This window comes from Nuphar pumila, chromosome 1, assembly GCF_984573655.1.
Source record: "Nuphar pumila chromosome 1, dmNupPumi1.hap1.1, whole genome shotgun sequence".
Lineage (NCBI taxonomy): Eukaryota > Viridiplantae > Streptophyta > Magnoliopsida > Nymphaeales > Nymphaeaceae > Nuphar > Nuphar pumila.
The window spans coordinates 18423271-18495359 of record NC_143249.1 but is presented as its reverse complement, the minus strand read 5'-3'; the positions used below and the strand labels follow the sequence as shown (position 1 = coordinate 18495359).

Here is a 72089-nt window from a genome sequence, read left to right as displayed (position 1 = left end):
TTTGATCAAGACACCAAAAATTGCTTTTTAAACTTCATGACACAAGATTATGGCTTATAAAGACGGCATATCCTCCGGTCGATCTTCTATCATATGCCCAATTAGCATAACTAAAGCCAGATATACTAAAAACTAAAGATGACTTAATCATAAGGCTATAGTCAATGGTGTGCTTTAAATATCACAAAAATCTTTTCACATCAACCCAATGTTCATCTGTAGGATTATGCATAAATTGACAAACCTTATTGACTGCAAATGATATATCAGGTATGGTCATCGTGGCACATTATAGTCCTCCTACTATACTTCTATATAATGTAGGATCATGGAAGTTAGATCCAACTCTGGCGGATAGGATAGGTGAGTTTGCCATAGGTGTGGTGATAGGTCTTCCTCCTGTCATTCCAACTCTTTTCAAAAGATCAAATATATATTTTTCTTGACAGAGAAGAAGTTCATCATTTATAAAACAAGTCTTGATTTCTAAGAAAAAATGAAGGGCTCCTAGATCTTTTATAGCAAACTCAGACTTGAATCTTGAGATTAAATTTTGAACCTTCTTTGTTGAACTCCCTGTGACAATTATGTCATCAACATATATTAGCACTTTGGTAGAGGAACAAAGATGTGTCAATTTTGGCTCTAGTTAACTCAACGCATAGAAGGAAGGAGGAAAGATGAGTAAACCATGCCCATAGGGCTTGTTTTAGTCCGTACAGGGCTCTTTGCAACTTACATAGATTATTTGAAAATTTTGAATCTTCGAACCTTGGGTGTTGATTCATGTAGACCTCTTCAAAAAGGTACCCATGAAGAAAAGCATTTTGCATGTCTAATTGTCAGATGACCCATTTTTGACTCATGGCTATAGATAAAACTGTTCTGCTGGTGGTGGGTTTCACCACCGGACTAAATGTTTCTATGTAGTCAATCCCTTCTTATTGACTATATCTCTTTGCCACTAACCTGTCTTTTTAACGTTCTAAAGTTCCATCTCCTTTTCTTTTTATTTTGAAAACTCATTTGCATCCCACTATATATTTAGCATTCTGAACTGAAACTAATTTTCAAGTGTCATTTTTTGCAAGAGGATCAATTTCCATTCTCATAGCCTCTCTCCACTTTTGGTCTTTGAATGCCTCTTTAAAGGAAATGGGTTCACTATCTTGGAGAAGAGTTACTAAGAGAGCTTCGGGTATAGGATGTTTGGTGACTAAGAAGGTATTGTAATCTTGATATTCAGGATTTGGTCTAAATGTTCCATCTTGGTGATGGGTGGTCATCTGATGAGAAAGAATAGGGAAATTCGAAACAGTGGGAACTGGTTGGTGAATATTTCATTGTGATCTGTAACTGAATCACTACTGGATTTGGTTGAGTCATGAGGTGAAGGTAGTTTTTCGGATCCAGGTTCGGTGGTAGCTATTTCAGGTGTATGAGTCACATAGTTAGGCTTTTGAATAAAGTTGGGTGGAGTCAAAATAACGGGTTGGACAGATGAAGCTACTTTTTTGGCAAAATTTTTATTTTTGTGTATAAAGGAAAAAAATATATCATTAAAAACCACATGATGAGAGGTAAAAAGTTTTCCATCCTTCAAACTCATACAATAATATCCTTTATATTTGGAGCATACCCCATAAAGACACATCTTTTAGACTTATAATCAAGTTTGTGTTTTTGATATGCATGAAGGCAGGGAAAACATTCACATATGAAAATCTTGAGAAGCTGATAATCAGGTTGGAGTTTAAATAACGTTTCAAGAGGTGTTATATAATCAAGAGCCTTGCATGGAGTTCGGTTGATGAGATATATGGATGAACTAAAATATAAGTTCAAAATTTGTTTGGAACATGAGCTTGAGCCATTAAGGAAAGACTTGTTTTAATGATGTGCCTATGCCTTTGTTCGACAATTCTGTTTTGTTGGGGGTGTGCAGGTATAAAACTTTATGCCTAATTCCATTTTCAATAAAATAACCTTTTAAACTTTGGAACTCACCTTCCTAATCTAATTGGAAAAAAATAATTTTGTGCCCAGTGATGTTTTCAGAAAAGGTCTTGAAAATTTTAAAAGCTTGACTCACATCCGACTTATTTTTTATAAGATAAAGCCAAATATACTTTGAAAAACTATAAACAAATATCACATAGTACCTGAACCCATTAGTACTTGTGATTGGGGCTGACCCCACAAGTCAGAGTAGATGACTTCAAGGGGACTCTAAACATGATTAGAAGAATAACTAAATGACAGATTATGACTTTTTTCTTTTTGACATGCCTCACACACATTATTAAATAAAAGTTTATCATAAGTCAAATCAAAAGTATCCAACACATGATGAACAATTCTAAGAGCTGGATGACCAAGACGTCTGTGCAAGTGGTCCAATGATACCTTCTCTCCATGATGGGCTTCTTTATTGTCTGCAATCCTTTTTATTCTGTAGAACCCTCCTTCACTTGTTCTTTGTTGAAGAATCTTTCCTAGTATATGATCCTTAACACAATAAAGATTTGAGTGAAACTCAAAATATATATTATTATCCTTGGTAAAATGTTGCACTGATAACAAATTTCTTGTAATTTTTGGAATGTGCAGAACATCATTAAGCTGTAAACCATTATTAATTCTAGCGGAGCTAATGTTAAGAATGTTCAAACTTGATCCATCTCCAATTTTTAAAGCATCTGATCCTTGATATTCAAAGTGAATGAAGAGATTGTTGATATCATTGGTTATGTGATGTGTGGCCCTAGATCTAGGATACCAATTATCATCTCCATACACTTGAGAATGATTATTACACTGGGCAACATGATAGGCTTGAGGAGCTAAATTCTTATTTTTAGTCTGGTTGGTGTAGGAATAGCAGTTCACAAATTTGGCAAACTGGTTTCTCTCCTTAAATCTAATTTGCTTCATTGAACCGATGTCCATTACGATTCTTGTTCTAGGGTTGATTTCTTCCTCCACCTCGATTATTTTGTTTATGAAATTCTTGCTTAAGAACCATATTTGCAGCAAGACTTATATGATCAGATTAATCATCATTGTTTTTGAAATTAGCCTTTTGCATCAAGAAGAGGCCATGCAGTTCAGAGGGAGTAATTGGGTTTCTGCGAGTTTCTATCAAGGTTTTAAAAGCAAGGTACTCATTTGGCAGACCTCTAAGGATATGCAGAATCAGATCATCTTCCTCCATGGGATTTGATACAATAGCCAGTTGATGCGCAATCACCTTTGCTTTGAGAATGTATTAATTTACAGTACTCGTACCCCTTTTCAAATCCTGAATTTGCGATTTGAGGTGCATAACTCTTGATTTGGAATGCGCAACATAAGATTGCTTAAGCATATTCCAAACAGCATTAGACGTGTTTAGGCCAATGATTTGGCTGCGAACCGGTTTCGAAAGGGATGATAAAATCCAACTTAATAAAAGTTGGTCGCACATTAACCAGTTAATATAATCAAGATTAACTTCGACAAAGTTTCCCTTTGTGTTTGGCAGAGCTAGCTTGGTTTCATCAAGGAATCCCATCATATCATACAAAATGAGAATGGGAGTAAATTGAGACTCCCAAATCAAATAGTTTTTTCAGCTAATTTTATAGCTTTTGAAGTAGAGAAGATGAAAAATTCATACCCTGACTGTTATCCAAGGATGGAGTGCTCATGCTAAACCAAAATTGAAGCGACAGATCTATTTGCGAGAATGCTCGGATACCATGAAAGAAATAAATCACGATCACTCTCACACAACACACAATAGTTAACATGGTTCGGTCAGGTCTGACCTACATTGACAGTACAAGATTCACTCTCTTATTCATTTTCAACTAACTTTACACTTATGTATAGAGTTTGTATTCAGAGGATGTTGATTTCATCCTTTCTTCATTTGTAGGATAACAACCCGATTCTCTCTCAAATTTTCCTTTATCGTTGAGATATCTCTCAACGTTATCTTTTGATGGTTTGACACTTTCCGTATTTGATTTTCTGCTTGCTGTAATTCTGTCATTTGCCATAAATAGAGGATCACAGTGATCACGATCTGGATGATCTGATGAACGATCACTGTCTGGTGATATGGATATTCTAACAAAAATAACTCAAAAAAGAGAGTAAAAGAGCCAAAATATGGGGAGATCAGCATAAAGTAAAAGGAAAATGTTAACCTAAAAAGAGTTTCCACAAGCCACACGATTTTGCAGAAAAATGCAGGTAGAGCAAAATTAACTATGATGCAGGAGTTGGACAGTATGCCACGAACAACAAACAGAAAATTACTGAGAAAATGAACAAATTAACGAAAAAGATTAAAGCATTCTCCTAGATTCAGAAGTATAAACTGCTGCCCAACTGCCGCTTCCATCAGTAATTGTCGCTATAAACTCAACAGCGACAATTTTGCCCGCTTTGCCCGCTGTATGAATGTCGTTGTTTCCCACTTTGCCCGCTTGAGAAGTAACTGTTATCGAAGAGGTCTAAATGCTTAAGGAAAGAATCTCGGATGACCCACCAAATCACGAAAGCTAGGTTTTTTAAGAAAAATGATCCAAATAAATTAATGAGATTAGTCATGGCCCACTTAATTGATCGAGTATTCATCGAGAGTTAGTCACTGGTGTCTGACCTACCACAACTGGGTGAGTACCATCCAAACTACATTCAACTTAAAACTTTGATGATCCACACATGATGATGATACAAAGGGGAATGAGATCAGGTGTAAATTTGTAATGTGATTGCACACTTCAAGTGTGCTGCTGCATCTGATCACCCACCGTCTGCTGTTAGGCCCCACAGCTGACAGGTTGTATTCCGAAGATGGTGCGTGATTAGGTGCAGCAGCACACTAAAAGTGTGCAATCACATTGCACCTGATCCTCCTCATACCAAAGTAACCTTGCGTTTTACTTTCCTGTGGGATGTGAAACAAACAGCTCCATTCAAAAAATGCGCAGCCCATGAGACGGTGCAGGAGGCCGTGCGTTTTACTTCCTAGCTCAGCCATTTCATATGAGTTGCCTTCCACATTGAGAAGGGTGGGGAATGTGAAACAAACCCGGGCCCTTAAGAGAAACCAGTATGGATCAATGCTTTAAGACAGGTAAGATGGTACCATGTCATATCCATAGACCAATTTGACTATATAAAGGATGTTGTAGGATGGTGACCAGCGTCACACCGTTCATCTCGAAAGAGATGGATGACCACGATTGTGACACCTATCAAGCATGCCGCATGGTACATACATGATACAACAGTGTTGGTAGCTAAGTATAATCGTATGCAACAAATATTGTCCATATTTTGAAATCAGGATATTACAAAAACCGGTATAATCTCATAAACATAGCATATTGGATCTATATGTTCGATGCAGATGCAATCCTACATCATCGGTTCTTGTTTGGATATGGACTAAGATCCTGATCAACTGAACAAAATTCAGATTTGGATTTGGATGAAGCAGAACCCGGCCCGTGACCAATCTGTTTCAAGGCCTAGATACAAGCAATTGGTGAGCCAATTGGTCTCTTGATCCATACAACACCGGCGTCGTAAGCTCGCACTCCGTTGCCAGCAAACGATAGTCTCAGGCTTGTTGATTCTTTGTAGAAACCCGGATAGCATGTTGAGTTGTGTGGTAGTTGAAGGACCCTGATTTTGCATGATCTTTCCAGCTTGGGCCATGCGTGAAGCTCTGAGGGCAGCTCAATGGTTAAGTCGCCAAACAGGCTGGTAACTCCTTTGGTTCTGATTAGTGTCCTTCCCCTTCTGCACCTTACGACGACGTTGGCTCCTGCATGTCGGCTGATTGGTTAAGACCCAACAGAGCACAATGATATCATATGCTATGTGGAATCATTTGGCAGGAGAAGTTTGACAACTTAATGTCAGAGTTTGCTGTCCTTGAAGGAATTCTAAATGGGCTAAGTGCAGGTGCTCGAGGACTGCAGATTTCTTTCAATAATGGTGCATGGATTCTTAAATTGAAGGAGAGGCTTGCTGATCATATTCTTTTGCACAACACTTTGGGTTTGCAGAATTTATTTGCTGAGCAGAATAGTTGTAGGAAGAGACAACCAGATTTGTTGTTGTATACTCTGTTGGTTTGTATCTCCAAAGATGGGGAAATAGACAATAGAAAGATAACCCCCCTGACTGGCTTGCTAATGCAGCCGTTCAGTAAGGGTACTGAATGTATTGCATAGGGGTTATGGCCTCAGCCTGTTAATATATATAGGGCCACTAGAATATGTTAACCGAAAATATGTAGAGTATGAAGCGAGATTTTCATGGTTTTTTTTCTTATATACATATATATATATATATATATATATATATATATATAGCCTGTTTCTGAAATCCACGGTCCAGACCATGCATTTGCAAACCAGACATCAGTCCCAGCTCAAGATAATGTCAGATTAGGAAAGATTTTTTAGGTATTTAAGATGGTATAGATGGACGTCAATGCTAGTTAGGTGGGCAGTCCATCGAGACTTCAATCATATTGAGATGCAATATCCTCTTCCTTGTTCAATAGGTAGGCTATCATTTGATAGATTATAACCTGGTCTGAAATGATTCTGACCTGATACCTATTAGAATTGGACACAACCTAATTAATAAGATCCAATAAGCCTGAGGTTGGTACGCAGGATCCAATCTCTAATCAGACTTGTGCCTGATTTCGTCTTTTTAAATCCAAACATCAATCTTAACAATGGGTCTAACTACAATTTCCTCTAAAAAAAAAAACAACGGGTCTAACAAAAGGAGTTGGATTTGACCAACATTGATCCAGCAGCTTCTTGAGACTTGAACAAGCTATTTAAGCTTATAGGAGGGCACTTGAAAGACTTATAACATGCATGATGAGGTAAACAGACCCACGCATTAGACGGGTGCCACCTCCCATAAGCTTAAATTGCATATGGGAGCCAAAAATTAAATGAAACCGCTCCATTAAGCAAAATAGTCAAGAGTAACACTGAAGTCAAATGCCTCTATAATAATAAGACTACACTGAGCTAAGTGGTGCAGATCCTTGCTTAAGATGACAAAACATGTCTACTATTGAACAACTTATATATAGGTTTTTCAAGGGTTTCATAAAATCAATGTCCCACAATATATCAAAGTTTCATTACTTTTAAAATCATATTTTTACATTGAGAAAACATGATCCTTAGAAAACAAACCATGCTGAATGTGTTTGTGGTCAGATTAAATTGATACAGTTTGCACCTACGATTTCCAACTCAATTATTCTGTATCTTCATTAGTACAAAATATAAACCCATTCAACATGGTTTATATATATAGAAGCTAAATTCGGTCATGGCATCATGATGTCATGTCACTTTTAGAACCCATGATTGCAGGCTGTGTTGACTCAATTGGACCTCACAAATGTGTTTAACATGGTTCAAATGCAAGGAATTGGCTTTTTGGATCATGTTTTTCAACAAAAAACATGATTTTATGAGTCGCAAAAATCTAGTACACCATGCTGTTGGTTTTTGAAGTCTCCTAAAAACCTGCATGTGTGTCATAATTGTATGATCCTAGAGAGTTCCCACAAAACAAACCATGTAGATCACTTTTTTTGTTTGATTTATTACAAAGAGAAACCTGTGCCCCGGTACGTAGCAGGTAGAGCTCAGCTGGACCTTCCAGAGGTAAAAATCCGTGGCTAAGACCCTTGCCCCTGGGGCCTATGCTGGGGCGTTGGCTTATGCAAGGGGAATAGTGCCCGTGGGAGTCGAACCCAGACTGCCCATCTGACAGCTGAGGCCCTACATTTGTTAGGTTAGATTTTTGAAAAAACCAAAAAGAAAAAGAATAAATAAAAAAGTGTATTTGTACCCCATGGTGCCATGATCAAAGTTAATTCCCCCCAGCCCCCTACCCAACACACACATACACACAAAAAAAAGTCTCTGGTATACACATACATACAGTGTTAATGAGTCGAAACTCATGTGAAATCTGTTTTGACTCAATCGGATGCCATAGATGTGATTAATTTACATATTTGTTTGTTGAGCATCAGCCCTTGGATCACTGGATTCCAATGTGTGAACATGTTTTTTTGGCAAATAAAAAAGGATAAGTCTCTGGTATTCACGTGCGTATGGTGTCAATGCATAAGCCGAAACTCATACTCAATCTGATGCTGTAGATGTGACTTACATTTTTTGTTTAGTGAGGATCGGCCCTTAGGCTACCGGATTCTGATGTGTGAACAAGTTTTTCTTGCAAATAAAAAAATCAATGACTGCAATTTTTTTTGGCTCAAAAATGTAAATTTTGCTGAAAAAACACAAACCAAAGGGACAATTCTTAGCATTTTGTCCATGCTGAATGCATCTGATGTGCCAAATTGAGTCAAAACAACTCGCACCTATGAGTTATGTGCATTTAAAACGGAACATGTTAGTGCGTTAAAAAAATTGGTAGACATTTCATGCATGCTTAATATTCACTAGATAAGGTAGATGCATCCAACCTTGCATATTACAAAAGTATCTATGAAACAAGTTCTATAGCAAAATTTGAATCATGTTTAATTAGTTGCTGCAAAGGTTCATAATACACGCATACATTTGCGCATGCCTATTGAACTTTATATATCAATATTCTACCTCATGCATGAGGATGCATTAATACAGTTGTCTTTCGTAGTACTATCCAAGTGCATATGTACACAGATGTCTGTAATCTCCTAGATTTTTTTTTTAAAGGCAAGCTGGGGTTAGGCAGACCCCTACCAGTTATTATACAACGTACCATTGGGGTTTGAACCTGCAACGTCCCACCACAAGGAGACTTGCACTGTAATCTCCTAGAATTACCCTCGTATATGTTCACAAGTGTGTCACCTACCTCAGACACATCTGTGTGTGTTGTGTGTGTGTGTGTGTGTGTGTGTGAGAGAGAGAGAGAGAGAGAGAGAGAGAGAGAGAGAGAGAGAGAGAGAGACCTGATACAAACTCTGCATTCAAGCCCAAGCAAGGCTTACATAGAACCGACCCCATGACCAGCACGGAGGAGAGCTTCTCCTCACCATACCCTGCCAACCTTGCGAATTCGGCATTCTCGGAGATTGTAGTGATCGCCCAGTCATCTTTTCTGGCAGCCATGGATGCTACAGATGTCTCCATGAAGAAGAAGAGGAAGATGAATAGCACAGCACCAACATAGAGGTCATGATAGGCGTTCAACTTCGTCATCCCCGTTATAGCTATAGCTACCATACCAACATATATCTATATATATATATATATATATATATATATATATATATATATATATATATATATATATATATATATATATATATATATATATATATATATAGAGAGAGAGAGAGAGAGAGAGAGAGAGAGAGAGAGAGAGAGAGAGAGAGATGCAAATTGTCAATTTGGTTTTTCTTGTAGATAACGGAAGTTGCATTAGGTGGTATGGTGAAGTTGGTTAGAACTTACAAGTCAGATGGAGGTAGATGACGTACCAGGGAAAATAAGTAGGAAAAAGAGATCCATTATTTTGAGGATAATTACCTGTGTTCTGAGATGGTTAATTAATCAAACTAGCTGGAAGTTAATAAGATAACTTAGACAAACATTTTGAGAGATGAACAAGTTCATGAGCTCCAAAGTTCTTGAATGGTGTTCTTTAGAACTTTCAATATCTCGGGTCTGACAAGGATCATCTTCTACGAGTACAACTTTTTTAAAAACAAGGACACACGCGTTTTTGGCCGGACACTACGAGTGGAATCGACATAGATCCAACTAGTCATGGTTAAGACCTAGTTGGGTTAGATCTGGGCTCAGGCCAATCTGGGTCTCTATCTGATCCAAGTAATTTAAAATCATAACTTGTAAGGTGTTTTGGTGGTTCTTCAATGTCAACTTATTACCAAAGACTGAATTGATAGCCAACCAAAGAAATTTGCATGTGAAGCTGCAATTTCACTATGACGAGAGGCTACGTGGGCCAAGTTCCAAAGCCTTTCCATCTTGGGCCACAAAAAAAAAGATCCATGGATCAGGTGATATGGCATATGATCTGAATGTTGGTATCAACAGCTAAGATTATCATATGATGGAGGCTCATCATATGCCATATGATATGGTTATATCCATTGGGTTCCTATATTTGGGGTGGACAGAATACAATTCTAAGACAGTCCTAACCAATGTTGTCAGAATTGGATTCTGAATCGAATTAGTTTTCCATAAAAAAATAATTGCCTGAATCAGTCGGAATCAAATCGAAGTGAATCAATTTTGAATCAGTCTTATTTAATGAAATGATTTTTTTAAAGTAAAAAAATCCAGAAAGAAAAACCATAAATTAATAGGCTGGTCCAGACCTGATTCGGCCCATATCGGGCTGATTCTCATCTGAATCGACCCCCGAATCCAATTTAGAAAGGGCGGATTCAATTAGATTTTGATAACACTGGGCCAAACCTTCTGCCCCCTTTTGCATGAAGTTGCTACTATCAGGACTCAAGATCATGTTTCCGTGCTGACAGCTCAAACACCTTCCAATTGCATTAAGCAATGTCTCATTTTTCTTTCTTGATGACGACGAACCTTCTTAGGGATACAGGTTACTAATTAATAAGCCCTTTTTTAATTCATTATTTTTTTTTAATTTAAAATTCATTACTCATTGAGCTTGAGTAAGATGAAGCCAAGGGAAACTCTGGTGGAAGCCCACAACAACACTGACATGCAAACTCATTATTCATTTAACACCTAATTTTATGTTTTTTCTTTTCTTTTTCCATACCTCTAGTTGAAGGATGGCAGCTACCCTGCAATGCCATGAATCTCATTATTATCAAAATTTCATAGTGAGCAAAATTCTCGTGGTACTATGAAGAATGCTATTTCACAGGTAATGACCGTACCACCCTTGAAAATAATTGCATTTCACAGAATAGATAAAAATATCGCACACTACTACAAAGAAACCTCTTTTCCTAGTGCGTCAGTAAAAGAACATTTTTATTGGTGCTATTTTGCTTACCGCCAGTGAAAAAATAAGTTACACTTGTGCAAAGTGTATTGCGCCAGTATAAGAAGTTTTTTTTCTTACGCTCATAAAAAGTGTGCCAATATAAATAAAGTTTTTTAGCGCAACATAAAAAGTGCACTAGTAATTTGACATTTAAAAAAAAATTCCACTTTTTTCTTTGGCGGGCTCTTTCTCTTTTACTAGCTCTATTTTGGTTAGCGCCAGTAAAAAAAGTTTTTTCGGGTGCACAAATAAAGTGCGCCAGTAAAAAACACAGATTTAAAAAAATCGTGTTTCGTGCATGTTCTCTATGTTCACCGGCAACCACCGCCACCCTCTCTCTCTCTATGTGTTTTCTCTCTCCCTCTCTTTGTGTTCACTGACCGACACTCTCTCCCTCTCTTTGTGTTCTCTCTCTCACCCACTTTCTCTCTCCTTCTCCTTCTCTTTGTTCACTGGCTGGACACCACTATCGGCCGACGCTCTCTCCCTCTCTCTCTTTGTGTTCACCAGCCGACCATCATTGTCAACTGATGCCCTCTGTCTCTTTGCGTTCATCAATTGGTGCTTTCTCCCTCTCTCTCTATGTGTTTTTTCTCTCTCATTGTGTTTACTGGCCAACCATCACTGCCGACAGACGCTCTCTCCCTCTCTATGTGTTCTCCCTCTCCCCATCTTTGTGTTCACCAGCCGAACACCACTGCCAGTCGACAATCTCTCCCTCTCTCTGTATTCTCTCTCTCCCTCCTTCTCTCTCTTTGTGTTCACCAGCCAATGCTCTCTTCGTCTTTGTGTCTCACTGAGTTCTCTCTCTTTCTCTCTCCCTCCTCTCTATGTTCACAGGCTACCACTGCCACCGTGCATCGACGCCTTGTCCGACCATCTACCACCACCGCCTCACCCAAGGTATTTAGTAAATACATGCTAATCTATTTTTTTTCAAGTATGATTTAGATTTTATGTGTATTGCATTTTAATTGTTAAACTTATAATTTATTTAGTAAATGCATACTAAATCTAATTTTTTCTCATATATGATTTATATTTTAATCTATACTTTTATTTATTTATTGAGTGAATGCATGCTAAATCTAATTTCTTTTCAAGTATGATTTAAATTTTAGGGGTTTTGCATTTTAATTATTATTTTTTTAATTTATTGAGTGAATGCATGTTAAATCTGATTTTTGTTCTCATGTATGTTTTAGATTTTAGGTGTTTTATATTTTAATTCATATTTTAATTATTTATTGAGTGAATGCATGCTAAATTCATTTTTTTTCAAGTATGAAATATATTTTAGGGGTTTTACAATTTAATTGCTATTTTGTAATTTTTTGAGACAATGCATGCTAAATCTGATTTTTTTTCTCATGTATGATTTAGATTTTAAGAGTCTTGTATTTTAATCTATATTTTTGTTATTGATTGAGTGAATATATGCTAAAACTATTTTTTCTCATGTATGATTTAGATTTTAAATGTTTTGCATTTTAATCCATAGTTTTGTTATTTATTAAGTGAATGCATGCTAAATCTGATTTTTATTCAAATATGGTATATATTTTAAGAGTTTTCCATTTGAATCCATATTTTTATAATTTCTTTAGTAAAAGCATGCTAAATCCATTTTTTTCTCATATTTGATCTAGATTTTAAAGATTTTGTATTTTAATTGCTAATTTTTCAATTTATTGAGTGAAAGCATGCTAAATCCAATTTTTTCTCATGTATGATTTAAATTTTAGTGTTTTTCATTTTAAGTATGATTTTTTGAGTTTTTGATTTTAAGGGTTTTGCATTTTCAAGGTTTTTTTTATGTATGATTTATGATTTTTCAAGTATTTGATAAATTCGAGCTCTTAATTATTTTAGTATAATATTTACCATACTACTATATATAGTATATATATTTTGCTATTAGCCACTTTTATTGGCGTTATTTTAGTGCTAGTAAAGGCATCTTTTGGTGCTATTTTAGTGTCAATAAAGGCATTTTTGCTCTATTTTAGCTTAATAAAAAGTTTTTTTTGGCATTATTTTAGCGCCAGAAAAAACCCATTCACTGGTGCTTAGCATTAGTAAATGTTTTATCAACATCACTTTTTGTGTCTAAACTACTGGCGCTATGTTAGCTTTACTTATGCTTGGCAAACTTTTACTGGCGCTAATTTAGTGCTAGTAAATATTGTCTGGTTTCTTGTAGTGACTATATTCTTCGTATCCCACCCACCCAATTTCTACTGAATTTTGGGTTATTTTTTATGATTTTACTCTTTCACTAAAATGATCTAGTGAAACTCACAATTTCAGTGAAACTCAACTTTCTATTGTAAAACTCACAATTTCAGCAAAACTTGACTTTCGCTAATGAAATTGATATTTGCCTATACATCAAAATAGCAAAACTCAATGGAGAAACCTAGTTGTCACAAAACTAACAAATCTCAGTTGTGTGACTTGTTATTTTTTAACTCCTTATTTTCTTCCACTTCACCCCATCACTATCACCACTTCTCCTCCATCATCACCACTACTATCACCACCATTATCATTGCCACCATTGTCATCACTACCATTACCACTCCCACCACCATCACCATTACCACCCCCACCATCCCAGTGGTGGTAATAGTTTACGAAGATGGTGGCAATGGTGATAACGATGTTGATGGCGAATGTAGGTGGTGATAATGGTGGTGGTGGTAATAATGATGATGGTAATAACAATGTTTCATTTACTAAATCATGATTTATATTAGCAATGTCTTTCGCCAAAAAAATGAGTCTTCTATACATTGAAATATGGAAACTAAATTGCAAAACCTAATATAAATCATGGTTTTAGGGATCCAAGTGCATATTGGTCTGAATAATGGTTTGGACTTGCTTTGTACCCATGTAGGTCCAATATTCGACCTTCAAGGGCTACCGAAGGTGTAATAACTGTAATTTCTAAATGTTAAATAAATTCATCATATGAAATATATGGATCTTGAACCAAATTTGAACATGATCCAAAGTCTAGAATCTCAATCAAAATAATATTTGGATCTGGATCTTTTATCAAATTTGGATACTGATCTAAACCCATATCTAAAAATAATATGAATCCTTTAATAGATTTGGATATTATCTAAATAGATCTGAATATTATCCAAATAGATAGTTTTAGCGGATCTGAATATTTATTCGGATTCATATTTCAAAGGCATACTTGTAAATATATAAATTGACCAAAGGTAAAATAGTAAATTTACCAAGGGCATTAAAATATTAATAAAATTGATTATTAATGAAACTAACCATGGATATAATGGTAAAAAATTTAGGTGCATAAAATAAAATTCTGAAAAATATAATATAAACTTTTGAAAATTGTCTAAAGAAATAATAAAATATTAAAAATATCATAAATCAACCAATAAGGAATAACTAAATTTAGACATCCTTTTCTAGAGGTGACACCCATGGAAGGCGACACCCCGTGGGGCTATAAATACGCCCCCCCCCCCACAGGTATATTTTTGTCACTTCAACTCACTCCTCCCTCTAGAGTTTCTCTTTCTCCTCTCTCTAGCCCAATCCAACCTTCTCTCTCTTATTTTAAATACCCCAACCCCGTTCCCTTAACTATTTCTTCTTCCTTTTGACCTCAGACCCCTGCCTGCTTAGCTAGGATACCTGTTATTTATAAAAAACATGATTGTTTTTTGTTTGGTAGCGAAAGCCCTACCTTTTTAAAGGCAAATTTGAGACCCCTCTATGGAAGCACTGCCAAAATCTTCACTCATTGTCAAAGTTTTTGAGAAAACACAATGGGCGTGCTGCCATAATTGCCATACTCAAAGGTGGATTTTTGAAAGCACTGTGTAAACATTCGCTAAATTTCTAAGATGAGGTATGTACATCTAGAACTTATTTGGGCTTTTATATGAATTTATAGAACCTCCTAGCTCTCTCTTGAACCCTTATGATTTTTTTTAAGGACTGAAATGCAGTAATTATGTCAAAATTTCTATCCAATTATATTTCTATAAAAGGAGGTTCTGTCAAATTTTTTTTTGAATAACTTTTGGATTTTTCATACTAAAAAAGGGCAGATTATTTAAAAAAATTTAAAATAACTTTTAGATTTTTCATACTAAAATAAGAAAGGTTATTTCAAAATTTCTAAAATAACTTATGAATTTTTTAAATTAAAATAGGCAAGATATTGTTCAAAATTTTGTATGCATTATTGCCAAAAAAACAGAGCAGGTGTTGTCTAAAATTTTAAAATAATTTTTGAAACTACAAAATAAAATAAGGCAAATACTTCTTGATATTTCAGAAAATCCCAAAATAGAGAAAAAAATCTCAGAATAATTTGTATGAATTTATTTGAATTATTTTTTAATTTTTAGAATTTAATCTGATATACTATGGAGGATGCAAAATAAAATCTTAGGCTTTGAGGTTTTGGCATTATTTTTTCTAATATAATTGAAATTATTTAGCAATCTTATTTTTAGTGACTACAAGTTCAGAACCTTAAGTTAATTAAATAATTTTATGAGATTTATATATAATATGTATGCTGAGATTAATATATGTACCATTGTGGATTAGCCATGATTGCTAATATAGAACTCTAAAATTCTTCCAAGATCCATTCATGATTAAAAAAATATATTATGATGCATTGAATTATATTGATACAAATGTTGCATCATTTTTTGTAATTATTTATATTTAAATGATTGAAAATACATATTATGATGCATAAATGTATAATAGAGTAAATATATACTTCAATTGTAAATTCATGATATTCGTATTACAAACATGATTATTTTTTAAACTGCATATTGTATAACATGAAAAATTTTATGGGTATTGACTAATAAAGTGCAACTTATTATAAATTTTAAGCATGCTATATTTATTGCGAAAATGACATGCATTGAGAAAATATTTTCAGAGTAATAAGAAAAGTTGCACTAATAATGATTTGGAGCTTGTCACATTGAGAAATGGTAGATGAGTGAGTTAGTCAAATGTGAACCGACGTTTGCACCAATCTCGTAGAATTTTTATTAGTTTTTCTGATGGGTAATTTCCAACGCTAGGTAGTCTGGACAAATTTTCCTATGAGGATGAAAATCCAAGATCAGTAAATCTTCCTTCTGACGATGATAATTCAAGATTCAAGATTGTTGTGAGGATGAAAATCCAAGATCAATAAATCTAAAGGACAATGAACATTTTCCTCAACCACGATAAATTAGGGAGATTTTCAGGCTCAGCTGAAAGAAGCTGCTAGTTCAACCACGTACGTGTGTTTAGCAGTTGCACTGCAATCATAGCTAGTCGCAGGAATTCTTGATGAAGGATCCTTGACTCTGGTGCCAAACGTTCAACGTATACCGAGATAGTTGTGTCTTGGGTATTGAATCAGGATGTTCACTTAATTTTGTAAAATGTTTGCTAACATAACATTTAATGCAAAAATAATTTAATTTGAAAGATAATAATATGATTCATGCATATAGGATAGATATGTAGATACATAATTATATGTTTAATTAATTGATTAAATTGATTGTGTAAATAATTTTTTATTGATTATTTAAATTAAATTATTTTGGTTATATATATATATATATATATATATATATATATATATATATATATATATATCATAAAGAATTATGAGATGCAAGCAATTCTTTATGATCATTCAATAAATTTCAAGTAATTAGATTCAGTTCAGCTAAAAAGAATGTCATATGAAATGAAATAAGAATCTTTATTAATTACGAATAAATACGTAAAGGAGATGTATTTTATGTATGAATATTGTGATATGTCACATATGAGAGGTGTGCCATAATTTTATAATTGCGTACATGCCCCATAGAGGTCTACTAGTACATACTTTGACATTAATTTGAACCACTTGTTTTTTTAAACATTTCAAGTTCATATAAATGAGCGGACGGATGCTATAATGCACAAAGATTCAACTAAAATTTTGGTATAGATTAGGTTGATTTGAACTTTCTCTGAGTCTGTGTTTTTGGCGTGTATAAACTCTAATATTCGTTCAATAGAATGAAAAGTTTTTGAAATGATTATTGTGGTTTGGTTTTCAACCTGTGATACGTCTGAAGATCAAAGCAAATTTTCTATTTTAAAAATAATTTTTGTGGTGTTTAAAAAAAATGTTTAAAAATTTTAAGTCTGTATTTTTGGGGTGTTGCAGAAGGATCTTGGCTTTGGTTCAACAAGGCAGACTTAGCTTGACCAGGGTCTGACTGGGTGTGTCCAGATAAAGCCTTGCTGGTTAAACCCATCTTGTTTCCTATCTGTTTTCACATAAAAGAAGTTGGAGCTGGGTCCAATCTAGATCCGAAGATGAATCACAGTAAGCAGTTTTTGTCCAACTAAGACTCAGATCCTGCTACTTTGAACCGATGAATCTACTGTATCCACCTGTGTTGGTCCAGTGATCCTGGTCAGGTTTAGGCCCAACTAAACTAATTGACTATTTTGTCATTGAAGAAAACCAAAGATGTAAAGATAAGATAAGCAAGAGCCACCACGTATAGACCGAATGTTTTAGTATTAACATAAATAAATAATTCTCTCATTATTAAATGAATTTCCAAAGAAATTAACAAAGTTTGAATATCTTAAGTGCATAGAGCTTGTGTATTTTGAAATTATAAAAATTAATATAAATAAATAAACAATTCTCACTCGCTATTAACTGAACTTCCAAAGAAATCAACAGGGTTTGAATATCTGAAATTCATAGAGCTTGTGTATTTTGAAATTGTAAAAAGTGATTAATATGTTATATGAGGAAAATCAGTTTAATTAAGACAATGATCAGGCGTTAAAGTTTTGCCATTCATAAGATTAGTGTCTTCCTAGGTTGAGTTTCTGCTCCTCAAACTGGAACTTGTCCGAGTTCATGAACTCTTAAGTCTGCTTTTGGTAGTGAAAGAGTCAAGTTCATGAAAATGGCCATGCTCCATGTTTTGCCAAACACCCCTAGTGACAAAAAGTTGTCTTTTGCAACCGACCTATAGGTTCGATCCATGATGATCCAGACCTATGTCCAACTGTTACCTATCAACAGATGTTAACTCTTGGTTTCTGATTCACTATACTTGGATCCAGTTATGATTGTATCTGACTGGTTCCAGATCCAATTGATATTTAATCCATATGGTGCATGAAATAAATTTTTTTCTCTCTTTTAAACTAAATTGTGGATATTTTTTTTTTGAAAGGCAAGCTGGGGTTAGGCAGACCCCTACCAGTTTTAAACTATACCATTGGGTTTCGAACCTGCAACGTCCCAACACACGGTGACGTGCACTAGCTGCTCCTACCAGACAAGCGGACTTCCCATTGGTTAAATTGTGGATATTTGGGATGAATGCTCTGCCCATAAATTTAGATCCTTTAGTTGGATACGAATCTGAGTCCAACCCCTTTACAACAAGCCGATGTGCAAATACAAAATGAGTTCGGCAGGCAGACCAGCGGGGTTAGGTCTCTGATCTTAAGGGCAGTTTATCCATGTAAATAAAAAAAAAAAACCAAAATTCACCCTAATCACTATAAACTTGGGAGAGAACCTGGTTGGCGTAACTCAGATTGGATGATATGCAGTATTACTAAAATTTGGGGATATTGCAGATTAACTACACACTTGTCCCTCTTGGTGAGAAAGGAGACGGTGCCCACTCAGATGTGTGATCCACGCACGTGAAATATCACCAAATTTCTGGGATACGTCATATAGATCGATCCAATATAAAGCCAAATATGCTAGGGCCATAGTTTGAAAGTGGCAGTAGATAAAAATATGCATTTGAGGTATCCAGGCAAGAATCCAAAGAAATTTGTAGAGGCAAGTCTGACTCAAATTTTGTTTTGTTTTGATCAAGCTAAGGTACAAACATTATCCATAAGTTATAATTTTTTTTTTAAAGGCAAGTAGACTCAATTATATACCTTCAACTAACATACTTTATATTTCGCTAATTGCAATAATGACAAATATGATCTTTTGATTTACAACAAAAAAATCATTTCTATTCTCATATATTTAAATCATGGTCAGTTTGATCTCTAAACTTAAGCATAACAGTTATAGATATTCACAACTAAGTACAGTGTATACGCATAACAATATTACAACACAACATATAACTAAGTGCGGTGTGTACACATAATAGTGTTGCAACTTAACATAAGCAGTTTAGATATATATAACAGTTTTAAATATCCATAACTAAGTGTGGTGTGTGTATAATTTGCTTACACTATTAATGCTTATAGATGCTCTTAATTTATAAGTTTAGTTAAGGTATCTTATTTTCATGGATCTGAAATATACTTATTGCAAAACCCAAAATTTTAAGGAAACCCTCTACAAAAGCAAAAAAAAAAAACAATTCTAACTGACCAAAACCACCCTGAGAAAAAAAAAAAAGGAACTGAAACTTGTATGTATAACTTAATAACAAATACATAAAAACTACTCTCAACCCTAAAAAGTTCAAGCCACTTCATCAACCTAAAGGTAAAAGAAGAATACTTTGAGAGCTACTTTTACAATTTTCTTTTCACACATAAAATAAAGTTCTTTGGAAATGGATAACCAGTTATACAATGAGACCATTGGGATTCGAACTTGCAACGTCCCAACACAATGTGACGTTCACTAGCTGCTCTTACTAGACAAGCGGAGGCTCGTTGGTATCCAGGCTAGAACCTTATCCTTTTTGGCTCCTAATGGGCTGAACTGCCGGTTGGCCAGATTATTTTTTTTTTTTTGTAATCTAATTCCTTGTACAATTGTACAACTCACTCAATATACTGACAGGGGTCCGCCAAACCCAGCTTGCCTATCAAAAAAAAAAAATCTAAACAACAAATTAAAATTGAAAATTTAAGGACGAACAATTCACACCAGAATCATAATTTTTTTTTTTTTTTGAAAGGCAAGCTGGGGTTAAGCTGACCCCTACCAGAGCATTAGGTGCAATGTAATTGCATACTTTTAGTGTGCTGCTCTCCCCGATCACCTACCACATTTGGAATATAGCCTGTCAGTCGTGGGGCCCAACAGCAGCAGGTGGGCCACCAGGTGCAGCAGAAGACTTAAAGTGTCCTGAGTCCTGACCGTATTAGTCATGAACATAAGTCTGTGACGAATGTGTCCTGGTTAATAATAAATAATGATATTGCAAAGAATTGAAAACTAGCAACATCTTAAAATTCCAGCTTTGCCAGTAAAGCCCTTCTATAACCACAAATGAAATCGTATTTGCCTTGTTAGATGTACCCATATGTTAACAATCCAAACACAAGCTAATACCCGGAACTATGTTGTCAGTATCTCGGACCTGTATCGTTTGGCCAACGATTCAGGTGAATGGCCCATACTTTTCTCAAGTGAATCGTTCTGAATCGGGCATAAAATAATTAAAAATGTTATGTATCAATCAGAACGTGATACGTATCGGCCGAACCAGGCTGATAAGCACCGATACTACTGACAACACTGCCAGGAAGAGAGTAAAAAACAGCTGTCCTAAAAAGAAAAAAGAGTGAATATACTCAACCTTTGCGTGCAAAAGTGAAACACAACCTCCCTCCCAAGATAAAGAAAGGAAAAAGTAGAGAAAATTACTATATGTTGTATTTGGCAAGAATCGCCAGTTAATTTTTATCTTTAATTTTATTATTTAAGGATAAAGAACCGTTATGGTACGGAATACCAGATACTGGTCGAGGGTACCACATTGACCATGGCCCTGTTTCAGTGCCCTAAAACTTCTCAGGGTGCCACCCCACTGCCTACCGAGAAAGTTTCCTCGTTGCTTTGCCCTTACATTAAGGGACACACACTGTGGGTATTGAAATCGCGATGTCCTTTAGTTTCAACGCCTTTTTAGGCAACCCACCTAGCTAGGTGTGTGTGTGGGTGGAGCCCTTGTGGGCATCACCAGTTTAGTTTTCCTGAAATTGTCTGAAACTAAGTAAAGGTAGGGTGCATAGGCATCATTACTAATGGAAAATGAAAAGCAGAGGTTTCATTATTTTGCATACTCGATAGTTCCCATACAATATTATAAACAAATGGAACAAAATTATAAGATTAGGCCCCACCTTGATCACACTTACAACCATTTTAACAGTCCAATTTGCCTTTAAATAAAGTGAACACTATCTTAAAAGTTTATTGAACAGCATAAGCAAACAAACAAGCCTCACATTTGCAGAGAATGTGAAGCTGCAAGCACCATTAAATAGGATAGTAAGAGGATTTCTTAACCAAAAAAAAATCTTATACAACAATTTTGTAAAAGAACTCAGAGGCTATAAATTAAGAGGTCAAGTGGGCTTCGATGTGAAAAAAGAGAAGGAAGAAGAAAGGTTTTCCCTTTAGCAACCACTGGCAGACAAACAAAAGGTGTAAAAAAAAAAAGAAAACTTCACAAAACCAAAGAAATTCCTTAATTCCAACTTTTCAATAACAGATCAACTTTTTATGCACAGGAAGTTTCACTCCCAACGCCCCCATCTCTCTCTCTCTCTCTCTCTCTACAGCACTATTGGAAATCAGTCTTTCTCGCCACATCATCATATCTCTCTCGCCAACCTGTAAGTGGATATCAATCTCTTCCTTCTGCACTAATGGAACTGAGTCTTTCTTACTACGTCATCTCTCTCTCTCTCTCTCTCTCTCTCTCTCCAGAACTATTGGAAATCAGTCTTTCTCGCCGCATCATAATCATCTCTCTCTCCCCAACCTGTAAGTGGATATCAATCTCTTCCTGCAGCACTAGTGGAACTGAGTCTTTCTTACTACGTCATATTTCTCTCTCTCTCTCTCACACACACACACACACACGCACCACCACAGATCAGCTTCTCTATAGTATCAACAATAAAACTCTCTCTCTCTCTCTCACACACACATCACCGCAGATCAGCTTCTCTATCAGTATTAACACAAAAAATCTCTTTCTCTCTCTGCAACCTGTCAGTGGAGATTAATCTCTTCCTAACAGCACTCCAGGAACTAGTTTTTCTAAATCTCTCTCCCTGCAACCTGCCACTGGAAGTCTGGAAATCAATCTCTTCCTAACAGCACTCTGGCAACTAGCTTCTCTCTCTCTCACACACACATGTTCTCAAGTGCCCTCTTCTGAACAAATGTCGGAGAACAGAGAAAAGAAGGCCATATTTTAAAACTCTGGGGAGTGTGGGCTGTCAACAACTTGGGCATCCATGTGTTGATCAGAGAGACCCTCACATGGTTTCCCCACTTCCCTATGCCTAGGAAACTCGTTGAAACACATTTCCCAACTCCAAACCCACTGTTCAAACACCACCTAATTGGCTGCACCGGCCTCAGTCCCTATTCCCCAACAAGGCTCTCTTCAAAACCCGTGAAAGGGCAGACCCTGAACAAAAGGATCCAGTGAGCATCCAATGAGAACCGCATTTTGAGGTATTGGGACTCTAAGCTGAGGTGTCACTCTCTCTCACTCACCACCAACGTACCTTTTAAATTTTAATTAATCTCTTTTTCTAGTCTTGGTCTGCACTACAAAAAGGAAAAGTGACTAGCAATAAGAGGAAGCGTGAGCATCAGAGAGAGAGAGAAAGAACAATGGGCAGTGAGTTGGGGTCTCCAAGTGGACCTCCTCCCCTGTTACTCTCCCGTGTTTTCAAACACCCATTGTTTTTTTCTGCCATTTTTGTATGTTTCTCATGTTTTCCTCTCTGTTCATCGCTTTTTACTGCCTCTATGGTGGTTTTCACGGCCCTCTTTTTCATTTTTTTACCGCATCATATTCACAGAGAGCACAAAGGGGTAGGGATGGAGATCTCGCAGGAAAAGCGGAATCAGCCGAAACCGGAAGTGGGTATTGAAGAAGAGGACGATCCTCGAAGTGGGTGTGAGTCGGACCGGAAGGAACCGGATTTCTCGCCGGAAGACTCCGGCACCAACAATTCTGACGTCTCTGACTCGTCGTCCTCGCCGGAATCGACTATTTCTCTGCTAGAGAGCGATACCAAAGACTGGTCCGATTGCTCCATTTCGGATGACGAGAGTCTGATAGAGATTGCGCTCCCGGGAAGGCACTACCTAGAAGACAGCTTCTGGGAGAAGGATTTTCCACTGTTGCAGATGCCGGAATATGCCTTCAAGAAGAAAGAATTTCCAGCGGTGGAGACGTCGGAATCCGTATTCAGGCAACAGATGCTCATGGAACTTTCTTCTGAGCTCATAGAGGAGGATAACTTGATTGAGATTGACCTCTCTATGGGATCTATCAAATGCTCAAGGGTTGAGATTGAAGCCTGAGAGGAAGAGAAACAGCGTGATTAGTTCGATACTGGGGCTCTAGAGTTGATTGAATGCTTGTTTGTTGGGGGAAGCCTTTGATGGTGATGGTGTTTCTGTATATCAAAATCCTCCCTTTTCTTCTTTTCTCAAACTTATGTAGTCTGATTAAAATTATCAGGCTTATGTTTGTGAATGTAGTTTGTATCTACTTATTGAAAATAACCATCAAGTTTTGCATGAGTGGAACAATGAGTGATGGCGATGTCAATTGCGAAGAATGCAAAGAAATATATGCTCACGTTCCTTTCTTTCATTGAAGAAACAACAACAGGTACTTTGGGTTCTATGCTTGAAATTTTTATCAGTGTGCTTTCTAGTAGCCACAACCACTGCCATTATTATTTTAACCTGTGATAGTCTGCTATACTAGTGCATTGTTAATTTCTGTCGGCGCCACTGTAATGGGCAACTGGCCGAAGTCCCATGATACTACTGGGTTGTGAGCAACTCTCTCTCTCTCTCTCTCTCTCTCTCTCTCTCTCTCTGTCTCTCTCTCTCTCTATATATATATATATATATTTATATTTATATATATTATGTGTGTGTTGGTGGGTGAGTTGAGGGGTTAATATTTAGTGTTATTAAAGGCACAGAGCTATTGAGCTGAAAATGATAGGTTTAAGCTTTATCTATATGACTACATAGATGTGTTGGCATGATCTGTTTGTTTGAATCGTGTTATTTAATCTAAAAATATGATTTTTGAGACGTGAAATTTTATTGCATTATGGGCTGTTAATTTTTAAAGCTCTTAAGAAACTGGCTTACATGTGTTACAATCACATGATTAAAAACTCATTTTCAACCAAGAAAGTCTTGGAGAACTTTGTGAACTAAAAAAAATCTAAAAAATATGAAAAAAAGGTGATTTGTACTCAACAATAACACAAAAGTATTAACCACTATTTTCATGGACTTTTTTTATGGATGTAATATACATGCTTGGTTTTATAAGAACCTGCTCCTGAATAACCCGATTTTGATGCATAAACGAGATTTTTATAAGGTTTTAAAATCAATGGTTCATAATCATCATAAATATTTAAGCATTCAAAAATCATATTTTTCATGAAAAATACACTATCCAACAGTTGATTCCTAACGAATTCACCCTGCCAAGCACATCCACATAGTTGGATTTACAAAAAAAAATGTTGAAAATACCCATATTTTTAGTTCTCATATTCTAGTTTTCACATTTCAGTTCTCATATTCTAGCGATTATATATATAATTAAATATAAAAGAAACTAGATCATGTGAACTAGCAACTATGTGAAACTGAGTGCACCGAGTATTTATGGCACTTTAACAAATAAACCCTTCAAACATGTTCTGAATGGTTCATTTGCTAGGAATTGACACTTGGATTTGGTTTAAAAGAAAAATTGAGCCTTAAAAATTACAAAATTTATGAACATATAGTTGATTTTGAAGCCTTGAAAAAACATATTCACTTGTCCTAATTAGATGATCCAAGAGGTGGTTCTTAAAGAACCAAACATGTTGATCACATGTGTACGGTAAGATGAGAAAAAACCATTTTTTTAAATACCATTGCACATATATATATATATATATATATATATATATATATATATATATATATAGAGAGAGAGAGAGAGAGAGAGAGAGAGAGAGAGAGCTAACATTGAGTTGGCGGGAGATAATGGGCTTTAGCCATGTCATTGCAAGGCTAGTCATAGATAGCTACAAATTAAATTTACGTGTCCAATTAAATTTACAAAATCCGAGAATTTTACATCCCATTAATAATTTAATAATGCCACCTCTTTCTCCTAGGCATCAATTTCACACAATCTACAAATGAATAAGACCAAGAGGGTTGCTCCAATCTCCAATGTGTTGGAAAGACTTGGTTTCCCTTTTGTTAAGTGGGACAAGCCTATGCTTGGAAAGGAAAAGCATCGATATCCCAAGGGTTGTGTTTTTTTACAATAATAGTAGGGACTTGCATTTTACTTTATCCATTCTCCAACATGTTCAGGATAAGACGCCCAACTGAATCCCCCCCCCCCCCAAAAGTGAAGTATTTGTCCTAATAGTGAGATCAGACCAGAATGTAACCATGAATGCTATCAATGAGTCCAACAGTTGCCGCATTATTGGCATAATTCGAGTTGGTGGAACGGTTGATATAAGTTTAATATCCAACACCAGCAGGGGCTCCACTTGTTTGGTAGGAGCTGTCATTGCACGTCACCTTGTGTTGGGACGTTGCAAGTTCAAAAACCCAATGGGGTCAGTTTAATATTTATGATGTGTGTTCCTTGCTGCAAGGTCAAAGCTAACCAGAAACTATCCTTGGTAGGCAAGGGGGAGTACACAGAATTTTACACTGAAAAAAAGAGCACGGTGCAATGTGGCACCTCTTGATGCTCTTTTACCTTGGAGAAGAGTTACAAATAATATAAATACTACTGTTGCTTTAGCTTTACGATCAGGTCAGTGACATATTTCTATGCAGGCCTTAGGGATGGCAGTGGGGCGGTGCGGGGCGGGGGACAAGGTCTCCACCCCCGCCCCGCCTCCTCGGCGGGGATGGATTTTATCCTCCACCCCCGCCTTCATCCCCGTTTCATGTCCTCCATCCCTGGTTCAAATGGGGATGAGGTGGGGCGGGGCGGGGATATTGTGAGGAAAAGTGGTCGGGGCGGGGTTGGGGAGGGGATGAGACGGGGATCGTGGTGGGGACGGGGCGGGGCGGGGAAAAGTGCATGTCCATCCCCGCCTCCACCCCCAGACGGGGATGGAATTTAACCTTCGTCCCCGCCTCCATCCCCGTTTCATACCCTTCATCCCCGGTCCAAACAGGGTGAGGCGGGGCGGGGCCCCGCTTTCCCCTGGTCCACTGCCATCCCTAGCAGGCCTTACTAAAAAAGGAATTGGGTTATTTCAGTAAATACATTCAACCAACTCCAATACTTTTATCAATTAATGTCTTAAAAGATTTTACAATACCTTTATCACTTAGTTTTCGACTTTTCAAAAATACATTGATCGATGAATTAGTAGTTGTTAGTACTTTGAGGTATGTTTTATCCCTTATCGAGGGTTAGCCGAAATCAACAAAAAGAATAGAACAAAACATTGGTTCTGTTTATTTTGTTCTTTTTGTTCCAAGCCCTACAAATGTCCTTTGTTTGATGGGGAAGAATAAAGAAGAAGAAACCCTAATCAATGAAAACAAAACTTAATGAAGAAGAAGAAAATCCTAATCAAGAAGAAAACATTGTTCTCTTTGCCACCATCATTTCTGGCCACCGCCTCGACAACGATCGGTTCACACCTGCCCTTCGCGTTTACCAAATGCTCCACCTCATCATCTTCGTTCACATCGTCGTCGTCACCATCTGAACGATCTCTCTGGTGCCACTCCCGGCCACCACCGATCGCACCGTTCCGTCGCTCCTCCTCCGATCCAAAGACATCCCATTAGAAGTCTCCCTGCTCGTGGAAGTATTGCTCCCTTTCATCAAAAAATATCTTCTGGGTTTGAAGATATCTCGCTCTTGCCATCCATTGTAGCCTCCTCGCTGATCAACGGAGCACTGTCCGCCATCGCTCGGAGGCTGCTCCAGTTTTCTTTTGCAGCATGCTAGCTCCCATCCAGCGAGTTACAGGGAGAGAGTGTCAGGCAAGAGAGGTACACCTGTCGAGAAGCTTTCATTCCCTTCGTCCCTGTTACTTTTGTAACAGGAGAGAGGGTGGAACGAAAAGATCACATGTATAAAGATGCGGTGAATGCGCGGAACATCATTTGCCACGTCCAACGTTTGTTAAAAATCATTATTTTCAACGAGTTTTTCGTCAGAATCACGCTGAGAATAATGCATCAAACATACCCTTAGTGATTTCTATACTTGTAATGTTCCTCATATTATTCACAAGCGGTATTCAAACTTTGATTTTTGCAACCTTAGTCGTAGCTTATATAGGTGAATCCATGGAAAGTCACCATTGAGTAGCCTTTCATTAAAATAAATAATACAATAATACTTTGAATTTCAAAGAGTCATTTTTTTAATTGATTTAAATTTAAAATTAAGTGAGCCCATTGATCTTATTTTAATAATTAATTCATGGGTAGCTCAAGATACTCCTTGAGGAGAGTAATAAGAAAACAAGAGCAAGAGATATATATGTATGATATTTAATATCCCAACAATAATGGTGGTTTCTCTTTGCTATTAAAAACAAAATAAAAACCGGTGACATTTTTAATCTTATTTTGCTTTTTTTTTTCAGTTTTAACAAAAAGCCTAAGTGATAAAACTACATTCAGTACTGTTTGGATAAACAATTTGGACAACCTTTTGGATGCATGAACTACCGTAGTCCACAAAATTGGTGATGATAAATGATTGATTTCAATGACAATACTAAAGAAGAAAATTAAATCAATATCATACTTAGCAGCCTAAGCTCAAGGCAAGCATGTGATCGAAGTCTATATTTCTTAACAAGCAAAGGCTGAGCAGCCTAAAATTCATTTCATCTTGTGGCTTTGCTTACTGTGGATTTACGCAACCACAGTAAAACAGCTGTGTTCTTTTTGTCATCTAACAACCAGTAACCTTTCTGGAAACCAATTCTCTTGTATATTCAACCGATGAATCAAGGGTATGTTTGGTTGCATTCAATGTGATTTGGAATTTCATGCAAATGAGAAAATGAATCTCTCATTTGTACAGCTAACCAAACGTGAATTGAAATCTCATGCAAATGAGACAATAAATTTCATTTGAACAAATCATAACCAAACATATAATTTGGAATCTAATGCAAATAAGAAACTGAGGGCTTGTTTGATGCCTCGTCCAAGCTTGGATGGAATGAACGAACATAACAAACAAAACACATGTTTTGTCTGTTCTGTAACAATTGTACTCGTCCAACATTTGTTTCAATTGTACTTATAAGTTGTGTTCCTTATATCCAACGTTTGTTTTACGTTGTGTGGACAGCATGGACACACATGAAAAAACTCCAAATTTCATGAAAATCCAGAAAGAAAATACGATCAAAGGAGAACAACGACAGAATGGATAGACAAACCCCAAAATTTATGGCAGAAAATAGAAAAACATGGAGATCCCATAGTCTAACCTCCACTACCAATGCTAAGAGAAGCAAAACAACAAATCACCACCGATTTCCACAAATTCAGGCTTCAACGATCTCTAAAAAATAAAAATAAAAATTCAAAACTGCGAGGAATATCAAAGAAAGAGACCAGCAAAAATCAAAGAAAAAAGAGGGGAAAAGGAAATTTCCTCAATGGAGAGAGTGATCAGATAGAGCACAGACAAAAACCATGTGCAGGAACCTCAAAGACACCAATCAGATTTCATCACTTGCTCTCGGCCAGGCTCAAAATCGAAAAATTGACTGAAGCAAGGTCAGGGTTTCTTGCCTCTTTTGCTTCTTCTTCTCCTTCTCATCAGTGAATAAGAAACCCAAAAATAACATGGAACCAAAACCTCAAAATCCAATCTCCATATGATTCACGTAGTGAACAGGTAGCCCAAAAACCAAACAATCTGAACTATGAGTGCCATATGCATCTAATTCTGGTCGTCAAGAAAAATGTCTGAAATGGTGTGTAGAGAGAGACCAGGGACTCGTCGCCAGCCTCTCGCCGGTAGCCTCGAGGGACCCCTCGACTTTGACTTTAATTATATATATATATATATATTGACCATTCCCTGCCCTTGTTCTTTTTGTAAGAGAAAAGGGGTGAAACCAAAATTACAAATAAAAACCACCGCATCCAGTGCTTGTTGATTTCACCATCCTCCACAGGGATGCCGTCTCGTTTCGAGCAGGGGACGATGCATCACACATGCCTTGAGGGTAAGTTTGGTTCAATCTCATGAGATTAGAGTTCTCATGAGATTTAAAAAGTGAATCTCATTTGTACCGCATCCCAAAAGCAACCAATCTTAAATTGTTTTTTTTTTGTGCACAAAACCCCAAAAGCAATCCTTTGCAAATGAGACTTCATGAGATTCTAAGTTCCTATGAGATTTAGAAAGTGGATGTCATTTGCACAGCACCCAATGTGATTTGAAATCACATGACTTCAAAATCACATGAGATGCAACCAAAGGTATCCAAGTGCTTTTTTTTTTAATTATCAAGTAATACTTTTGGCAATTTGGGCACTGGCCATACATTAGTGCACCACGCTAAAAACAAGGTTTACATTCCCCTAGTTATTGATGTTGGAATTAGGGCTTTGGGTCCACCCCCACACCCCATATTTTGAGGCTTGCATCATGGCATCTTTGACCGTCCGTACGTTCAAAAAGATTAATCCCACCACCCTATAACCTATTGATGATCTAGCACCAATGACTGTGGTGCACACAACCCAAACGCTTGAATGCTTATCTCACGACTGTACGATAAATGCCTAATGTCATCTTTTATCATGGGCAAAGAACAGGGATGTCAAAATCAAATCCGTACCAAACCTAAAGGGTTAAGGTTTGGTGACAAATAAGATTGATTAGAATCTAGGTCAAAACCCGAAGAATCTGATTAGTATATGGAGCCGGGTATGGTGTGTGAATTTTCATACCAGACTAGGACTGGAGTCCCGACTAAGATTCACAACTTTTTAATGTAAAAATGATAAAAAATATTATTTTACCTGGTATAGTTCATGTAATCTTTATAAGATCTGGTTTCACTTATGGTAGACCAGATTGGACTCGGGTTTGAACCTGGTACCAGCATCCCATTGACATCCCTAGCAAAGATTAGTAGGACAAAGAGGAAAAAAAAAATCTGTGAAGTGTTATGTTGCTTAGTGATGGCATCAATGATGGTGGTGGTTGTGGAGTTGGGGTGCTGATGACAGTGGTAGCAATTAATAACATGACACAATATGAAAATTTTGTTCTTTTAGTATAGGATTATTTACATATAGCACTTGAGCTATGGCAAAATGTCTCTTTAGCCACCTTAGTTTTCAAATATTCATGTTAAGTGTCTACCTTATTAAGAAAAGGCTTAGATAACTGGTCAAGTTATTTTTTTTAGAAAATTTTATTTAGGAGCCAACCTTTTGCCCCAATTTCAAAGATGAACCTTACTTTTCTAAAATTCCTGATACTAGCCATAGTTTTACTGGAAAGCGTCGTATACAGTGATCTGAGGCCAACATCCCTCGTCTTGAAAAACACTAATTTTCTTTGGTTTCCTATATTGTACTTTGAAATTGAAAACTGCTCATTCATCCTCAACAAGAAAGAAAAGGGTAAATATTTTGAATTGTTGATTATATATGAAGACTATTATTGTGATTTGGATAATGATTTAACCTGAGTTAATGGATAATAATAAAGATACACGCCCTTGTTTAGCAGTTTCCAGAAAAACAAAGGCCCGTATCAAGAATTTCAAAAATGTGAAGCGCATTTTTTGGAATTAGGGGCAAAAGTTTGACCCTTAAATGGAATTTTTTCATTACTTTTTATTTCACCTAACTATAATTAGCTGTTTAAAATGACATTTTCAAACTTTGCTTTATATATATATATATATATATATATATATATATATATATATATATATATATATATTATTGAATGCCACTTTTGTGGCTCTCTACTTTTGTAATAATAGTTAGGTTGGTTCATTCTTGTGTTGAGTTTACAGAGTTTAAACTCATAATGAGCCATAATTAGCTCTTTAAAATGACATTTGCAAACTTTGCTTTAAAAAAATTTATTGAATGTCATTTTTGTAGTTCTCTATTTTTATAATTACAGTTAGGCCTGGTAAATGAACCGAGGTTGAGCTATACAAGCTTGGTTCATTCTTGTGTTGAGTTGACTGGGTTTTAACTCATAATGAGCCCGAGCTAAATGAACAGATATATATTTTTTCAAGCAAGCTCTAATCCTGCTAATTTAGCGCAGGCTCATCATGAGTTCAAGCTCGATTCATTTACTAGAATTAACTGCAGTTACACAAATAGATGCCTAAAAAAGTGGCCTTCAATAAATTTCTTCAAAAGGTTAAAAAAACATTTTAAAGAGTTAACTGTAGTTAGGAGTAAATGAGTAATTTCAATGGAGAGTAAAATTTTCTTTAAATATTTTTCCAAAATGAGGTGGCTAAAAGTAAATTAAGCACATAACTAGGTGCCTATATATAAATCAGTATGATATATATTCTTAGGGCTGGTAAACGAGCCAAACGAACCGATCGAACAGGGTATGTGCTTGGCTGGTTTACCAGTGGATTGAGCTCGTGGCTCCACTCATATTTGTTTTTAGCTGAGCCGAGCTGGAGCTTGGATCATCCATGAATGAGATGAGCTGACTCGTGTAAAAACATTTCACGTTATATATATATATATATATATATATATATTACACTTAATAGTCCATATGATATTTATATAATTTTCATTCATCTTTCTTTATATATATATTATACATAAAACTATACGAGCTCTCAAGCCGCGCTGGCTCTGCCTGCCGTACCTATGGTCGCTGTCTTGGCAGCGTAAAACTCCATGGACTTTCAATCTCTTAATTGGTTTTTAGTAGAGGTGCAACTGGCTAGCAGGGTTATAGCTAGGTCCGTTCAGGTCGGGTTCTTTTAGACCCGATTTTGAAATGGGTCTAAAGCTTAAACACAAAAACAAACCAGGTTTGGTTCAATTTGGTTTTGTGCATATAGTTTATTTTAGAACCATACGGATCATTAAGTTCGGATATTTAATTGGGCCGCGACACATGGGGGGTGTCAAGCGATTTATGAGTTGGCATGGTTCAGTGTGGTTCCAGGTTGAGTTTGAATCAGGTCGGGTCTATAATTATTTGTGCAGTACCAGTTCAAGATCGGGCACATATAGGATTGGATCCATAAAGAGTTCGGATTATTACAAAGATCAACCTCCCTCAACCACCAACTTTCAAACTTAAGGAACTACGTCCATTAGGCACACTACAATGATACAACTATATATGATCTGAGATGGACCAGGGGCAGCGATGCCAAATGAGCCTCGTTAAGGACTTGGGATGAAACCAACACCCGATCCAATCACCCCAAACACAGGTCAGATCACTTGCTAGACCACATAAAGGCCTCATCGGAGAGTGGTAGATCGAAGGGTTTTTTTTGATTGATGAATCTTCGAAAGCCCACTGTCGAACGAAGTAGGACATGGGTTTGTTGCAATCCTCTTGAGAGAGAACTGCATTGAAATTTCCCCCAACTATAATTGGTACTGCCACATTCACAACAATGCCTTGTATCTCTTCCCAAAACAACAGCTTCCTAGGCCCCATAACTGGGACATAAACGGCCATCAGCAAGACTTGGTTCCCATTAAGATAAAACCAATGTGTAGCGAGATTGAAAACCGGTCGATGGAAAGATCAGACACCTGGGAGAGTTCTTCCAAAAATGCAATGATGCTGCCAGTGTAATATCCGAAAATTTTCATTCAAGCTTTTATGAATCCTGGACTGGACATGATCTAAAGTTCAGAAGTTTAATCTAAATGATATTCTGATATCGATATTGTATCTGAACTTTTAACTTATGGATCTATATTTCAAGGACATGCTCGTAAATATTTAAATTGTTCGAGAACAAAATAGTAATTTTATGATCTAAGGGTATTTTTAGATAAATATTAAATTTATTCAAGGGCAAAATAGTAATTTTATAACTAAAGGGCGTTTTCAAATAAATAATTAAATTGTTAGGGATAAAATAGTAATTTATCACCTAAGGGCATATTCAGGTAGATATCCAAACCATAAAAGGGTAAAATAATAAATTTATTAAGCCTATTAAAATATTAATTAAATTGATTATTTATGAAATTGACCAAGGTTAAAATGATAAAAAGGATAGAGGTTTTTAAGAAATATAAAAATAAAAGAAGTGACTAAATTCAAAATTCATCTTTTTAGATGAATAGGAACAAACGGGTTGGCCCCACATTTTCTCTCTCTTCTTCTTGGGGTGCCACCTAGAGGAGTTGTGGGCCCCACCTGAGGGACGAGTCACCCCTCCTTCGCTCCCCCTCACATCACTACGACACCTAGGCGGGTGTGGGCCATACTTGGGAGGCTATAAATAATCCCCCTCCCTCTTTAGTCTCTCTCTAAAAAATGTCTCTTCTCCTTTCTCTCTTTTAACTTAATTCCTCTTTATTTCTCTCATCTTTCCTCTTTTGTCTCTCTAAAACCCCGTCCCTCTCTCTAGAGTTCTAACCTACGCTCTGATGATTCTTCGATCTATTCCACTAGAAGCTCCCGCACCCCTTACCTCTACAACTTGACGGTCTCAGTTTGTTTGGGGGAGCCCTGCCCAAACAAATCCGACTTTTGGAGCTTTGCCAACAAGAGTGTTGTCTTATTCAAACCATGATAGGCAAATCTGAGTTCTCTTGCAACTTGGTTGTGCACACATACACCCCTTGCAAAGTTTAATTCTCGAAGAGTATTTGAGACGCTTCACACGTTGTAACCATGACATCAGAGACCTTAAATGACCACCCCCTATGACATGAAGACCTACCGTCGTTTACCCATTAGAGTGCACTTCTAGGTGCACACACTTCTATCGAGGTTGTCGTTCACCCCTTAGAGTGCACTTCTAGGTGCACACACTTCTATCGAGCACTCGTAACACCAGAGGCCTTAACGAGTCACCATCTTTTGTTTCAAAACCCCTTGCCAATGCACACCTTTCTCAATACCATCACCTTCATTAAGGTGCTTTTTACGATTCGCTCACAGCACCACCACCCACCTTCGTTAAGGTGCTTTTCACGATTCGCTTAGGCACCTTTCATAGTTCACTTTGGCATCAGTGGCCTTCTCAACTTTCCTCCTTTGCTAGTGAGCCTCTCTACACGCTACATACATGTATGCACACCTTTGCATCTATGCACAACCCCACATGGAGTAGACAAGCGTAATCCACACTTAGTTCTGCATTCTCTCGTTTAACTCACGTTACGTCGTTAAACTACCAAAATTTCTACTCACCATTAGAGTTTTTTAATAACGTGTAGCAGAAGTACTGGCAAAATCATCGCATCTAGAGGCAATTTTGACAAAGTACTACCGAAGCGTTGTCCAAATTTATGCTCTCACAGCATATTTGTTATCCCGCTCTACTTCGGTTTTCGAGTTTTATAGACAATCATATTTTTATAACCTTATATAAAGATCAAGATAAGTTATTATACCAAAAGCTTATAATTTATAATACTAAACATGTCCTGGATATATGCATGATTATATCAAATTTGTAGGCACTGATTTATGTTGGCATTACATTAATAAAATGTTATGGCTAGACTATGGCCAAGGTTAGAGCAACCTTTGGTGCCATTGTGACATGTTAATATGTATATAACATGTTATTGTTGAAAAATATCATTTTATTTGAGTTTTTCTTGTATATAAATTTGGGTTACTCAAACCCATGAGGTGCAAACATACTTAAAGTTGTTTTCTGCCTTTACAGGCAAATTGCTCGTATATGCAAAGTAATATTGAATGGACTAGGTACATATGATTGTAGTTGTTACCCTAAATGGGTATTCGGGCTATTAAGCCCCAGAATTGCTTATAAGTATAAGGCACAAAAAATGTTAGCTCCTATAATTAACAATAACTCTTCATGCTCATTCAAAATTGGGTTATTATCTTGAAAAAGATAAATAATACAACCAAGAGTGACATGTAAATTGTTTGTGGGAGCAAGAGCATCCCAGGGTCTCCAGTCACTCGAGTTAGGAGGCTAAGGCTATCGACATGTTCTATGTGATATACCTCAACTACTGCAGTGGTCTTACATGTATGCATATGAGTGAGAATGACTTTTAAAAAATTCTTTCCCAATTACAAACCATTTCTCTCAAGATCTATTCAGCTAATCATTCAGGATAATTGAAAATACATGGCATAATAAACTTATGAATGGTCTCGATTGATACAACAATAAGTGGCTCTGCGAGTACCTGCAGAGAGAGTGGATATCAAAACAAAAACTTTCTTTCTCACACAGATTAATATGAAAATATGCCTTATTAATATAATATATAAATGTGAATTTTTTTCTGCATGATTTTTTTTGAAGCATGTATTTTCCTGTGAAATTACTTTATGCAATACATCTGAATTACTCAAATTAATTTGTTGAATGACCTATGATATCTGAGTTGCTAAAAATATGTTTTAATATTTTAAATTACCTGAAATTGATATATACTTATCAGAGATTCACGAGTCTAACCCCGTTTCATGGAAAATACAAGTAATATCAGAGTTGCATAGCAGAGTGAATACTAGATGTTGCGATGACGTCGATGAGTCAATTATTTTTCTTTTTTGAGCACTTAATTGGATATACATTACTTTTGTTTTAGTGGTATAATATTTTGTTTTACTGAGTAATGTTAATCCACATTTAAATTTAGTATATTCATTTTTGAGTGGAATATAACCTGCTCGAGGTTTTCAAACTAATTAAAAAGGTCTTCGCTGACAATTATAAAAGTTTTAATTTTTATGTATTTTATCAAGGATTAAAAATCTTGGGATGTTACATCCAGGCCTTCCAACCAAAGAAAGAAAATGCAAAATTTTCCTCCCCCGCCAAACACTAATAGCTATATTGAGATTTACCTGCTTCATTTTTTACTCTAAAAAGGCCACAAAGCCAAAGTTTACATGACGAATCTAGGTAAAAATGAGCAGATGTTTACCTGGGCAATTGAAGTTATTGATATTCTAGAGCCCCATCTTCATTGAAACTTTCTGGGTGGCCAAGACATCCTAGATGACCTCCAAAGCGGTGAGGCAGGAGAGGTGGAGATGGGGTCGCAACTAGTGGGAGCCAATTGTTTTGTCTGTCTTGGCATGCTGACTCACATGGACTTACCTCCAAGGTCAACGATGATCGCTTAATAACCAGGTTTTGATAGTGTGATGCCCAAGCCCATAGTCTAAGTGGATAAGTTATAGACCAAAAGGAGAGGGAGGATCTAGAGTCAAAGGAGCCTCCAAAATAAGGCCAAAGTCAGGTAACATGGTATTAAAAGCAAGGGAAAAAACAGAAGGGGGTCAGTGAAGGAGGAGATAAAACCATCCAAGGAGAGGATGAGAAAGACCATCCAAGAGAGAGGGAAAGTGAGGCAGTGGACAAGGGCAAAGTGGGAAAAAAGGGGAGCTTAGAAGGGAGGGGATGAGAAAGACCATCCAAGGAGAGAGGGAAAGTGAGGCAGTGGACAAGGGCAAAGTGGGAAAAAAGGGGAGCTTAGAAGGGAGGGGATGAGAAAGACCATCCAAGGAGAGAGGGAAAGTGAGGCAGTGGACAAGGGCAAAGTGGAAAAAAAAAGGAGCTTAGAAGGGAGGGGATGAGAAAGACCATCCAAGGAGAGAGGGAAAGTGAGGCAGTAGACAAGGGCAAAGTGAAAAAACAAAAAGGTCACAAGAGAAAGTCAATGAAAAAATAAGGGTTAACAAGAGGGCAAAAGAGACCTTGCCGACAAAAATATGGTTAGAAGAATGGGGAGGGGGAGATGTAGGGTTGGGGAGAGGAGAGGCCAACATTGGAGGTTTTGATGGATGAAGGTTGGTTTAAGAGGGGTGGGCGGAATGATGGTGATTTATAGTTGGGGCGGGGACAAATGATGTTTAAGTTTGGATTATTGGCACCATGTGAAAGATCTGTAGAAACAAGTCCACCAATGCCTGAAATTCAAGTAGCCATACCGCTCGCACAACCAGTCACTGTCTTTGGTAGACAACAATGAAGTTGCTCTGAGAAGGAGATTGTGAATACATACTTCCTTCTTTGATGGCACGATCATCAATTTCACCTCCTCAGTGTCTCTGTAGAATAACTAAAAAGACGGCGACTTGAAGAACCTGCATTGCGGAGCACCAAATCACAATGAAAGTAATAGTCAAGCCATAAACAAACTCGATTCAACTTGGCCGGGTTACAATCAAACCATAAACACACAATTGAAATAAAAGATTTAATCTCATCCATTCACTTGAATGAAAAAGTCGTTCGTTTAATAATCTATAGTTTTAACATAATAAAAAAATGTCTCAAAATAAATATTATCCAAAACTTGAACAAAAATATTAGAGAAGAGAACTATGACGTCCGTCATAACACTACACCAAGCATACCGCATCGTAAACAAAACATTCGTCCAAGGGTAAAACATCCATGCAACCTTTAAGAACCCTAAACAGACACCTAAGAAAACTCAAGTTGACATATTGTAGCCTCCTATTGGAGGATTCATAAGAACAGGTTTGGCATGTCGATGGAAGACACAAACTCGAAAGTCAAGTATCGTCACGGATCATGCTGGCAACTCTTTAAGATCGTGATTATTGACATATTGTTGGAGTGGACAAATTGATGCAGATATTTTAAAGAGGAAAATAATACTTTGATAAACGTTGTTAACTTTGGCAAAATAATTTTAAAATAAATTTGGACAAAGTATCATTTTTCTTGCCGTCATCTCTCTCTTCTTTTTCTTAGGAAAATGATTGCATGATGGCGAATCAAGTCGGAAAAATGCTGCTAGACAATCTCTTTTCTTCCACTTTTTTCACCTTTTTCTCTTTCTAGTTATGTTCTTATTTTAATGGTTATAAACTACGTCAATTTACCTGTAGCTATCTTTTGCACCATGTCCCTTTAACAAGCAAAACACAAAAATAAAAAGCACCAATTCCGCACAAATTGAAGGGATTGATGATTTGGGTGATATTGAAGGGAGCCCTTTAATGATGCAAGAGGTCGGCATCTGGCGGTTTCTGACGGCGAAGATCCTTCAAGAAGCCTTGCTGTCAAGTGTCAACCGAATCGAACGATAAGATCAATTGATCTTTTCGATGACCAACATGGCCCTTCAAGTTTGTGGCAAAGCTAAAACCCCTCCGACGTGACACCCACATCGGAAAAGGGCGATCTTTAGCAGGAGTCCCTTTTCTAGGGCACCCCATTCCTGCTGATGGGCTAATGCTGAAGCACAAGGCACGGTAACAAACACCACTTTGGTTTTGTTGAAGGATTGTGGTCCCTCTTTGGTGATCACAGTGCGATCGTTTTCTGCAGTTTTGGTTGGTTTTCTATCGAGCTTCCGTTGTTTTTTATGTCGTTTTTTCAGTTACCAAATTTGAGTTTCATGTTCTATGATGAAGATCTCCATGGAAAGTGGCAGTTTTTCTAGTGGCTTTTGTTATTTTTTCTCTTTTGAATCGTGATGATTGCCTTTGTTTCTTGGTGGGTGTGAAGGTCTGAGAAAATTATTATTTTTCTTGTCATTATATAGACGATATTGGTTTGCTTAACTGTATCTTCTGCATATTTATTTGGATCATATGTTAAATATGCAGTTGAGACTTGCTTATCTTTTTCTTTGAATTCATTAGCATGGTGTGGTTGAGTTTATGTTTCTCGTCTGTTCAGTTTATTGTTGATTAATTTTCAAGTTTGATTCTACTTACTGTTTTTAATTAAATCCATGTATGTGGGACTGAATGATGTTTTTGTCGATATGGCCTTAATTTTACTCCCTTCTTTGTTAGAATTGAAAGTTTCTCTGTTCTATCTACTAAGAAGAAAGATTTGGACTGTTTGTCCTCTTCAATTGCTATTATGAATGTCGATTATGGACATGTAACTGTTTCTCTTAAGGCTTCTCACTCTTTTGAAAGTGGGTCATCTTGAATCCAACCACATCTTGGCCTGGTTTCTTAATTTCTTCCCACTGGAATTTGACTGGTATTTAAGAGATGTACTACGAACTGTTTTTGCTGGTGCCAGCATTGGAGTGAGCCCAACAGGAGGAAAAGTTGTACACTATGGTATTGGGAACTTCACATTTGGTTGTGGTCTTGTAGACAAATTCCTAGATGAATGTGGAGATAATTATATGTGACCCTGTGTTTGATCTCTTGCTGTCAAAATATAAAAGCATTACTCTTTCTCTCCAAAAAAAAAGCATAAGTTTGTTGATCTTTCAAGAGGATTCATGTCTAGACTGTTCAGTACTTTTAAAAGCATAAGCCTTTAGAATGCTTGAGTTTTGTCCATCCTGTTACAGAAGCTTGTCATTGCTTGCATCCTTGTCTTGAATGATCTCCATGCTAGAGATTCTATTCATCGTAATACATGTTGGTACCATGTCTGCAATTGATCCTATTACTTGCTAGCTATCAGTTTTGTCTCAATTTTTAGGATTCCCATGCTTATAAAGAGGTTTATGGTTGACAGATGGGTCCAAAAATTTAACTTGAATATATTGCACATTCAGATTTATTTTTTCCAATTAATGATGAATGTTGCTATGGCAATAGGAATGAATTACATTTGATTGTCTGCATTTGCTTTGTTTAGCGGTAAAAGCTTGATGCAAAACTGTATAAAAACTAGTAAACTCATAAAGATGCATGGTTTGTTGCAATAATTTATTGTTTAAACAGCAGAGATGGTTTTCTTCACTAGGAATTTAGACCATGTTATTTCAGTGGAAACCAAACTGGGAAGTGGAATCAAGAAATGATCTTTTAAAATCTTTAAGAAGTCAGAAGTGGGAAGAAAAATATGAAACAAATCGAAATAAAAATGAAAACTGTGTTAGAAGTGAAACAAAGTCAAATAAAAAGTGAATGTATTATGTTTTCTTTAACTAATAAAAACACGCGATCCATGTGTGATAGAAATATGAAAAATCAGTGGCAACCAATAGAGTATAAGGATTCACATTCTATGTGATCATTCACATAACAATTATTACAAACTCTAACTAGAATGGAGATAATAAAATAAAATACTCTTATTGATGACAATAAATAGATATAGCATTTTTTGGAAAGAAAAAGATAAATAGGGGACATTTTCGAAAATTACAATTGTCATGTCTGGGATCTTGATTCTTGGGGAATCGTGCTTCCCATATTTGGAAATCATGCCTCTGTTTTCGTGGGAATCACATTTCTGATGAATAAATTTTGCTTCTCTAGATGCTTCTGAAGTGCGGCACTTGCCACTTTTGAAGTATGCTTTACACTCTATGATGGTGCTTCCAGTAACATCAGTTGAAATTCTATGTTTTTACGATTTATAACACAGTCTCTCTTATTTTGTGGCATAAGTCGATCTACATGTTGACCTTTAGGTTCATGGGGAAAATGAAACGTGCCTGTGTCCATTTCTGAGAGCGGTCTATCTAAGATGGAAGATTGAAAAACTAAGTGTAGTTTTTCATGGAAATTGCATCGGAAAAAGTGAATCTACAACAATGTGACTGACAGCCTTCATAGGTTCTAAATTCCCATCACACAAATGTTGGCTACTGAATAAAGGTTCAATGCTGTTGAGGCATTTGGTCATGTCAAATGACATTACTGGATCATGGTTCAATGCTGTTGAGGCATTTGATCATGACAAATGACAAATTAAAAAAAAGAAAAGAAACAAGTACTGACTATTGACAAAATAGTTGATCAAAATTATAAATGAAGCTACAGACATGCCATTGACCATGCCTAGGATAGGTTAAATTATGCCCATAAGGTATCATGACATCTCAACATGGTAGATTATGGCAAAGTGAAACGTCCATATGACATACTGTGATTCTGCTATCAATAACTGGTTTATGCTTTGATTTGATTTAGGCAACAGCACAGCCTCTCACCATCTTTTATGTCAGCTGTTTGAACTCATATACACCTGTCACCATCTTTTATGTCAGCTGTTTGAACTCATATACACCTGTCCTTTCTAGTCATCACCCATCCGTATGAAAAGTCCTAACTGTCTAACCATCTAACTAATACCTGTCTTGACTGCATTGTGAATTGAATAATGACTTATCCCCAGTGCTTGCTTTCCAAGCCATCGTAAATTATGGAGCATTATGCAAGTTTTATGAAAAGTTTGAAATAATGACGGATATTCTCTTTTATATTGAACAAAATTTTGACCTGGCAGATGCTTCTTGAGGTGTTTGTACGATTCAAAATAATAGATAGATTTTTCTCAAAAACAAAATGGATAAGTGTGCTTCCTAAGTAGGGCTGGTAAACGAGCTGAGTGTAGCCTAGCCTGTTCAGGCTCGACTCATTTACCATTTAAGTCAGCTCAAGCTCGGCTTGTGTTTGTAACTAGATGAGCCAAGCTCAATCTGGAGCTGAGCTCGAGTCAGTTGAGCCGAGCCACGAGCTGGCTTATTTAAAAAAAAATTCTAACAAATTTAGTATTACCAACTATGGGATTTGAGCCTCAAACATCTCTCCTACATGCCATTTACTTTAACCAACTGTACAAAACCACTTTTTATGCTAAATATTGCACTTAATTTCCTTATGTTATATTCTTGCGAGTTTACACAAGCCGAACCGAGCCAAGCATCTCTTGTTTGTGCTTGGCTTGTTTTTTGTTAACGAGCTGCTTGTGGCTCAGTTCGTCTGCTACACGAATTGAACATGAACGAGTTTATGGCGAGCCAAACCAAGCCAAACCACGAGCTACTCGGCTCATTTCCCAGCCCAATTCATGTGGCATTAAAGTAACTGCAAAACCTTCTTCTGTAGTAACCATTTGTGAAATGTAATAAATTGGAAATTGGTCATCTTTCTAGCAGATTCCTTGTTATAGAACAGGTATTGCTCTTTGTCACATGGATATGACTACAGAGTTACCAACCTCTTAGATATGGGGAAAGCGTGCTTCTCAGAAACTTGCTTTGGAAGTGTAATACTCCTCTCTTTCAAAATTTGATGGAAGCCTCAATGCTTTCATGCTTCTCCTATGCTTGCCGCCTATGTCACATAGGTGCAGGTGTGGGTGCGGCGATGCAGCACTTTAAAAAAACTTGTGGGAGGGTATATATATCAATATTTTAATATATATATATATATATATATATATATATATATATATATATATATATATATATAACTCAAGGTACAAGGTGCTCGAGGTACCCCTTGGGGGGGCTCAAGGTACCCCTTGGGAGGGGGGTCAAGGTACCCCATTCTCGAGGCAAGGTTGCTAGACTAGGAAGCGAAAGCGGGAAACGATACGGAAAGTGATGTATTTTAAAATGTATAGGAAGCGGGAAGCAAGAAATAAAAAAAGCAATGTAAGAATTGAATGGGAATTGAAATGGAATGCAAATAAAAACTAAAATAAAAGTGATTATTCTTAAATTTCATGATTTTTTAGTGTAAGAATTAAATTTTTAACAAAATCTAAAAATGCTGACTGCTAATTTAGAGAAAGCATATGGAAGTGAATGAGAAGCGTGAGAGGAAACACATAAAAAACATGAAAACTAGAGTGAGAGAACATATAAGAAGAATAGATGAAGTGTGTGGAAAGCATAGGAGAAGCGTGCGAGATTCAAGATTCTCATCAAGTTTCGAAAGCTAGGAGTATCCGGCTTCCGAAGCGAGTTTTCGGGAAGTGGGCTTCCCACTTATCTAAGAAGCTTCTGGTAACTCTATCTCGAGGTACTCTCAAGCTCCTCTCTTTTTTAATTGATAAAAATAGTCTCGGTCAAAGTTGACCGAGTCCATTTTGGACAAAAATAATCATGGGTGCGGGTTGACTACACCGGGTGCCGCACCCGCACCTGCAACTGCACCTGCGTCGCGTCGACGCGGATGCGGCAGCCTCTATGGCGAGTCCCTGTGACATAGCTTGCCACACTTTTGGTCCATGCTTCCTATATTACCTCTTGTGCTTCTTTTATGTTTTCTATGTGCTTTCTATCATGCTTCCCGCTACTTCATGTGATTTCTCTAAAGTGGTAACCATCTTTTTTAGATTTTGACAAAAATTTAATTCTAACTAGAAAATCATCAAATTTAAGAATAGTCATTTTATTTTAGTTTTTATTCACTTATAATTTGATTTACATTTTGCTTCCATTCGATTTACTCATTGCTTCTTTTTGTATTCTCATTTTGCCTTCAAATCGGTTCTTTGCTTCTTTACTTCCTATAAATTTTAAAATGCTGCGCTTCTCGCTTCCTCTTTCCGTATTGTTTTCCGCTTCCACTTCCTAGTTTTGCTACAAAGATTCATAGGCATTGTACTTGATAAGTATCTTATAGTATTTCAGAATTTATCCATTACTAATTAATTTGGTTTAATTTATCTGTAAATGCATATGTAGATCAATTGTTTACTTTTTGTTATGAAATGTTAAGTGTGTATCCAGAGATGACATGTATGACCTCCCAAAACATATGACAATATTGGCCTTCAGGAAGAAATTCCAATACTCAAAAATTAAGCTGTGTAAATTCAAGTGGAAGGTTGTGTCATATGAGACAATAAGGCTAAGGCTGGGTGCGTCAATCGTCTGTCTAAAATTTTTGGTCTTTTGTGGAACTTTTGAGAGAACATGTTTTGTAAGGATTGACTTAACTTTGCCATGTTAATATCTTTTGGTTTCTCCAGTTAGCTTTTACTGTCTTCCATTTCTTTGTAAACCTTGCTATATGTTGATGTTGATAAATTGTATTTTAATTTACTTTTATCAGCTTATGGTGCTTTTAGTATGGAATATGACGAAACTTTACATGACCTATGTCTTGATTTTAGCAACATCCTACAAATCACCTTGATATTTCCAATTGTCTTTATAATGTAGCTTCCAGAGATGATAATCATATCTTTAATATCATGACTTTGTTAATAAAGCAGACGTGTGACTGCGATAGCATCTCCTATGCATATAAACTGGCTACTTGCAGGTGCTTTATTTTCACTCAACGTTTCCAGTTTTTCATGACTGTTTTTTGTGTCAAATATTTATTCTTTTGAGAATTTCCATATTGCTCTAGAACTTAGATGAGTGAAAGTATTCTGGGGAAAATTTATAGAAACTTAACTGGAGGTTCATCTTGTTTGTGTTCACACAGCTGATAAGATATTACTGGAGCCTGGTATCTGAAGTTGAGAATGAGAAGTCCCTGACATAATATTTTAGGTTATCAGCCAGAGAGAGGAGGAGGCTGCTGTACTATTTATTTGCTCAAACTAAATTGAGGATGCCTTGCATGATGGTTAGCAACTCCATTGCAATGGGGAGTATTTTGCAATTGACGCCCATGTCACATCTTTGTGAAAACATATAAGTTTATGGTTGTGTGCCTTTGACTTAGATCTTAGTTTTGTAATTCATATGGACACTATTTCAAACAATGGCATGGAAAATCCTTTGCTTTCAGGGTTAACAAACCCCTCCCATCAACCTAGAGAAAAAAACAATGCTAGAAAAGGAAGATATCACCGATGTAGAAGTGCCCCAACAGCTGATCCTCTTACAGCACAGAGCAATGCTGGTGATCCATTTCAACTTTCTGGACAAGGTTTTCAAAAGTTTCATCCTACTTTCAGGCAGGCAATTATGTTTTTGATCATCTACTTAGGGGTGGGCACTTTCTGTTTTTTCTCTATTCAGCATCAAATCAATGGGAAGAAAACAGATGCGATTGTTGATGCTGTATACTTCTGTATCGTGACCATGACAACTGTTGGATATGGAGATCTTGTTCCAGCTAGTGTGACTGCTAAACTCCTTGCTTGTGCTTTTGTCTTTGCTGGTATAGCTCTAGTTGGCCTAATCCTTAGCAGTGCTGCTGATTATCTTGTGGAAAAACAGGAGTTATACTTTGTGAAAGCATTACATATTTGCCAAAAGGTTGGTGCGACTGATATTATAAAAGAACTTGAGAGCAACAGAGTGCAATACAAGCTGGTAATAATTGCAGGGGTTGTCTTTTTCCTGATAGTTGTGGGAACCGTGTTTTTGAGTGAAGTTGAGAACTTGAATATTGTTGATGCTTTCTATTGTGTGTGCTCCACTATCACAACTTTAGGTTATGGAGACAAGAGCTTTTCAACTGAAGGTGGACGCATTTTTGCAATCTTTTGGATTCTGACCAGTACCATCTGTGTGGCTCTCTTATTTCTTTACCTTGCTGAATGGAACACTGAGCACAGGCAGCACTCACTAGCCAAATGGGTTATGACAAGGAAGCTGACTTTCCTTGATCTTGAAGCAGCAGATCTTGATGATGATGGAGTTGTAAGGTAATATTTCATGCATCTAAAAGATTATAAAATGTTGCTTTTGGTGTTTTTATTGGATTGGTATCTAGAAGTTGGATATTGAAAGCATTAACTTGATCATAGAGAATTTCACGCCTGTCTATTTTAGATGATTCTGGACACCTAACAATAATAATGCTAAGATATATTGGGTGTATTGATTGGCATACTAACAGGGGCACATAACAAATGCTGAGTTGCGGACTTGATGGCATAAATGTTGGGGTACAGAATCTTCATCATGCATTATGATGCATATATAGATGAAAGTTCTTGCTTTAAAGAAGATAATGCAGTACGATACAATGATTAGGCCTCCTTGTTTTGAAAAGATAAATTTATGGGAAAGTTAGGAACATGCAGAATATAGAGGACATAAGAGGACTGGATAATTCCACTTCTAGCTACTTAAAAATGACCATCATTAGAAGAGTAAGTACTATCAAGGTTCATGGTGTTCACACTGGCAATGTTGTTTGGATGTTGCAAACTAACATTATAGGGGTTTGACTAGATGCAAAATTGTAAAATATCTCATTTTACATGGTCTGAGTGTGAAGCATGCATAAGGGAGGATGCTTGAGTGTGTTGCTCGATTGAAAGTTGCAGGGGAAGTATCTCATTTTGCATGTCATGGACGTGAAAGGCATGAGATGGCATAAAGGATGAATCCAGTGATCATTTAGCCCATTCACTAACTTCTCAACTCTTCTTTTCAAGAGGTCAACATTTTGGTCCCTTAAGATGAAGCCCGTTCACCGACTTCCATCTCTTCTTTTCAAGAGTGAACACTTCGCTCAAGATGAGTCCTCTTAAATGCTTTCACATGATGATAACCCATAAAGTTTGATTAATTTAAGATGAATCAAAGCAGTTCTCTTATATGCTTTCTCTTTTCATAATGGGCATGCTCGAGTGTTTCATGTTTATCTTAACGTATCAAACATGTGTCATATAAGTACACCTGTCTTACCACGTGTCATATATGTTTGGATCTATGTCACCTGGGTGCGGGTACGGGTAGGGTACGACACGGAAATTCCAAAAAATGTGGGTACGGGGACATGGCTAAATATATACTGAAAAAAATATATATTATATATTGAAAATATAATATATAATATAATATAATATAGGACACGGCAAATGCCGTGTCCAGGTACCAGTACCCGTGTCGACACGGGTACAGCACCCTAAGTGCTGTGTCGCGGTAACATAGGTTTGGATTGAGTTAAGCTTTCTTGTTGCCTCTGTTTTTCATGCTTTATTATCAAGTAAATGACATTCTTGTGTATTTTTCCTGCTTACGGTTTATGAAATTTCTTTGTTAACAGTCCAGCAGAATTTGTCATATACAAGCTGAAAGAGATGGGGAAGATCAGCAGTGAAGACGTTTCACTTGTACTGGAGGAGTTTGGGGATCTTGATGTTGATCGGTCAGGGGCATTGTCTTTATCTGATTTAGCACTTGCACGGCCAACACAATGAAGTACTCGTCTCCTTTTCTGCTAACGTTGGGGAGTTCAGAGCCTGAAAGTCTTATGTTAATTCCATCTTCATGGGAATAAATTTGAAGCATGTATTATCCAATTACATCTCTTTTAAATCAGCTAAAAACACTTTTGGTTATTTATTTGAAAATTTACTCAGAGTTGCTTTTTAAACTTTACCTGTTCAACAGTATTTCTTCCGGTTTTTCATGAATGTGTGCTTGCAGGATGTTCGTTAAACAAGTATATATTATACTCATATTGATTGTTGTACTTATAGTTTGCTATCACACAGTACATCCCTGCCTTGAATTTCTATAGTGGGGATTTGCCTTTGGCTAGCACTCTATATGCATCATGAGAATGTTGATTTGGGTAAACTTAAACCCTTTCACTAAGCCCCATAATATAGCCTATACCATCATGCCTACTTTGAGTTTTTGCCCAAGTCACTAGAAAATAGTGGCCAGAGAGAGGGGGAAGAGGTGGAGCTAGTGGATTTGGCTAATGTTCAAGTTGGAAAAGAGTATGAGATCGTGATGACCACCTACTCTGGTAAGAAAGATGCATGTTCATTCACATATGTGCACTGTGTTTGTGTGTGTGCAGGCGTGTCAAAAAACACACAAACTCTCTCTCTCTCTCTCTCTCTCTAATATATATATATATATATATATATGTGTGTGTGTGTGTGTGTGTGTGTGTGTGTGTGTGTGTGTGTGGAAATTTATTTGCTACAGTGGTTTGTGCGTACAATCTAGTTGGGATCTGATGATGCAATTCATTTTGATTCAATATTGCATTGTAGATGTGTTTGGCATGATCAACTTTTAGAAATAGATCCCTGCATTGTGTTTCTTCAACGAAAAAATATGTTTTCCGAGTTAGCTAGCGAAATTTTGAAGCGTATATGGCCATCAATTTTCAGATCGATGAAAAAACCCACCCACACCTCTGAATCTGGCAAGCGATCCAAGTGTCGATCCTCACAAAATAGCCCATGTAGATCATATCTACAGGGTCAGCTTTACCAAAAAGAAAACATGACAAATAAAAAGATTTGCTAACTCGTTTGTATGTATATGTTTTCTTGTTTGTTATTGTGCTGGCATGGAACATTTCCGGTGACACACTAGGTCTTTGCCGTTATAGGGTGGGGGGCATCTTAAGAGTTGCCTTGTTCTATAACAAAGTCCCCAATTCAACTTCATCTGTAGGAAAAATGTTTGCTTAAGCAAAGCAGACAAAACCCGACGAGGCCGAGGTGCAGAAGGACATAGCCAGCTGAGGCCACTCACCTCAGTCCATACAACACGAGTTTTAGAGTACACTAGCTATGCTGATGCTAAGACAATACCAGGGCACTATCTCATCTATTGCGAATTCTCACTGATGGATCACAGTGGGAACTGTCTACCGATGTATGCAAATCTAGCAGTGCTGCCTGACTATCGAGGAGTCATTGAATTCAGTTTACAGGTTGTACCGTGCTGACTACAAAGACGTCGGGCCATTGGAGATCAAGATTGTGAAGAGTGGTACATTTGATCAGATGATGGGCTGTGCCATATCTAAGGGCGGTTCTGTTGCTCAATACAAGCCTCCTATGTGTGTCAAATCTGCTTCAATACAGAGTTGTGTCTGCTCATTTTAGTCCAGGTGAGCAGATTACATAACAAGCTCTATCTTTCCAATAGAGACCTCTATGCACTTAGATCTTCAGATTTGCATATGTAGAAACAATTAGCTTGTCTTTGTGGTGACCAATGAACATGAGTTCTTCTTTGCGTGCTCAGTTACAATGCGTTTTTACCAAGTGGAATATGAACGAACAAGTGAAACATCAAATGAAATTGACTTGTTAGCTATCCAGACACATCTTAGTGATATAGATGTGGACATCATGTCAGGCTTATGCCTGAACCAAGGTCTAGGTCCGACTTGTTTTATAAATGGGTCGGGTTCCTAACCAGCTCATATCTTTTTTTTCTTCTTGTTTGAAACCTGCAGAAGGCATCCCTTGCTGCAAGGTCACAGCTGGGGTTACTCCCTTGTGGGCAGGGAAGACCTCAAGGGTTTTACCAATGTGTGGCCGATCCAATGTTGTTAAAGTCGGCTCAATAGGTGAATCAGATCAAATCAAATCATTTGTAAATCAACAACTTTTTGCCATCAAATGGTACATGCGACTCATTTGAAATATAAAAAATAAAAAATATTAAATTTTTTTTCATCCCCTTAAAAGATTATTAAAAACCCATCTAAATTGGCCCTTTTAGAACCACTGTTGGACCTATTCAGACCGATTTTAATAACATTGGGTCGATCATTGCGGGTTTTCCCTTGGACTAGCCCCTTGAAAAAACATATTGAATCTGATGTTTTCTTATTTTTATTTTTATTTTTCTTTTTCTTTTAAGACTGTCTTGAATTCGATGTTGTTGATAACTCGATACCGAACAGACCTGCCGTATCAAAAACGCCAATATCAAACTAAAACAAATGTGGTGGGTCTAGAGGGATATGTGGTCATAATCGGGTAAAAATATATGGTCAAATCCTGGTCCAAATCGGATCTAACCCAACTCACTTTACTGCAAATCTAATGTCAGAGGTACCTCATATCACAACGAGGACAGGACTCCATTTTGAGATTTGAGTTGGATCCAGATCCCAGAGAGAACCACTGTTCAGGAGTCAGATACAATGTTGGGTAAAGCATGACCCAATCCGTAATAATATCATAACCCAATTTCATCCCTAACCAAACCCTACTTAATGGGCTGAATGGCTCTAAAAAAACATCAGATATGGTTCTTTGGCAATCAAACGTCATATGGTCTGCAACCAACCATGAGTTCATCCCAACTTTTAGCTGAGTTTGTAATATAAAAGAAACATAAAAAACCTAGGATGTTCTGTTCAAATACCTTTGTCAGATACCACCTGATCTATTAAAAGGAATAACACTGAAACTTTTGAGAGAGGGAGGAGTCGAAATCAAAAGGGGCAGTAAAAAAGTTGGGTCTGGATGGTGCCCACCCTGACCCAACCTATAGCAGGGTGAGATGGGCAGTGTCGACCCTGATATTAACCTCTTATGTGGGATTTTCGGGTGTTGCCAAATGTGGCTCCACTTTATATATATATATATATAAAATAAAAAAAAACAAAGAAGCTAATGAGCTAGAAATCATAGATGCAAGCTGTATCTAGTCAATCTAACCTCATTGATCGTACTTGTCTAACGTAAAAAAATTTGGCACATTGTGAGTAGTTGATTTTTAAAAGCTTAATTACTTATCATAATCAAATGATTCAAAACAAGTTTTCTACTAAACAATGAAGATGACATCCGTAATATTTGATTTACAAAAAAATGACTTTTTAAAAAAGAGTGACTTCATTGGTAGCCAATATTTACCCATATAGGTATTTTAGTACATATGAATATAATGATGGATTTACGGAGGTTCATGTTTAAATAAAGAGCAAGAACATAAGAGGTGCCCCAAGTAGAGCAGGGACAAATTCATATTTATTAAGCTTTTCTGCTCAAAATTTACAAAGATGATGAGACAGGGGCGCCTACTTCAAGAGGCTGTCCAAGAGCAGCCTGCCGCCCTCCTGCTGGTCCGCCACGGACTCCAGCAGCCCCCTCTCCCCCTCCACACTCCCAAAGTACCCCTTTCCGTCAGAGAACCCACCGCTGGAACAGGAAATGCTCGCCTCTCCTCCTCCGGGGAGGCCGTTGTCCGCCGGAGAGTAAGTGCGGTTGATGACGACGATGGCCAGGAGGAAGAGGGCGGTGGAGACGAGCAGAGGGGAGAAGAAATTGAGGATCGTGAGAAGGCTGGGGGCGACCTGGACGAAGGCCACGAAGGACACCACGAGGAGGACGGCCGAGAGGATCTGGAACTTGAACCTCATGAGGGTCTCCGTTAGGGCTTCCGGGATCGCCATGGAAGAGAAAGAGAGAGAGATATTGTCCGACCCTGTCTGTGCTGTGCTGCTTACCCGGCGGTACTTGGTTTTATCGCTAACTTCTATTACTAAAATGCCCTTGTCTGGAAAGTAATGGTTTTATCGTATATTACTTAAACACCCTTCGCTTTTGTCGATAATTATTGCTATAACAGTTTATTAGAAAATTTAGGTAATAATACCCAGTATCTCGCTGTCGGGAAGGCGCTGTTTTATGTTGGATCTGAACCGGATCGGGATGAGTGTGGACCGGATCCGGATTAGATAACGTAAACCACGTCCATCAGTTTTTAATTATTTTTTTTTATATTGTTTACATTAAAAATAGTAGACCTTAAGTTCCTAATCAGAATTTGGATTGGACCCTAATCTGATATCAAATTTCGTAAATCATAAGGGGGTCCATATACCACTCAGAGTCTGTAGGTCAAACCTTAATAGCTAATTGGACCCATTTCATTATGCCTGAGCCTAAGTCCTATCAGGTCTGGTTTTGGTCGTAATATGCTCATATCTGATCAATTGTCCGTTCTACGTGTCCGTGTCTCACTGAATTTTGGATTTCAGTGTGGGTGTCTGTCAGATCGGGTCTAACCCAAGTGGTCATAATCATAGTAACTAGGATTGACGTTCGATACGTCAGTTTGGGCTTGGGTCGGACCTGTTAGATAGAGCCTGATGAGGCAAAGGGAAAAACCGATGCTCCGATAGCTTCCCCATTAATGTCATTCTTTTTAACCCGGACCCAAGGGCGATAGGTTCACTGTTCGGGCTGGGTCAGGCCTGGGTCTAATTGTGTTTGGAGCCGAATAACCTGGTGTCCCTTGAATTCAGACCTACTCAAGCGGGTCCCATGTATCTGATCCGAAAGATTCAAGTTTTAGTGGACCAAGACCCACTAAAATACTTAAAAAAAAAACTTAAAAATAAATTATCAAGCTTAAAAAATACTTAAAAATAAATTTGTAAAGAAAGTGAGCCAGCCCGTGATCGGCTCGCCAAGTTCAGCTCATAATGAGATTGGGCACGACTTGGCTCGTGATGAGCTAACAAGCTGAGCTCGAGCTGGGGTGTTTCCTTAACAAGCCGAGCCCCGACTGACCCAAGCTCGGCTTGTTTCCCAGCCCTAGCCTCGCGGTTGGGCTTAGCCGCTTAGTAGTTTTCATGAGTTGACACCAACGGGGAAGGGGGGACTACGCTTGTCTGGTAGAAGCAGCTAATGCACGTCACATTCTGTTGGGACGTTGCAGGTTCAAAACCCATGGGTATAGTTGTATAACTCAAAAAAATAAAAAAGTTTTCATGTGTTGTCACCACCAAATAAGTCAAGCTCTTTAGACTAATGCAAAAGAGAATAATCCGGACTACTACTCACTAGGATAGGATGACGTACATGCTAGCCAGAGGCTTGGCCTCACTCAAAACCAGTGTTGTCATCATTATCGGTATAGGTCCTGTATGCGCTTGGCCAACGATTCAGGTGAATCGGTCGATACCGATACTTAAGTGAATCGTTATGAATCGACTAAAAAATAATTAAAAAATATTACATAAGGTTATTAAAATAATATTAAAAATAATTTTAATCAATTTTTATATTTATTATTAATAACTGATTCAAAGGTAAAGCATATGGATTTTATACCGATATAATGCGTATCGACCGATACGCACCGGTACTGACAACATTGCTCAAAACCATGTGGAATTCATTCCCACTTGTTAAGGTCCAAGCGTTTTTATGCTTATAGGTTACCGTGCAATTATGCAGCAGGCCTCTTGTTTTGTTGAAACAATAAGTCATTTTTAAATTCTAAAATTGCGAAGGACAATTTGTATTTTATTTTGGTTAATTTACCACAAGCCGTCTAAATTATCAGCTATTTAAAATAAGCCATTAATGTTTTCTGTTAAACTTGCTATTCTTTTTTCTTATGACCAAAACCTTCACCAAGAACTAGGCGCTTACTAGCGAGGTAAAACTCTTGGTTAAAGACACAACTGCTACTTTTACATATTATGTTTCAAAAGAAAAAATTGCTCTTAAATTCACTTAATAACAAAAAAACTAAAATGCTCTCATTGTTGATTTTTTTTTTTATTTGAAGAAACCACTCCCGGCACAGAATCATGCCATACTTACGATCTCTGTCCATATCGACGTAAAACTCCGAGAGCTTACCCCTCAATCCCAGAGAGTCGCCAAGCTTCGGCTTAAGCAAGAGAGTGACTTACGCCCATGTGATTTAAACCTAGACTGCCATTCAAATGCTCTAGGCCCCATCCCACTAGGTCAACCCCCTTGGGTTTGGTCTAGTGAGATGGGGCCTCCCTCTTTGTTGATTTGTTCAATAAAAGACCTTAAAAAGACATATGATGAGCTGTTTAATTAAGCAAATACATAACTAGCATTTGTTACTTCAAGCAGGTACTTGTAGTGCATTCAATTCAAATAAGGTAGGTGATTAAATGTAATTGCATAAATGTTAGGTTGCTTTTTGTAAATATTGGATATGCATGTGGGTTTTGCATAAATTAACTGTTTTATTTTTCCACATGTCCGTGCAGCTTTTGTCAGAAGCCACCGACAAAATGACGTGGTAATCTTTTGTCTTCAAGGACGGACTGGACGGAGGTTTTATGAAAACTTGCAAGGATTCCCGTTTGAAAACAAAAATTACAATGTAGTAGGGGGGCCAACTGAAAGTTTCACATCCCTCAACGCCTTCAGTTGTTGCCGAGTAGTCGAGTACCATTTTGTTCACATACCAAAATATCGTTTGATATTTTGGAAATATCGTGTTTTTCTAAGTCCATCTGATGATCATGAAAATACCATGATATTTCCAGAATATCAAATTTTTAACATGATAGAAAACTTTTAAAAATTTTAAATTATTAGATTTTAAGGGGAGTTAAAGATAATGTTTTTGTTCTTTGGGAAGCGGTTAGAATTTCCAGCCAAAGGCATTCCTTGCAGAAGCCTTGAAAGTTTTCATTTGTTTTTTTGTTTTCTTCAAATGCAGGGTGGTTTTTGTCTATAGCTAAGAGATTAGGTGCACTGTGGTAACATACACTTTCTTTAGTGTATAGTTTAAGGGAAAGGGCATGAAAAGGGAATGAGAATAAAGGCTGATACTTTCCTTTTGGACTCGAGCAAGTAATTAGTATCTCAAAGCCTTAATCCTTTGCTGTTTGTTTGTTTCTTTCCACTAGGGTTATTCCTCTCCTCAAAGATGAGAAACGCATTCGTATTTTAATTTTCTTTTTTTTTTGGCTATTAATAAAATGATCAGGTTATTCCTCTTCTCAAAGAGGAGAAATGAACTTTTATATTTTAATATTCTTTCTTTGCTTGTCGTTAAGCTAGGGTTATTCCTCTTCTCATAGTGGAGAAAAAAACTTGTATTAAAATATTCTTTGTTTGCTTAGTATTTCAGTTGAACCTATGAAATGATGAGAAAGACTTGGCCCAATTTTTTCACGGAAAAAAAAAGGTTGTCATAAAACTTTAAGAAAAAAGAAATTAAGTTGGCCTTAAGAAGGGGTATGGCGTAGTGGGGTGGGGGGCTTGGCTGCTAGATGGACAGTCAAGGTTCGATTCCCATGGGCATCACCCCTCTGCGCAAGCCAATGCGTAGCATAGGTCCTAGGGGCAGGGGGCCTAGCATCGAAGTTTTACGCTGCTGGCACGAGGACAGTCTTCGTGCCGGGTGCAGTTTCTTAGTATTACAAATTAAAAAAAAAAGGTTTGCCGGATGAGGTACCTTTGTGTTTGAATACTAAAACTATGTTTCAAGTATCTCATATCAAAACAATGAGAAATTTAAGTTCGATAGGACCAGATCTTCAGCTCAGTTGTTGGTCGGATGGACCAGCTTGCCCAGTTTGGTTGAGCAGGGTAGGCCAACTTGGGCATAGATAGGTCTGGCAAGGGCTGCCAACTTGACCCAACATGAACCCAGATCTCTCGGTATAGGAAAAAGAAGAAGAAAAAGCTGACCCCAAATGTGATTAGGGTTGATCTAAACCTGACCTGAGTGAGTAATATGTGGGTCAGGTTTGAGCTATGATTTTTTTCTGATATCCAACCCAATCTTACTGAGCTGAGTGTTTTTTTGAATATTTGTATGCAAAAGAATATATTTTAAATGCCCTCTATATTATGTGGGTTGGATTGGGGTTTTATTTTCTCGACCCATGTTTTTTTAAATAAATTTTTTTTTGTAAAAAATTATTTTAAAATAACCTTTATATTATGTGGGTCAGGCTTGGGGTTTTATTTTCTCTTTCAAACATAACCCAGATCCGAGTCATGTTAGGTAGGTTTTGGCGCACCCTGATGGGACACATATAGATGCCTTTAACATCCTGGCTAGGCTAGGGTTGACTATGATTAGTCACATGACATGGGACGAGCACAGCTTGAAAACCATGGAGAATGTCACATGATGGCTTGCCTGGTGGGTGTACTTCGTGGGCTAGGGCACCCAGTAGGGGTTTAATGAGAAAAAGAAAAAAAACAATGTATGAGTTTTTTTGGTTAGTTTTGAGATTCATACTCATGCAAATGTGATAATGAATCTCATTAGCAATGGCTAACCAAACATAAAAAAAAAAAAAAGAGTGGTGAGAAACCAACCGACTTGTGATTTCTTATTCACATGACTCCAAATCAAATTTGACTGGCAGCATAGCGACAAACGTTAAAAAATGGCAAAATCTCGTTTTTCAAAAACTTGTGAGAAATTAATTTTTTTTTCATAAATCTTCCATTTTGTTGACAAAATCTCGACAATAAAAAATAAATTAAAAAATATAAAAAGTACTTTTATAAGAAAATATTAATAAAAATTATTTACAAATGCAAATACATGGTTTTTTCACGATAAATAGCTGTTTAAAACATAAATATCGCATTTAAATTGCAGTATTTATGTTTTTTCATAAATCTTGCGATATTTTGAAAATCTCGTGAGAATTTGCCGTTTTAAACTTTTAAGCAATTTCTTGCGATATTATCGTGAGATTTAAAAATCTCACGATATTTTTCACTATGACTGGTAGTCACATGTGGCGCAACAAATCAAACTTAGTGTTTGAGCCTCATAATTGAAATAAAGGAGAATGGTATGAATGGATAACGAAGAAATCAATATGCAGCTTCTATCCCTTTCAAGGTTCTCTTCCAAAAAAAACAAAAAAAAAAAAAAACTCTTGGTAGGGAGTAAATTAAAGTTCGCTCCATCCCTCACTTTTACCGATGGGTGAATGGAGAGGGCAGATCGTGTCATACTGGATATAGCTGGTCATAAGTTATACTTAGGGGTGTCAGAGAGTCGGGTTTGACCCAGACCCAACCCATATCAAAGCCTACAGGGTCAGGGTTTGGGGATAAATAAGACCTGATTAGAATTCAGGTCAGAGCCAAAGGGTCCGATTAATACATGAAGCCAGTATGGTTTGTGAAATTTTATACGACACCCAGGCCCAGGCCTGACCTGCATGAGTTCCGATTAAGATCCTCAATTTTTCAATGTAAAAATGATAAAAAAAATATTATTTTACCAGGTATGGTCTGGGTCTGGTTCATGTAGTTCTTATAAGATCCGCGTATGGTTTATTTTATGGTGGATCTGATTAGACCCAGGTCTGAAGCTGGTACCGTCATCTGAAATCTGTTTAGAGTCTGGTTTCACCTGGGTCCTAACCAAACCTGACCCCTTGACACACCTAGTTATACTCAATCCCCCACTGATGGAGATGTGTGAATCATTTTGAAAACAATTGTGAATGGACATATTTGGATTTGAAGCTAAATCGAACTGAATAGGCCAAATTTTCAACCAGAAAATAATGTCACAAAAATATTAAAATAATATTTAAAAAACACTTTTTTTTTTAATTTTTACAAAATTAGCCAAATCAAGCTTGTACCATATTGATTCCTGGCCCATATGATACGAGTCGGCCGATTCAAGCTGATTGGCACCAATACTCATGACAACATATTGGGCCTGACATCTCACTTCAGAACTATGATTTTTCCATTAAGTGAGATGTGTGGTGGGGATTGAATGTAATTGATGGATTGGTTATGACATTCAGTATATATGACCTGATCTGCGTTTGTAGCTGAAGGACGCTAGCACATTTTCCAAAAAGGATTGCCTTAGCTGAAACTCCAAAAATTTCATGGCTATAAGCAAGAACATTGTTGAATTTGTTGAAGTATAATGTGCCCTATTTCTTTAGCCTTTTTCAGGGTCCTGAAGAACCTTGAAGTGGCTAGTTTATGTGAAGGTTGAAATGAACAAACAACCAGCATGAACTAAAATGATGGGCTGTGGTTCCCAACATAGAGGTTATTATTGTCTTAACCATCAAACTAGGTGTGTTTTCATATCCATATCCAGGAATGATGTGTTTGATGAAAATGCCTTCCCTTTTAAAAATCATCACATTACTTCCCTTGAGCTTAAGTCCTCGAGTTTCTTAAAGGGATCTCATGTAGAGCCACCAACCATTCTTCTTCCTGTATTCAATTTATCACCAACAGGCGTTCATGATCATGAACCTATCACAGTTGAGTCTTCAGACTATGAGACTAGTAGTAGCAGCAGCCTGAGTTCTCCGCCTTAAAACTAGCCAAGAACCTAAGGTTCAACCTACTGTACCTGCTCACACTCACCCCGTGGTTACACATTTTCAAGATGGTACCTTAAAATCCAAAAATTTTTTCAAGCCACAAAACATCCTATTCCTGAAATCTTTCTCACCTTTCTCCGAGACAATAAAACCATATCTCTCAAAGAAGCCCTTAATCATCCTTAGTGGAAAGAGGTCATGAGACTTGAATATAATGCTCTTATGAAAAATCATACCTAGACTTTAGTATCTCCTGAAAAAGCTATACATGTAGAGTGTAAATGGGTTTTTAAGATAAAGCGGCATGCCGATGGTACCCATGAAAGGTATAAGGCACACCCGGTTGCTAAAGGGTAGAATCAACAAGGAGGATTAGAATACCTTGAAACCATTAACTCTGTTGCTCTGTCACATAGATACACCATATTGGTAGTCGTATCCGACATGGCTCGACACAGGTGCTGGTAACGGACGCAGCACGGGTATGTATTGATCCGGGTCAAGTTAGGTCCAACCTTGACCCAACTGCTCTTCCTCCTCTTATTCTTCTCGCTGCATTGAAAGGGCGAATGGCTATACCCTTCTCCTTTTATAAGGTAGGTTTGGATATGGATCTTAATATAGATTCATATCCAAACTCTCTCTTTCTTTTATATATATAAATAGTTGTGTATCTGTATTTTTATTTTTTGAAATTGTTGTGTCGTACCCTTTATACATGTACTCATGTGACATAGCCCTGTTGTGAAACCTACAAGCATTAGATTTGTGTTGTCCGTTGGTATGAGTAATGGTTGGATTATAAAATAGTTGGATATTTAGAATGCTTTTCTACATGGTTATTTATTAGAACAAGTCTATATGCAGCAACCTCTTAGGTTTCAAGATGCTTGATTTGCTAACCATGTTTGTAAACTTAAAAAGTCTCTCCATGGACTTAAACAGGCTCCTCGAGTTTGGTTTTCTCGGTTGAGCTTATATCTTTTGCAGCTGGGTTTTACAGGAGACAAAAGTAACATATCATTATTTGTTTTAAAAAAATGAGAGTTATTTGTTTTAAAAAATGAGAGATTTACTTTATATACCTTGATTTATGTTGATGACATCATTATTATTGGCAACTCTGAGATGTTTATTGACTGATTTATTACAAGATTGGAAAAGGAATTTGCCTTGAAGGATCTAGGATCTTTACGTTATTTTCTTGGTATAGAAGTTAATAACAAAGATCCCAGTACAATTCTGTCTTAGCAAAAATATATTTTTGAGCTCTTAAAAAAGGTTTCTTTGCAAGGAGCAAAGCCAGTCTCCACGCCGATGGATCTGGGTCCAGCTCTTTCAGCTTCTTCTGAACCAAAATTCAAAGATTCCACCTTGTACCGAAGTATTATGGGAGCTTTTCAGTATGCAACTATGCCGAGACATGACATTACTTTTGCAGTCAACAGAGTTTGTCAATATATGCAGCATCCTATAGAATCTCATTGGATGGTTGTTCATCAAATTAACATTTATCTATGCAGACTGGATCGGTTGCCCCAGATAATCGGTGTTCTACAAGAGGTTGTGCAGTTTTTCTGGTGCCCAACCTCATATCCTGGAGCTCAAGGAAATAAGCCACAGTTTCTCGATCTAGCACTGAGTCTAAGTACAAAGCTCTCGCTGACACAACTGCTGAAATTATATGGCTTTAATATCTTCTATAAGAGCTTAAAATTGGAATTCCTGTAACACCTATTTTATGGTCTGACAATCTTAGAGGCTCTCACTTTAAGGTACATCGGAGCAAGCACATTGAAATTGATATACATTTCTTGAGATAAGATTACAAAGGGTCAAATGGTAGTAAAGTACATTTGTACGAAAGATCAAGTGGGTGATGTGTTAACCAAGCCTAAGCCTCTCACAACTCAATGACATAAGAAACATATTCAACAGGTACATATACTAACCATCACCAAATAAAATAGTTTCCACAATTGGCCCACCCGTAACAAACAATTTCACCACAGGAAGGATATCTGATTCCCAACTATAAGCCAAGAAGCCTCGGAACATGCTGTCCAAACCACTTTGCAAACCTTGTATGATTCATCATCATGATAAGATAGATTTCTGATTGACCAAATCTTCCAAAAGGAACATATGAAAAACTATAGCCCAACACTTTTTTTTATCCAGGATTGAGCAAACTGAATAGAATTCCACCATTTAAGTTCCCAAGAAACAACCGTATGTGGAATTCTCCTTCTGCCTAATTTATAGAATACAAATTTCCAAACAGCTTGAACCACATGGCATGTGAAAAAAATATGAGAATGGGTCTCCTCCTCCTTACAACACAAACAACAACGGTTCAGAAAAGAGAAACCCAATGTACAAAGTCTGTCCTATGTCAATAATTTATGAGTACATGCAAGGTAAACAACCCAGCACAGGTACCTTTTGCCCAAATGAGCTTAGACCATGGTTGCTGAACTGCATCTTTCCTCAGAGATTCCCAAATCATTTTCCTGGGTAACAAAGACGCATCACAGGTACCTTTCCACCATAATTGGTCCCTTGAGAAATAGAGAATGAATAGAAACACTGCCATATAGAATCCAGAGACGGAAATGGAGAATACATACATGAACCAAAAAATAGATAAACCTTCATACTAATGCACCATGCACTTTTCAATGTACATTTTGTGATTTGAATAAAAAAATTGTGATGCATTTAGCTTGCCAAAAGGCACGCATAATGTTGAAGTATCTGCAAACGTGGTTGCTACTCAAAATGGAGATGTATTAGTGCAGCAGCAAAATGAAATCTTTATCTTTCTTGTGTAATTGGTTCTTTAATTGTTTGACTTATTGACCATAGTAGACGTTGTTTATTATTGTATCCTGCATTTGGCCAACCACCCTGACTCAGATTATAGCCATAGATGTTATACATGGTTTTCTGTTAATTTTTCATGATATCATTTTCTTATATGTGGGTTTCCATCAGTTAATTCAAGATGTTTAATTTCCATATCTCATTGTGTACCATGCCCATTTTTCTCTCCATAAAAGTGAAACGTTCTGGTATTGCCAGTTCTGGACTTTTAACCATTAAAGCTTTCATGACCAGTCTCAAATACTGGAAGCGCTTGGTGCAACAGTGGAAAGAGGCAGACCAGTCTCCATTACTCACAAAGATCATTTTGTCAATGTTGCAAGGAGAAGAGCCGATCAGAAGCAAATGAAATAGCACGAAGACTTCAGGAAACAATGAAAGTAGGAGAGAATGGGTTGAAAGAAACTCACAGATTTTTAATGTGGTTCAGTTCCAGTTAGGGAACCTACGTCCATGATACCTCTCTATCATTCAAGTCTTTTCTCGAGAGAGGTTTTCATTTATATATAGTTTCTCTACAGATGGATACATCTTTGGATAGTATACATACAGAAGGATTCACTTTTTGTTTTACGGATCTGTCATCTTTATCTTGAGGATATCCTTTGCTGCAATCTTGATCTTGTAAACTGCTTTTATCATATTTGGCTTTATCTTGAAGAGATCCTTTGCTACACGTTTTGAGGTTGTCCACATTTGATGGACGGTTCTCATTTGATTCTCTAACAACCCCCCTCAAGTTCAATGATGGTCTCATCACATTGAACTTGTTGCAGAGAAAGTTGTGCCGATCCGTGTATAGTGGTTTGGTGAGAGCATCAACCAACTGATCTCTAGTAGAGATGTATCAAACTTCGATTTCCTTCTTTGCTATTTTATCTCTGACAAAGTGAATGTCGATTTCAATGTGTTTGCTTTTGTTGTGATAGATTGAATGAGATGCCAAGTATGTTGCTCCAATGTTATCACACCACACAACAAGAGTTTTAGAGATGTGGATGTCTAGATCTTGCATTAAGTATTTGATCCTGCAGACTTCCACAACGCTATTAGCTAGAGCTCGATATTCAGATTCTGTACTGGATCTAGAAACAGTTGCTTGTTTCTTTAAGCTCCATGATATGAGGTTGGGTCCAATGTAGACAGCATATCCTCTCGTGGATTTTCTGTCATCTGGATTGCTGGCCCAATCTGCATCAGAGTAGATGTTTAGAGAAAAATCATGCAATCTTTTTATAACAAATTTGTAATCCAACGTTCCCTTGAGATATCTCAAAATCCGTTTTACTGATGTCCAATGTAGATCTGTAGGAGCATGCATGTATTAACATACTCTATTGACTGCAAAGGAGATATCAGGTCTAGTTAAGGTAGCGTATTGAAGAGCTCCAACAATGCTTCTGTAAAGAGACAGATCTTTGAATGCTAAGTTTGAGTTGACATTCAACTGAGGGGTTGTGGCCACAGGAGTTTTGGCTGATTTGGTGTCCATCATGTTGGTCTGGTTTAGGAGTTCCCAAATGTACTTTTGTTGTGACATAAAGATTCCTTGAAAAGAGAAATCAGTTTGAATTCCCAAAAATTAATGCAATATGCCCAAGTCTTTTAGAGTGAATTTCTTCCCAAGCCTGCAAATAAGTTATTGAACAAACTCTGAAGAATTCCTTGTTATAATGATGTTATCAACATATATAAGCATAAAAACAATGTGCCTATCATTTATTAGCACAAATAGCGAAGTATCGGTTCAGACTCTCTTAAAGCCTAGGCTTTGAAGAAAAACAGTTAGTCTGGCATACCAATCTCGAGGTGCTTGTTTGAGTCCGTGTAAAGCCCTTTGAAGTTTGCATACATGTCCTGGTGTTTTGTAATCTTCAAAACCAGAAGGCTGCTCCATGTAGACTTCTTCATCAATATATCCATGTAGGAATGCATTTTGCACATCCAATTATTTTATCTCCCAATTGTTTGCAATGGCAAGAGCAAGAACCAACCGTATAGTTGTAGGTTTGACGACGGGGCTGAATGTTTCAAAATAGTCTACCCCTTCATGTTGACTGAAGCCCTGGGCGACAAGTTTGACTTTATATCTTTCTAGTGACCCATCTGCCTTCCGTTTTATTTTGAAAATTCATTTACATCCGACTATATGTTGATCACGAGTTCGAGGAACAAGGACCCAAATGTGATTTTTACTAAGAGCATTGATTTCATCTTCCATGGCCTTTTTCCAATTTAGATTTTGAATGGCTTCTTTGAAGGATACATTTTCTTTGTCATGAGTCAACAAGGCAATGTAGGTCGAACTGAGTCTATGTTTGGACGTGTTGAAGATTTTGGGTTTCAACGTCCCATCTTGGAAGCGAGTAACCATATGATGAGTTCTTATAAGAGCATTGTTTTCTTCAGCAAAATGGGGGTTGGATCTATTTTCCTCTTGTTGAGTATTATCTTCTTCTGGTAGAGTCTGAGATTTTTTCCTTGATTCTTCTTCGATCATTGGTCTCTCATCTTGAGAGTTATTGATATGTTATTCAAAAAATCTTGGAAGTGAGATAGAAGGATTGAACACGATAGGTGTTTGTGCATGTTCACCTATGGACTCTTTACTCTTAGAATGAAAGGGAAAATCTTTTTCATCAAACACGACATGTCTGGATATAAAAATTCTTCTTGATTTGAGACTCATGCAAAAGTACCCATGATGTTTAGGAGCATAGCCCAAGAAAACACATTTTTCAGATCTGGCTTCTAATTTGTGTTTTTTGTAGGGTCGAAGATACGGATAGCAGGAACATCCAAAAATTTTAAGAACCTCATATTTTGGTTGAGTATCAAAGAGACTTTCAATGGGGGATTTTCCATTCAGGATTTTGGAGGGAGTTTTGTTGATGAGAAAGCTAGTTGTATTAAAGGCATAGGTCTAATAATTTAATGGAACTTTGGCTTCAATCATCATGGATAAGCCAGTTTCAACGATATGGCGGTGTTTTCTTTCAACGGCTCCATTCTGCTCAGGAGTATGAGGACAAGTAATTCTATGTCCAATTCCATGGGTTTCTAAAAATTTAGAAAGAGGTTGATATTCACCTTCCCAATCAGAGCGAATAGCTTGAATTCTTTTGCCAGTTATCAGTTCAACATGAGCTTTAAATTTTTGAAAAACGGGTAAGACATCATATTTTTGTTTGATCATGTATAGCCAGACATATTTTGAAAAAGCATCAACAAAGAGCACATAATATTGGTATCCACCAGCGCTCTCAACAGGGGAAGGTCCCCAAACGTCTGAATAAACTATTTTAAGCACTTGTTTGACAGAAGTAGAAGAATTAATAAAGGAAAGTTTATGACTTTTGGCAGTCTGACATGCTTTACATATCTTAATATTGGTGACATTTTCAAAAGGTAGACCAAATTTTTTAATAATGTTCACAACTGTACTAAAAGCAGGGTGACTCATACGTTTGTGCCAGAAATAAATCGATGCCTTTTCTGAGGAATTAACCTATTTATTTGGCTTGAGATCCATGGTGTAGAGACCTTTCTCACTTGTTCCTTGAAGGAAGACTTTCTTTGACGCTCGATCCTTCACATAACAGCAAGAGGGGTGAAACTCAAAGTAGACTTCATTATCTTTGGCAAACTTTTGCACAAATAAAAAGTTCTTTGTAATTTGAGGAGCATGCAATATATCATTCAAAACAAATTCACCAACAAAAGTAGAACCAATGTCTACAACCCAGTAAAGAATAATTATAAGCAAATAAACACTTAAACTTGCAACTGTAGTGAGCTCTAAGCCCCTAGTCTTAGTTTAGTTTTCGACACACCACATAAGTTGGTATATTTTATTTACTCTCATTAACTGTCTCGATGCTTTCTCAAAACTAATATCACTAGGTTCAGTGGCGTAGCTAGGATTCATGTGAGAAGGGGGCAAACATGGGTGTAGTAAAAAAAAAAGTTGTGATAGTCAGGGGTTTGGGGGCAGCGCCCCAAAATTTTTTTTTTTAGAAAAAACAAAAAATGGCTACAATTATTAATAAAAATCTATTTCATATGGACAATCAAACTATTTGTTGCAGTCAGGGCTGGGCTAGGACTGGGCTTTAAAAAAAAAATTAACTGTTTCGGGAGGCAGGACTGGGCTATAGCCCAATCTTGCGCCCCCCCCAGCTACGCTTTTGACTAGGTTGGCTACATTGGTCATAGTCGTCTATGGGCATAGTAACCCCATAGAACACCACAATCCTACATGTTGGCCAGACAATGAACCATACACTTTCAGTGGTCCCTAGACCACTAGGCACTGTAGTGAACCACCACGAGGACCCCACCGATAGCTAGCTGAGAGGTCAAGCTCTCAATCTCGGTATGGTTCATGCTACATCCTAACCATGATCGTTATCAACCATCCATGGTCCTCCAGAGTCCCAAACCCGGTGTGAGTGTAACCCTAAGTCATGACTAAGTTCAACACATTGAACCACATTCTCAAACTCATAATTTACTCATTTCTTTATGAGTGATATCGTGAACTAATCACAACGAATCTCATTCTTAAATCTCATGATGACCTTAGGACTCACACACATCTCTCACTAAGCATGCAATGATATAGTGTCTCTATATCGTTAAATCACCGGCATCCCACTCTTCATAGCGGTTGGACTCTGACCGCGAACCAGGTAACCCTTGCCAAAGGTTGTCACTTTTAAGATTTAAGGGGTCCTGCACGTTGATATCAAAATATCCATTCATACAACATGAATACAATAAATGAGACTTCAATCTAAACATAATTTCATCATAATGCATGATATTAACAACCACATCGACATGCGTTCACAATTCTAATATCTTTCTAACATGCATGACAAACCACAACTAACATACATATCACAACAACATGTATATGAATTCAACTCATAAAGTCAGGCATGCAAATTTTATGCATGTCATGATCTCACTCGAATACTATCATGCTACTCATATTCATTCACAATATTTCAATAATATGCAACGTAAAAATGTTTATTCACATCTAAAATTACTTATAATATCTATTACCTCAAGTGCAAACGTTGTGCTCTCACCACAATCGAGTTTCAGGAAGCTCTAACAGTATGATCTGATCATTATACAAATATTCTCGCATTAATGCACAAAACTTCTTACAAAATTATCAAAATACCCCTCCCAATTTGACTTATGAAACCTCAATTTTTGTGTCACTAATTTAACCAAAACTACTAGGTAAGTAGATTCCTCTTTTCGATACGAATCCAACACACCAAACCTCACTCAATTCTGAGTTCAGGGTGCAAAGTTATATTTATTTTACCAAAATGGATCTTGGGTACCCAAAGAGTATTCTAGTCATTTCAGATTTCGGTATAATTCTAGAATTACCTGATCCAGATTCATTGATGATCTGGATCCAATATAGCTCAACTAGATCTAGATCTATTACTCGCCTGGGTCTAGAACTGTCTAACTAGATCTAGAACATTCTGACTGGATCCAGGATAATCTAACTGGATCCAAGATAATCTAATTAGATCCAGAATAGTCTGACTGGATCTTTACACTCTGGCTGGATCCAGAATTGTTTGACTGGATCCTGAACAGTCTGATGTAGACCCAGTTCTGATGTGGATCCATGACTGATCTAACTAGATCCAGAACAGTCAGTCTAGATCCAGAATAAGTCCAGATCAAACTGGATCTAAACTAAAAACCCAGATACAGTTAGATCGAACTGGTTCAGTTGGACTGAGGTTGATCCAAATCCGACTCCGCATGAACCAGGTCAATCCGAACTGGTCCAATCCATTCTTTTTTTTTACTTGCTTGGTTCGGTCTGGGTGCGACCCAGACCGGTGGGTTCGGTCTGGGTTACGCCCAGACCGACCTGGTTTCACAAATAAAAACCCCAACAGGGGGCGGAAGGGCATCACCCCTTCCGTCATCCCCTTCTCCTTAAACAGAGAGGGGCTGGCCACCGGCGTCGGCTGGCCGGTCCCCTCCTTCTGACTCTCTCTCTCTCTCACCCTCGTCCTCTGTATATTTTTTTCTTTTCTTCTATACATCGCCGACAGTCGGCCCTTGCTCACCGAAAAAAGGAAAGAAGAAGAAGGAGGAGGTGCTCACCTAATTGCCGTTGTCGTCGTTGTTGTCATTGTCGCCGTTGCCGGTAAGTGCCCCTCACTCACTCTCTCTTCCGCTCTCTGTCTCTCCCTCTACCGCTTGTTGGGATGCGATGGAGGGAGGCTGCGTGAGGGCTTTTATATCCTTCACAGATTTTAGGGGGTGAGGTTTATCCTCATCCCCACTCTTCTGTGGGAAAGGCGGTTTCCCTGATTGGGAAACTGACTTCCCCCCTCTTTTTTTTAATACTTATCTCCCTGGCTGCTTAGCCGGAGGGAGTTACAGCCCTGGTCACTACAAGACCTGATTTTGCTCATGCTCTACAAGTCCTGATAGATCAAAGTTTTGTGGATTTTGTTCACTTGGCTTTAATAGAGTCCAGATGGGGTGCAATATGATTGCACAAAAAATCGTGCATATGCACCCGGTCACCCTCCATCAGGTCTCGGGCTTTGCACCTGACAGGCCCTCTCCCCAAGATGGAGGGTGATCATGTGCTTAATGCACAAATATTTGTGCAATCATATTGCGCCTGATCTTTTCACGCTTTGATATATGAAGCTCGGCAAGAATGATAAAGGATGATCTTTCTGCTTCTCTAAGATATTGTACAGTGCTATTGTTGATCGTTAAAAGCTTTTGGCTTAGACAGAGAGCTAAGACTTCTGAAGAGTTCGCCTGACTCTGTTGGAACATCTCTGAATCAAAGGTTCTGGGATTCCTGTTGCTCTCTGGTATTTGAAACGGAAGAAATCTATTTCCCAATGGCCAATGGCATAAGCACGAGCTAATGGCCAAAAGCTGTGTGTGTGTGTGAGAGAGAGAGAGAGAGAGAGAGTTCGGGCGAATTTTATTGTGATACGGTGTTGCTTTAATAGATCGCCTGAACTTTCCTTACGGATCTTTATAATGATGTGAGCAACTCTATAATTAGTTCATTATTGCTGCCAGAGTCGTGTCCGGTCTCTCATTTTCAATACTAACATTTTATTAATCTTATCAGTATCGCTGCTTATCGGCCGATACACATCCACATCGTATCGGCGATACACATCTACAGGGCTGATTTGTCTAATTTTTAATAAATGTAAAAAAATACCCAAAAATAATATTTGAATGGTTTTAACACGTGTTACATTATGATTGACACGTAATAAATTTTTATTATTTTTAGGCTGATACAGAACGATTCAGCTGAGTATGGTATGGCCGATACAGCTGAATCGGCAGCCCCACGAATTCAGGGCCAATACCGATACTGACAACATTGCATTTTATCTCTTATAAATCTTGTTGTCCTCCTCAAGTCTAAATTTTTTCACACGCCACCAGAAAATTCTTTCGGACACCTCCATTTAAGCCCAATAACTTGTATCATATTCTCGTGTTACAAGAGATAATTTGATCAAAGCTACAGTCGATGGTAAAGGGCAGTGGATCATCCTTTTGGAGAAACGATGCCATGATGTACACTTGCCTGGATTAGATACGGTCTTCCAGAAGATCTATATAGGAGAGAATGGGTAGCAGAGAAACAAATTGCAATTGAGAGATCATCATCAGGAGAGGTTTTTCCAGGACTACCACCAATTTCCATATGAGATAGGTTTACTTCAGCTATCGAAAAGGAAAAACTGCAGTTACAATGTTATTCACAGAAATCAGGCCATTTGGTAGGAAATTGCCTTAATACAGCTAGTCTCCACCTGGTTGTGGTTTTGTGCTTGGTACATGCAGTATGGTAATTCAAATGCAGGTGACTGGAAAACTTTCACCTACTAGCAGGAAAGTAACCTCGTTTTGCATAAGGGCTCAACTCCAAGCAGTCAAACTCATGTCAGCAAATCAACGTCTTCACTTGTAAAGTAAAGCAGCAGAGTGTCATGGTAGATCTCATTGACAACGTCACAAAGTAGTCAGTTGCCTGAATCAAAGTCCATATGTTATCCTAAGAGATCATTTGGTCATTTTGGAATGAACTAAACAAGTTCAAAAAACAAGCTCAGGAAGAAGGATAAAGGAAAAGCAGCACAACCTGCATTCACTAGAAAAAAATTTGAAGCTTTAACTGGTTATTATCTGATACTACGTGAATGACCTCCACATGGATATGATGGGAACAATGTGTCAGTTGTGACTAGAACCTGCAAAACGCTTTGAACATGTTCATGCTAATAAATTGAGAAAGAAAATAATAGCATGGGATAGTAATTTTTGGCTGGAAGCTAGCATCCGTATTTTCCAATATCACCAATAGTTGCAGTCCATCCATATCATTGACAGGCATCAACTCAGACTGTTATTCATTTATCATGCCACAGTTTCTCAAAACTCCTGACAATGTCACACATGCATTGAAAACATAGCTAATAAATGTTGTGTATATTAGCAACCCCTATCAACCAGCATTCATAAAGTACTAACACTTTGATAATAGTTAACATATGTATTTTTATCAAAAAATTAATTAGAACAGTATCCAGTGTCAGATAACTAACTTGTTATGAATACTTTTCTCATACCAGTTAGGACTTCTTGACAGTGAGCACATTTTTCTTCAGTAAATTGCAAGTTGAATTACCTATCAGAAACTAAAGATGGATTATCTTACCCAGTGAGGAGAATTCCATAAATTTCTTCTTCTGAAATTTTCCATCAACATTTACAAAGGAAAGAGCCGGTCATGTGTGAACAGGCATATGGTACTTGGACATATACACGCTGATCCACATAATAAGAATTTGAGTAGAAGAGTTGATAGATAAATGATCAAAGCTTCTTATATGTCCTAAAAAGGATTTGACTGAATTGAACACAAGCTTTGATAAGAATCAAGCAACTACATTGTGCCAATAACAGAAAGCCAAATATAGAAAGCTCTGCTGGTTCACAGATTTCACAAGGTTGATTGATTTCTCAAAAACCTGCAGCAGTTAGGAAGTCCTGTAACACGAGAATAAAATAACCTGAAAATTCTGAGACAGTTAAATAAAGAACAAATTATCAAGAACTTCTTGAACAATAGAGTCCAAATAAGAAATAATAGTAAATAAATTTAATTGGATAGCCACAAGGAGAATTAAAGTTTAGATAAAACATGCGGTCTTCTTTTCAATTTATGCCAAATCTTGATTTCCTGAAAAGCACAATATCTCAACGTACATTTCAAATAATGGTAACATGTGTGTCTTCTTGCAAAATCTGCCAAATCTTGATTGCTTGAGTAAAACAATAATTCAACATTTAAAATGAAATTGTACATAAACTTTTGAAAGGGTGCAACAAAAGTGGAAGATACGCAACTTTTTGCCTAAGCAGCAACTAGCCGAGTCCTCGACTTTAGCCACAACTTGATTGCTGCACTTGTGCTAAAAAACCATCCAACCTTTTGTGAGCTCTCATGAAATGGGGCATTTATTTCCTTCAAGTGGGATTCAAATAGAGTTGCCAGACCCTTTTCTGAATATTGATGTCTACCATGGCCAGTATTAATACCAAGCAATGGAGGCAAATCTTCACCATTACCTATAGCAGTGGATAACTCATTCATCCAAGCATCCAATGCTGTCAGGGCAGCCCCAAGAGACAGACTTCTCAGATGCAAAGACCACTCTGTTGTAGTTTTTGACTGAATATCAGTGTAGATCTTATTTTCTATACCAAACTCCAATAATTCATGAGCCCTGTCCAACTGATTGAGATTGATACATAGGTCAATCAAGCAATTACAATATGCTTTTCTTGCATCAACACCTATTTTTCTAAAGAGTCCAGCAGCTTCTTCTTTAAGCACCTTAGCACCAATTTCCTCCAACAACAGTTTCACAAAATTGCCCAACTTTAGGTCAGCTCTTTCTACACAGTTTACCAAAGGACCAAGTTCTTCTCTAGGTGTTTGAATAATTACAGACAGAAGACAGCCACAAAGACGGTCATCCGGAGCTATTCCCATTGCCATGAGGCGATCAAACGTCTTCACTACATCTGCACTTCTCTTAGCTTTACCATAACACTGAATAAGAGAAGTGAGCACAAAAATGTTGGGCTCAAATCCTGCCTCCAACATCTTATCCAGCATCTCCTCGGCCTTTGAAACTTGCCCACTACATGAATATATGGTGATCAATGATGAAAATGTCCAACTATCTGGTTTACAAGAATCAGAACTCTCTATCTCCTTAAAGATATCAATGGCCTGATCAACATGACCCATGTCAGCACACATAGCTAAGAGGGTGTTGTACAAAACAGCATTCAATTGAAACCCCTTCTCCTTCATCTCTTTGTACACGGCTAACGCGTCCTCGGCGTATCTAGCCCTCGCATAAGCTCTCAATAGAGCAGCATACGTGATCCAATTTGACACCATTTTCGCCTCAATCATCTCGTTATAGATTCTCTTAGCCTGCCATGGCCTGCCAGCTCTTCCCATGGAATCCAACAAAGTATTGTATATAACCAAATTGGGCATCACCCCCAACCCTTTCATCTCTACATACGTCTTCAGCGCTCCATCGAAATTCCCCGACATCCCGTAAACCCGAATCAACGTCGAGAATGCCACCATATCAAGCTTCCAATTCTCCTTCCTTGATCGATCATACAAGTTCATGACCATATCCACATTGCCAATCCTCCCATAAGTGTCTATCATAGCAGAGTAAGTGACCCCATCAGGGGCACACCCAAAATAACCCATCTTCTCAAACCACTCAATGGCCTTGTGGGGCAAAGAGCAGATCCTAGCAAAGCTAATAATCGTCGAAAATGTGACATTATCAGGCATAATTCCCCTATCCAACATCTCCTGCAGCAGCTCCTCTGCCTTGTCCCACTGCCTACACTTCCTGTAAGCTTTCAACGTGACATTGTACAATATAATCTCCTTCTTAAGCTTGAGTTTCTTCTGAAAGTATCTGAGAGTAAGCAATGCTATGTGCCAATTCTCAATGTTGTTGAGAACAAGCACAGCTTCATTCTCTGATGGGTTTTCTCCCATGAGAGATGACAAAACACCAAACACATCATCTTCATTGGGATTGCATGAGTTGAGAGAGCGGGAGACGCTGGGGGGGCTAGCATACCTCAAGGTAGGTGGTGGTGAAGTGGAACATTTTAACCTTTTGGGGTTGACCCAGATGGACCTTTTTGATGGAGGAGATGGGTTCCTGTGAGCTGGGTCTTGGGTGGTAGGCCTTGTGGTGCTTGATGGGATGCATCCTCTGGTTCCTAGGGGGAAGAGTGTGGAGCGGAATTTGAGGT

General features: G+C 37.5%; 2 protein-coding genes and 1 pseudogene across 4 annotated transcripts in view; 1 reads left to right on the top strand and 2 right to left on the bottom strand.

Moving 5' to 3' along the window:
• Positions 1 to 5525: 5525 nt before the first annotated feature.
• On the bottom strand, positions 5526 to 9263 carry LOC149848209 (uncharacterized). The gene is made up of 2 exons (XM_090003683.1): positions 9014 to 9263; positions 5526 to 5824 (listed from the first exon to the last, which is right to left on the bottom strand). The coding sequence occupies exons 1-2, from the start codon at positions 9261 to 9263 to the stop codon at positions 5526 to 5528; spliced, it is 549 nt and encodes a 182-aa protein (XP_089859809.1).
• A 29011-nt stretch (positions 9264 to 38274) lies between these two features.
• Positions 38275 to 47366, top strand: LOC149848208 (two pore potassium channel a-like). Of its 2 annotated transcripts, none has more exons than XM_089983463.1 (3): positions 38275 to 38654; positions 44475 to 45648; positions 47001 to 47366. In XM_089983463.1, the coding sequence occupies exons 2-3, from the start codon at positions 44738 to 44740 to the stop codon at positions 47152 to 47154; spliced, it is 1065 nt and encodes a 354-aa protein (XP_089839589.1). In that variant the 5' UTR covers positions 38275 to 38654; positions 44475 to 44737; the 3' UTR covers positions 47155 to 47366. The 2 variants fall into 2 exon arrangements, with proteins under 2 accessions (XP_089839589.1, XP_089839539.1); XM_089983413.1 differs by having other exon boundaries at positions 38326 to 38573.
• A 22546-nt stretch (positions 47367 to 69912) lies between these two features.
• Positions 69913 to 72089, bottom strand: part of LOC149848207 (pentatricopeptide repeat-containing protein At4g16390, chloroplastic pseudogene) — a 2323-nt pseudogene continuing 146 nt past the window's right edge. The window contains exon 1 of the transcript XR_016426677.1: positions 69913 to 72089. This exon is cut by the window's right edge and continues 146 nt beyond it. The product of XR_016426677.1 is annotated as a pentatricopeptide repeat-containing protein At4g16390, chloroplastic pseudogene (transcript).

Bases quoted from the DNA above. Each gene is read 5' to 3' on its own strand.
- LOC149848209 (XM_090003683.1), bottom strand. From the start codon at position 9,263: ATGACGAAGTTGAACGCCTATCATGACCTCTATGTTGGTGCTGTGCTA. The intron at 5,825-9,013 runs GTCTCTCTCTCT...GCCGACATGCAG, and splicing joins GAATGCAGAGTTTGTATCAG to GAGCCAACGTCGTCGTAAGG.
- LOC149848208 (XM_089983463.1), top strand. From the start codon at position 44,738: ATGGACACTATTTCAAACAATGGCATGGAAAATCCTTTGCTTTCAGGG. The intron at 45,649-47,000 runs GTAATATTTCAT...CTTTGTTAACAG, and splicing joins GATGATGATGGAGTTGTAAG to TCCAGCAGAATTTGTCATAT.